This window comes from Anolis carolinensis, chromosome 1 (assembly GCF_035594765.1).
Source record: "Anolis carolinensis isolate JA03-04 chromosome 1, rAnoCar3.1.pri, whole genome shotgun sequence".
Classification (NCBI taxonomy): domain Eukaryota; kingdom Metazoa; phylum Chordata; class Lepidosauria; order Squamata; family Dactyloidae; genus Anolis; species Anolis carolinensis.
The window spans coordinates 257,606,165-257,665,154 of record NC_085841.1 but is presented as its reverse complement, the minus strand read 5'-3'; the positions used below and the strand labels follow the sequence as shown (position 1 = coordinate 257,665,154).

Here is a 58,990-nt window from a genome sequence, read left to right as displayed (position 1 = left end):
AACTCAGTGCCTAAAAAGAAACCGTAACATGCAGTGCTTGTATTCCCCTTTTGACATACACACATTGACATTTTGTTGCATTATAATCTGGAACTAAAACTGATTAAATTGTTTCTGTTTCTATGCGAGGAACAATGCTGTGAGGCTACAAAATATTTTTTATTATGGCAGCAAAGTTAAGGAAATGAAAAAAAAATTAAGTTCACAATTTGCAGACTCCCCCAGCGAATATGGCTAATGCAGCATAAAGTATGAGATAAACAGCCATAAAAAGAAGTGTGTGCATGTATGTTAGAGAGGATTGTTGGCAAGCACCGTCCTTTCAAGGTATTTACAAATAAGTCTTATTCATTTTGGTCAAAATTTGTCTCCAAGTAAGGAAACTTCAGCCAACAGATTCCATAATCCATACTGATAGCAAAGGATTCAAACATGGAAATCACAACCTGGACCCCTTTCTGCAAAGGGGGTCACCTAACAAGCTACAGGCCAAGTCTATCTATGTTTACTCCAGCACTGTGATTTTTATCTGAACTTCCTTCCAAGTAAGCTTACACTGGTACCATTATTCAATAGGGATTTCCTTCCAAGATTGCAGGAAAAATCTGCTAATCTGACCTCAACAGTTTCTCTCAACTTCAATATACAGTAATGTCTCACTTATCCAACATAAATGGGCCGGCAGAACGTTGGATAAGTGAATATGTTGGATAATAAGGAGAGATTAAGGAAAAGCCTATTAAACATCAAATTAGGTTATGATTTTACAAATTAAGCACCAAAACATCATGTTATACAACAAATTTGACAGAAAAAGTAGTTCAATACACAGCAATGCTATGTAGTAATTACTGTATTTATGAATTTAGCACCAAAATTCACGACTGAAAACATTGACTACAAAAATGCGTTGGATAATCCAGAACGTTGGATAAGTGAGACTCTACTGTACCCAATTTGTTGAGCTTTTTATAATTTGCTGGATAACCTTTTTCTCCATAGCACCCTAACAAAGGCAAAAAGACAATTAAAAGCCAACATGATTGCCTTCTCACTACAATCCATTGCTGTTTCATGAAAGCGTAAACATAACAGCCACAGTTCATGGAAAGTTGTACAGAAACCTTATAGAAATCAACAGGACAAACTAGTTGCAAATAAACCTGCTCCACTGGTTTAAAGACGATTCTAGTTTAAGCAGTTTTTTTGTGAACCAGGGCCTTCAAAAATACAATCTTTTGTTCCTATCACAAAAGAACAGGCATTCTACCAGTTTGTGTATCAGAGCAAATGCTTGTATTGAGGGCTGCTCCCACATTGTTTAGATGCCTTAAGCAAAGATTGTGCCTATGTCAAATAGACAAGCAACTGGGCTGCGAGCTGAATCGTGCTTCCACAGCAGCACCAAGAAAGCTTTCTCCGTTGCACTGCAGGAAGGCCAAAAGGAACAGATCAAGCTGTGTCACATGAGCCCCTATTTTCCCAAAAGAAAGGAATGACTGGTAGATTTCAGGCAAAACAATCTGGAGGCTGTTACTGCTTCCCTGTGCCCAGCACCTGCTGCCTGAGGCAGCTGCCTCATTGTTTCACAGTAAGACTAGCAGATTTATAAACTTTTGTTGGTAATGGCCTTCTACAGTTAGGTAAACATACCTGAGGCACCTGCTTCCACTGGATCACATATACTGGGCAGAATGGAGTGATATTTTCATGTGCCTGCATGTTGCTTGTATCCAGTTAACATGACTACTCACAGTGGAGGACAGGAGACACATGGGCTAAACAAACAAGTGGCAAAGCAGTGTTGTTATTCCACCATGTTTAAATCTCAAAATCAAGTACCTAGTCATTTCAATGTTTTACATCTGAAGTTGTAGCAGTCACATGATAGGGTCACAGTAAACCCACATTTGAGAGACCTGATGAAGTTGTTATGAGAGTCCTTCTCCATTAACACTCATTATACCATCAACTTCTGCTGTGTTATGAGTTGACTCTCGTTAAAAATGTATTCAACTTTGTGAAAACAATGGTCTTACACACACACTTAGAAACTAGGACACGCACAAGAGCAGATTAAGATACCCGGCACATGTATATGGAAGCACACCACAGATGGAGCGATTTTTTAAAAACTGCCAAAGTGATCAAATCAGACAACTTCAACACCCACCCTTTTAAAAAGGCTGTGAAACTTCCAGAAATTTAACTGCAATTGCCAGCATCCATCACCAGCCTAACCATTGGTATGATGGCAGTAGTAGGAAAAAACTATAGTGTATCATAGCTTCCTTGTTTCTGCCCTACAGATGGCTGCTATCTACTAAGCGAAGCACACAAATGCCTTGTGTCAGATATCCTATGTCTGCACCCATTTTCTTCAGAAAAGGATGAAATGAAAGAAACCACTAATAGCTAAGAAGTGATCAAATAACCTTTATTTAGAAGGATATAACAAAATATTCCATTTGTTTAAAATGGACAGCTTAAAAATATTGATATTTGGCAACAGACATGAAGTTCACACCACTGAGTATGTTATGGCTCCTTTCCAAAATAGGCAGAAAAGGCAATCGAGTCTGGAAGTCTTATTCCATTTGCTAATGGCACAAATTCCGTCTGGAGGGAAGAGGTGTGGTACATTCACTTTGTCACCCAGCTATGGCTTATTTTATATATATATATATATATATATATATATATATATATATATATATATATTTTCTATATATATATATTTGCCAGGACAGGCATGTACACACTACCTGTCACTATTTAGCACCCCCTCCCAGAAAAGCTAGTTTGCATAGGGAAGAATCATGAGGTCTTTACTTTAAGGACATCTCTGGCTCATGGGGAGGCAGGACACATAATCCTGATTTGCTGTACTGCCACAAGCACAGCCATCTTCTTCAGTTTCAGAGAGGCACTTGGCTTTACTATCGATATGTTCTGGAGAAAAGGATACCCAGTTTTAAAAAATAGGATCAGCACCTGGTCCCATCATCCTTAAAGAAACAAAGTAGTCTACCATGAATCCGCTGGAAAATAAGAACATGAAGTTGGTAGATCTAAACTCTAGGACAAAGATGGGTGACACAATCAACAGGGGTGGAAACAAGACACCAGATGTGCTGAAATTGCCCACACCAGCTCTGGAATAAGGGAGACTGAAAAACCGAAGAAGAAAGGAAACAAGAAATTAGAAATGTCTTTTGAGTAGAATATTAGAGCATTGATTGGGAAGCTGAACTATCTCAGATGCTTTCATTATCCTCTACAGACGTTTGCTTTAGGGCTTACTTATCCCAGCATAGTGGTGGATAAAAAGCTACCCGAGAGCATCTATAGTCTAGAAAGCAGTCACATAATACAAGAAGAAAGGAAGAGAGTGGTTGCCTTTTAGGAAAGATACACTGGCATCACAGATTCCTCTGAGCTCATTCGTCATCCAGATGCTTGGGCGATCGCCTCTGCCTGCGCTGCAGCTCCTCCACCTGGCGCTCCAAGCCACGTATTTTGGCTTCCAGTCGTGTGCCAGAGTTGTGGGACCCACTCAGCCAACCCAGAAGGACATAGAGTGTGAGCAGGGCCAACAGAAGCAGTGTCTGCACAGAGCGGTCAGGCACTGAGGAGACGATGAACATAAAGCAGGCCACAAAGAGCACCACTTTAAGGCCCCACATGATGCGGCTCAAGATGGCAACCAAGAGGCTCAGCACCAGCGACAGCAGCCAATAACCAATCAGAGCAGCCAAGCCCCAGAGCAGCAGCGTCTGGACCTCATCCGGGCTCCGTTTCAGGAACTGGGTCAAATGGTCACCTGGAAGACAATGGAAATAACCAAGGGATTATATGGACTCAATTTAGATGGTGCTATTCCACTTTATGTCAGTTTGTGATGAAATGTCACCAAGAGCCAGAGCAAAACATCTCTCCTATAATGAACTTCTCTCTTACTATAGCACTATTATTAGCCAATACTGGAGCCAATACTCTTTCTTTCAATGACAATAGGTATGGTTACTTTAAATGCCAGACTTTCAAATGCAGGTGGGAAAAATTACTTCACAAGACTACAGTTTACTGGATTATAGTTCCAGAAAGAAGGAGCCATGATGGCTAGGGAAGTCTGAGTGCAATAGATAAAAATAAGTTTTTTAAGCTAGGCATAAAACCAATTCTGCTCATACAAATTTTGCTCTTCTTGGTGCATGGAATAATACGTATGGAATCTGGAGCCCATTCATGCTACATAAATGCATTTCACTTTAACTGCCATGGTAACATCACATGAAATCCCAGGGCTTGCAATTTGGTGAGGCTCTTGAGTGCTATGGCTGGGAATTCTAAATACCATCCCCTAAACTGCCAATCCCAAAATCCCATGAGATGTTGGCATAGAACTGAAGTGGAATATATTACTATAATTGTATTGTATAAATGGGCCCCAGATGCTTTCATACATTTTACAGCAGCAAATTCAAGTACAGTACTGAAACCACACACTTTTAAGTAAAGACCCTTTGTGATCATATTTGTGAGAAACACTTACCAGATAAATACTACACAAGCATATGCTAACATACATTGATATTTTGTTTATATTCCTAAGGAAACAGGGCTATAATAAAGGAAACAGTCCCAAGTCTGAAATCAGCCCCAATAAACTAGGGGAAATTCCCTTCAGAGAAATGTATTTAGCATCAGGGCACAAACTGGAGAACAAGGGACACTTTTCTGCTGAAAGAAGAAAACATCAAGATTATCTTTTGGCGATCATAAAAAAAAACCCTTCAGTACAAATCACTAACAGTCATAATTATTTTCTAAGCCAAGAACATTATAACATGAAGGACAAGTACTAATGCTGGATTAAAGAATGCCTCTAGCAACCTCTAAGGAAAACTTGTTGGTATGAATACAATTTGTACAGTAGATACGATAGGCCAGGAGAAAGTGGGTAGGAAGAGCTAGCCCCTCTTCTCTCACCTTGTTATCGAGAGAATCTGAGTGATAGGAGAATCAGGACAGATAAAATAAAGCACTGCTTCACAGGGCACATAATTAAACCACACTGCACATGATTAAATTGTGGAACTCTGTGCCACAATGTGTAGTAACAGAGCTGTTAGCTGCTCTGAGTCCCTCAGTGAGGAACAGAGGGCGGGATATAAAGCAAAGTAAATAAATAAACCCAACCAGTTTTCAAATGAGACAAGCCATCACTGGCTTCTAGTTATGATGACTAAGTATTATCTCTGGGGTTGGAGACAGTGTGCTTCTTCATGTCACTTACTGGGAAACATGAAGTGAAAAGATGGTATTGCACTCATGTCTTGCTTATGGGCTTCCCACAGACATCTGGTTGGCCACTGTGTAATATAGAGTACTAGACAGATTTTTGTCTGAGCCAGCATGGCTTTTTTTAAAATCCTCACAGGATTAGTCAGACACTCTGTTTTAAGCCTTGGTTACTTCATGGGAATCTCCACTGAATTTAACAGGACAATTAGTAAGCATAGATTTACGACCTGATTTATGTTTGCAGTGTAGGTAAACAAGTGAGCAGAAAGTGTTTCATTCAACTGTTTTTCCTTTGTTCTTGGTCACTTACCTGCCAACCCAAAGGAAGTAAGGAATTGCCCTGAAACTCGAGCCACAACCAACAAAGCTGAAGAGATGCCAGAGGACACTATCCAGAGGAGAGAAGAGAGATTCTGCAAGAAGATAGACACAGACATAGAAGTTGTTCATTAGTCTGCTCAATTACAAGTTCCCAGAATTCAAAGGGGTCTTCTACACAACTATCACTTTCTCCAGTAATAACCAGTTAGGGCAATCTAGACCCTGCAGATGCTGAAACTGAAGAAATTAAGCAATAAGCTAATATGACAATGTACAGATCTAATATGGAAATTTACTATGGTCTTGTAAGATGAATGGAAAACATAAGACTAACATTTTTGTTTGTTTGTAAAAGGAGGTGAGAACGTAATGTAAGTGGGTTGAACCAAGGGGTGTCTGGCTAGCACTGTGAAACTAGGAAGATAATTAATTATGCAGCTGCTAAAAAGGACCAGTAAATATATGTTCTACCATTTCTATCAAATGAGGTGGACTTCTGTAGCCAAACAATAGCCAATTGTCTTTGCATGTTATTGCTTCACCTCTTGTAACTGAATCCCATTTTAAAACATTCCATTTGATATTACTCGATTTGAAAAATAAATTGTACTTTGTAAACCTCATTGACTTGCTAGGTCTTACGCATTTTTTATTCTAGACTGGCATATGGATATTGTAGTCCAGCTTTATCTTCTTCCTTCAGGCTTCCCCATCAGAGCTCAGGCTGGCCATGTCAGAATCAGGTGATTAGATTAGAAGGTGAATCAACTGAGTGTAACATGTAAAAGATTTTGACAAAGATTATATATGGTGAAACATTTCCCCATGTTATAATATCACGACACAGAAAACCAGCAAGCAAGGATAAAGGCTAGAGTATTACTCTTATTTATTAGATTTCTTGAGGAGTTGGCTTTGTTTTGCAGAGAATAGCATCCAATCTGGCTGTATTCATGAACCTCCTGAAGGATCCAATGCATAATCTGCCCTCTTTCCCCCTAAATGTCTAACTCTATTCATGCACGCACTATTGCTACTTATTGCCCAGATGCATGAAACCAGATAAATATGGATCTTACCTCACTCAAAATCTGGAAGTTGTCTCTTCCAATCAAATCCTCCACTCTCTTCCTTATGGCACGAGACATTTGGGCCAGAAAGTCAGGTTCCACTCGCTTCTCTCGCTTGGTCTCACTCCGGTGTTGCTGGGCACTGGCAACATCCACATAGGTGAGGAAAAGCACCATTGCAATGGCCAAGGCTGGTCTCAGCAGGGATTTGCGGCTGTATCCAGACATCTCTTTAACTGCTGTCACAACGCTCAGATTATCTACAAACATAATTCAAAACAGTAAAAAAAACTAAAGGGGTAGGCTTATCTGCTACCAAACCCAGTTTTACCAACTAACAGGCTGATGACATTTAGACAGTATAAAAATAACTATACTAGTTGTGATTATCACTACATCATCAATTATTTAAAAGAAATTATGTCAGCAAATGAAGTGTAGCACAAATAGCAAGGAATGCGGGCTGATGAGCTAATCTGCTAATTAGCTAATTTCTCTAAAATAATTAGTTTATTAAAACCACTCTATATTCCAGATTTTTTATGAAAGGAGATTTTATTTGAAACATAATCTTGAATAATTTAACTATTTGCTACATGTATATACTAGTTTCCCACCTAGTTCAGTGGTTTCCAACCCGTGAGCCGCAAGAATGAAAATCTGGTCCGCGAACCTCCTCCTTTATTTATTTTATTTCTGCTCCTTTCCGCAGACCACATCAGATCTAGATTGTTAAATATGGTTTTCTGTGTGCATGCAGATGGCAACTACTGGATGGCATATGTTCTGTATCAGAAACTTGAGCTGATTTTCTGAATCATCACCCCAAATAATCAAACCAAATCTAAAGTTGACCAAAAATTGATTCATAACCCTTTTTGTACAAATGTTGGAGAGTGGTCCCTGGTCAAAGTGGGCCCTGTTCATAATAAGGTTGGAAGTACTGCCCTAGTTAGATCACGGTATCATAGATAGCAGTGAATCAGCCTCAGAGACAGTAATTGTCCCTGATTCACTCGGTGAGTTTCACAAGGGACCTTGATCCACCAAAGTCTGTCTCAATACTCTAATCACTACACCAGCTTAGCTCTAGAACCGTGGTTGTCAACATTTGCTCCTGTGGTTGTTTTGGACTTCATTTTCCACCCATAATGTTGTGATGACTCATGGGCAATGTAGTCCCATTCCTAGTGCTGTTGTGACTGATGAAGAGGAAAACTTAGGTTTTCCACCATTTCAGCCAGAAAAGGAACCATTTCAGCCAGAAATTGAGCCTTTGCACCTGCAGGAGGCTTGTCTTCCAGAAATCTGCCAAACAAGCCCTGAGTCGAGTTCTCCCCCTTTTTCGCGCCGTAATTATTATCTCCAGCAAAAAGGAGTGCAGCAAGCTAATCGCAGGAGTTTGAGAATTGCAGCAAAGCATTCAGATGATTAAGCCTGCTCCCATGAGAAATTTTAGGGAGTCATACATCTGGACACAGAGATTGACTTTCGTTTCTGATTCCCCAGAGAAGTGTTCTCTGGTGGGAAAACGAGGCCTATTTAGGTTCCTTGCTCCCGAAGGAATCTTGCGGAGTCAATTCGTCAGCTACCGGAGCAGCGTGTGTGGACAGCTACTCCTGCTTTCAAGCCTTTGTTCCTGTTCCAAGCCTTCGTTCTCAGCCTTGTTTTCTCCCCGGATCTTGCCTTGTTTTCCGGACCTCGCCAAGTAATTACCACGGATCTTGTTCTTGCTCCTCGTTTCCTTGTTGCCTTGAATCAAGCTTTGTGTGCCAAGAATCAAGTTATTTCCTAGCCTTGCTCAAGTTCATGGACTAAAGGACCTTGTCATCTCCCCTCACTTGCTTGGCAAGTGAGTGTTTCGGTAATTGGATTACAACTTTGGACCTTAATATTTCATATTGGACATTGCTTTTTTGGACTAATTTTGACCTTTTCTGAAAGGTCTACTTCTGGACTATTTCCTATACTTGTTTTTATTAACTTTATATATTTCCTTAATAAAGATATTAGATAGATTCTGGCCTCTGTGTATGGTTATTGGTGCTCTGCAGCCTGGGTCGTGACAAATGTCAATGCCAATCCTCAGAAATTCAAGGAGGTGAAGCCTAAAAAATCTGGAGAACCAAGGAAGGCTGAAGATTTCTCACAATAACATCTCACACATTTAAAAAACAGAAATAAAACCATCAAATACATCAGGTACAGTGGACTATCAGTTAACCAAAACTCAAGCAACTGGCAAAAAACCGCAAAGCAGTAACAGTTTGAATTTTTTAAAACTTGTTTTTATAATACAGTAAAAACTGTCACATTAAGTTTATTTTCATTTGCTTTTAATTACTGTATGTTAATATCAGTATCAAGTCAATACAAAGATTATGCTATAGTTTGGGGGTATAGTATTTTCTGGGGGCCATAGTGGTATAGCAGGTTAAAGCGCTAAGTTGCAGAACTTGCTGACCGGAAGGTCAGCGGATCAAATCCATGGGACGGGGTGAGCTCCTGTTGTTAATCCCAGCTTCTGCCAACCTAGCAGTTCGAAAACATGCAAATATGAGTAGATGAATAGGTACCGCTCCAGAGGGAAGGTAACTGCGCTCCATGCAGTCATGCCAGCCACATGACCTTGGAGGTGTCTACGGACAACACCGGCTCTTAGAAATTGAGATGAGCACCAACCCACAGAGTCAGACACGATTAGACTTAATGTCAAGAGAAACCTTTACCTATTGTATTTGCTAGGCCTATTTTTTCCTTTATAAATATACTTTTTATTATGATTTTTGCATACATGAATTTAAATGACACCTAGTGAAGTAAATTAGATAGTAACGATAAAGAAGAAAAAAGTCAAGGGAAGGGAGAATAGAGGAGAAAAGAGAGGGAAAATGGGGGGGGGGGAGAGAAAGAGGGAAAAGAAAAAAAATTAGAAAGATTTATTTATTTATTTACACCATTTATGTCCCGCCCTTCTCACCCCAAAGGGGACTCAGGGCGTCTTACAAGTTATATGTATATCCAATATGTTATATTATTAACATAGCACAATATAAGCATTATATATTATTATATTGTACTATACCACTATGATGCAATATTATTAGTAATATAACATGTAATATATAATATACAATTATAATAGTGTATTATAATAATTATTATATTACATTATAATATTATTATCAATACGATATGCATATACAATATAGTATATTATTAGTATAGCATAATATTAGTATTATATATTATATTGTTATATATAAAATATGAAAAATAACAGATAATAAATGGAGTTGTGCTAGGCCTATTTTTAATAGTAACTCTCAAGCAGCCAGAAACTACATTGATAGACATCTACCTATCCAAATTGGGTTGCCAGTTAAGTGAGAATCAACTATATTAAAAAGCATGCAGTCTAGAGAATATTAAGCTGTAAAACATATGGAAATATAACACAACAGTCCGTGTTGAAAAGGAGTGTCGAGTTCTATAGAGAAGCAAAATAAAAGCAAACACCCATGGACATGTCTAAGTGGAAACCAAATGAAGCAGCATTATCTTTAAAACACTAGCCTAGCCCCACAATTACACTGCCAAGTACAGTGGTTTGTTTCAGAGACAGAAGAGCAGGAACACGTGGCCCTTTGGAAACCTTATCACTGCAACTGCCAGCAGACATTAGCCAAGCCAGTGAGAAAGAGACTGCAGGGGGCAGCATGCCAGCAACATCTGCAAGGCTTCATGTCTCCCATACCTGCCCTAACAGCATACCTTTTAAAAAATCAAAGTATGCGGAGGTTACAAAATAAGCAGAAAAACAAGAACCTCTCTCACCAGGAGATAGGAAAAGTTACTTCTTTGGATGCTTGGGTAAACTTGGGCCCTCCAGGTGTTTTGGACTTCAACTCCCACCATTCCTGGCCTGAGGCCTGGAATGGTGGGAGTTGAAGTCCAAAATACCTGGAGGGCCCAAGTTTGCCCATGCCTGAGTGAATGCACATTGACCACTTTAACTGCCCTGGCTCAATGCTATAGAGTCCCGGGAGTTGTAGTTTTGCAGGGTCTTGAACCTTTCCTGCCTCATCAAGCTACTAACCCCGGGATTCCATAGCACTGAGCCAGGGCAATCAAAGGGGTGCCAAAGCGCATCAATTCTACAGTGTGGATGCACCCCATGAGCCAAAGTAGGGTGTCCCCTGAGATATGAAAAGTTATTTCTTTGACTACAACTGGCAGGACCCACCACGCATGCCCCAGAAATGCAACTTTCCCGAGCCACACCCACCACTCCTTTTTTACCCCTAAAGAGAAATATATATATATACTTTTTAAAGTTCCACGAATTGCACGAGGTGTACCTTCCCCAAAAAGGAGGCGAAGTCTAAAACTAAGCTTGAAGTCTCCCAATGGCTTCAAACTGGGTGGGATTGCTGTTCTTCTTCCAAACCCCGGAGGATCCGCACTAAGAGGACTCCCAGCACCCAGTGCAGATCCCACGCCGGAGGGGATTAAGCAGCCTTGACGCAGGACGGAGGCGGAGCGGCGATTGGCCAGAGGCGGGAGAAGCGGGGCGGGCGCCTCCCTCGCTCGACGCCGGGAAGGAAGAGGTTAACACTCGCCCCTCGCCACGGGGAAACGTTCGAATCCGGCTCCGAGGCCCAGTGCATCAAGGGAAATGCAGTCCGGGCGGGGAAGCGCCTCACGCTTTATCTCTGGGTCCTCCCACTTCTTAGGCTTCAAATCCCAGGCGCTTCAGGGCAGCCGGGAATGCTAGAGTCTAAAAGGCCAAATTTTGGGGACCACAACTGCAGTGTGGGCCCATTGAATGAACTATACGCTGACCATATAATGGCCTTCCTCAGTCCTTCCTCTCCATTCTCCAAGTGCTTTGCTTTTTTCGCAAGAAAGGAGTGGAAAGCAAATATCAACATGTAAACATTGTACATGTATCTGTTGTCGAAGGCTTTCATGGCTGGAATCACTGGGTTGCTTTGACTTTTCCGGGCAGTATGGCCATGTTCCAGGAGCATTCTCTCCTGACGTTTCGCCCACATCTATGGCGAACATCCTCAGAGTCTGGATACTAGGCAAGTGGGGTTTACATATCTATGGAATCTCCAGGGTGGGAGAAAGAACTCTTGTATGCTTGCGGCAAATGCAAATGTTGCAATTAGCCACCTTGATTGGCGTTGAGTGCCTGGCTGCTTCCTGCTCCTTTGTTAGGAGGTGTTGAGAACACAGAAATGCTGGACCACTCTAACAACCATCATGTCAGACTACATAGAAAAGCCACTGAAATCCACGAGCATGTGGACCATTTCAACAGAAAGGAGGAGGAAACCATGAAAATGAACAAAATCTGGCTATCAGTGTTTTTTTTTGTTTTTGTTTTTTTTAAACCTCTAAAATCATAACAGTAAATAAGGAACAACACTCTGAAAACGGCAATTCCAGGCATGAAACAATCAGGGCTAACTAACACCTCTTAACAAAGGATTCCCTCAGGCAGGAAGCAGCTGGTCTTTGAAGCTGCAAGGCCATTTAGTACCAATCAAGGTAGATAACTGCAACATTCACCCTTGCTTCAAGCATACAAGAGTTCTTTCTCTCACCCTGGACCTTCCACAGATATATAAACGTGCCTAGTTTCCAACAGACCTCACAGTCTCTGAGGATGCCTGCCATAGATGCAGGCGAAATGTCAGGAGGGAATGCTTCTGAAACATGGGCATACAGCCCAGAAAACTTACAGCAACCCAGTGATTCCGTTATGAAAGTCTTCAACAACACACTGCATTTATTTTATTTACTTATTTAATTTTTTTATCCCGCCTTTCTCCTGATATATCCAGGCCAAAGATTGGTTACAGGATTTCCTATGTAATCGTCTGCACAGCGAAACCAGTTTATTTTTTCTTCTTTTTACATCTTTTTTTGCTTTTTTATTGTAATGAATTCATAAATTAGTCAACCACAATCTTTTTTGAATGTTTAGTGGTTTAAATTCACCATTGCTTTTACACATGAAACTAATATATGGTTTCCAAGTTTTATCAAATAGATCTTCTTTCAATTCACCTTTTGCTAATCTTAATTTTTCCGGAGCTATCACCCACACCCCATTTAACCAGTTCTTTATTGTCAGATCCTCTAACTTTTTCCAGGTTTTCACTATTTTGAGTCTTGCAGCACATAATAGGAGCAGTATCAGATTTTTATGTACCACAGATCACTTGAATACCCAAATGGATACTGTTCAGGCAGATGCCATCCGGGGGCGCTAAAGAGAGAAGGATACTGTAGTGCATTTTATTTGGGGGGGGGGGGGGAGAGTTGAAGGAAGAAAACCATTTCTCCTATTTTTGCTGGTTATTCCCCCTCTCCCCTTCTCATATCATAAACAAGGGTTGTTTCCATCAGGGGGACATAGTGGGAAGAATAACAGGAAAACAAGGAAAAATGGTTTTACTCCTTCAACCCACCCTCCAGCTTCATAAAATGGACTATCGTCTCTCTAGCGCCCCCTGATGGCCTCTGCTGGGATAATGGAACAGTACTCAGAAATCATTAATAGACCAAGAAAATCCTTCAATAAAAAATATTGATAAAAATTATTGAAGAAATCATTAATAGAGCTCCCCTGAAGTGTATTGTTTTCCCCACTATTCAGCTTATCCATGATAGCACTTCCTCCCAGAATCTCCATACTTTGGGCACATTAGCCACATGCAGTTCCGATCCCTTATTACTCCACGCCTTCTCCAACATAGTTTAGAGGTTCGATTATTTTATGTAGTTTATGTGAATAATCATATCATCTATGCATAATTTTCTTTAGGTTGTGCTGAGGTTGATATATAAAATTGGGTTTTACAAACTGAGTTCCATTTTCTCTTCTATTTTAACCCCTAAATCTGATTCCCATACTAATCTCAATCTAGTTAATGATCCAATTCTGCTTGAATTGTCTGATATATTTTTGAGGCTTGTCCTCTGATTTACATTGCAGATTGATTCAAATTACAATGCTCTTGTGTGTGTGTGTGTGGGGGTTCTTTTCTTATTATTACAACCATTTTCTTCAATATCTGTTTGAAACTGCATTAAATGGTCAATATAGTTGGGCCCCCAGTTTATTTAAGAAGAGTGGTATTAGTTGATTGCTGGGCTGCAGCACTCACCATGTTTCATCATTGACTATGCTAGATAACTCCGACATTCCTTCAACACAGCGACCCTATTTTTTGGCTGAATTAGATCAGAGTGGGTTTGCCATTGCCTTGAGGGCTGTTGAGGACAGGATGACTGCAATGATAAGGATGTGTTGTCGAAGGCTTTCATGGCCGGGATCACAGGGTTGTTTTATGTCTTTCGGGCTGTGTGGCCATGTTCCAGAAGTATTCTCTCCTGATGTTTCGCCCACATCTATGGCAGGCATCCTCAGAGGTTGTGAGGATGCCTGCCATAGATGTGGGTGAAACGTCAGGAGAGAATACTTCTGGAACATGGCCACACAGCCCGAAAGACATACAACAACCCAATGATAAGGATATTTGGAATTGGAATCAAGGGAAATCCATCTTTGAGTTGAACAGAGCAATACGCGGTAATAAAATCTGTCTGACCCCTAGTTTTAAAAATGACAGGTTCAACAGCAGGGCTAGTGAGGACAGGGTAACCATGGTATTATCACACTAAAGTTTAAGGAGTAGGCAAAGAGCGTGCATCCCATCTAAAACCCTGTGGCAGCCTCCTGCAGAATTCTGGACCTTGTAATTTAGGAGAGGGGCCTTTAAATGCTCAGCCAGAGAGGTTCCGGGTCTCACTGAATTACAACTCCGAGAAGTCTGCAGGAGGCAGCCACAGGATTTCAGATGCTTTGCCTACTCTTTAAGCTCTAGTGTCGTATTCATGAGGCCACCATAAGTTGAATTCAATTTGACAGCAACAAATTCCCCATGCAGAGCTCTCCTCAGATTACAACTAACTAAACTGTAAACTGTGAATTACAGAGTGCATCTGCATGTAGAAGTTTCATATTTTGTGGTCTGGAAAGCTGAAAAGCTCTAATTTTAAACCCTGGAGTTAGGGCAAACAAGCTCTTTCTACCTTTGTCATCTGGATGGACTCCTTGTTGTCGAAACACAGTTTGCGCTAAAATTCTATCCTCCTTCCTTTGTTTCCTTAAACTCACGAGGCAACTGAAGACATAGGCCTAATGTTTAAATTCATGCATTTACGTGCCTTCAAACTACGCCACATATTTCAGTTTTCTTCTTGGTGATTTGGCCAGTTCTTTCCTCTGAAATATAACTTGCGGTGCCTGGTATTCCTTGGCAATCTCCCATCCAAGCATTATTCTTTCCTCTGAAGCATAACTTACAGTGGCTGGTATTCCTCGGGTGTCTCCCATCCAAGTACTATCCAGGGTTGTCCCTGCTAAAGTTCAAAGATCAAACAGGGTTTGCGCCCGCTGGTGTATTGTTATACTGAGACTTGGGCTTTCTGCAGAATAATGACATTGGGTTGCTGTAAGTTTTCCAGCTGTATGGCCATGTTCTAGAAGCATTCTCTCTTGACATTCCACCCACATCTATGGCAGGCAACCGCAGAGGTTGTGATGTCTGTTGGAAACTAGGCACGTAGGGTTTATATATCTGTGGAATGTCCAGGATGGGAGAAAGAACTCTTTGTCTGCTTGAGGCAAGGGTGAATGCTGCAATTGGCCACCTTGATTAACATTGAATAGCTTTGCAGCGTCAAAGCCCGACAAGAGTTCTTTCTCCCACCCTGGACCACCATAGATATATAAACCCCATTTGCCTAGCTTCCAACCTCTGAGGATGCTTCCCATAGATGTGGGCAAAACGTCAGGAGAGAATGTGTCTATAGCATGGCCATACAGCCCGGAAAACTCTCAGCAACCCAGTGATTCCAGCCATGCAAGCCTTCGACAACATGAGAATGACATTAACTGCCTCGGCTAAACGCTACAGAGGTCTGGGCTTCGCCTTCTTGTGAGAAATCCACCATACTCTGCCAGAGAGCGGCTTTGCCACAATAAACTACAAATCCCAGCATCCCATAGGGTTGAGCGATTTCAGTCAAACCCGTGTCAGATGCTACCATTCGGCCTTCTAAAAGGCTCTCTGTGTCCCAGGTGCATGCTGGGGGCTGTAGTTAACTGAATCCTCGCCCAAACCGGAAGTTGTCGCTCTTCGCTGGACCGTTAGGCCTTGCGGCTTTGGCAGCGCACGCGACAAGGAAGGCCGGGGGGGGTCATTTCCGGCCGGGGTCGCTTCCTCCCGCGCGCGCTGCAGCTCGAGTTGAACGACGAGCGGAAGCAGAACCTTCCCCTTCGCTCTAGTGGCCCGGAAGCAGCCGCAAGGTCCATGTCGAGAAGGCGCTCGCCATGTCCCTCATATGCTCCAGTGAGTGACCCGCTTTTCTTCCCCTTTCGCTCCCATTCTGTGTCTTTTCTCTCCTTTATAAAGTTGGCCGAAAAAGGAGGGCCAGGATGGGTTGTTTTGGTTTAAAAGGAGAGATGGGAAAGCACATTGGGTACACTTGGGGTGCATTTCCATAGAGAATTGTATGAAGGCTAGACGCTGCCCTCGCTCTTTGTGTCCGGTTCTATGGAACCTGAGGTCCCAGGCACTCCGACTGATTTCTCTGGAACTCCCGCCTGGATGGAGGACTCCGAACATTGGCCGAAAAGGGATCAAGGCAACTCGAGTTGTTGACTTAAGGCAATGAAAGGTTTATATTTGTGTTGGGTTTTCAGCTCTTTCCACTCCATAGCCCTTCGTGAGTATTGTTCTGTTTTAATCCGTGCAGCAAAGCCTGTCAGGAAGGTCAGTGTAATTATCGCCCTGTATTTCCGAGGGGAGTGGGTAGAGTGTGCAGCTTTTCTCAGGCCTCCGGGTGCATTTGTGGTAAATGTGAATTTTGAGATAGGGATTTCTGGCCTTCTATTTGCTGTGCTTAATAATAACAATAACAACTTTATTCTTATCCCCCACCACCATCTTCCTGACAGGACTCAGGGCGGCTTACAAATGGGACAAAATGTCCACAAAACATAAAATCAAACACAATCCATAAACAAAGCATATTAAAAAGGAGCATCATAAAATACAACAACCAAAATAGAACAGACTAAACATAACAGGATAAAACAGAATGCATTGGAGTTCCATCAGACCAGGTTCAGAACAAAACCAAAATTTCTAAAATGGGCATAACCAAGCTGTAAAAGAGCAGGGCAAGGGATAATTCAAATAGTGTACTATAGGGCCAGGAAAGTGAATGAAGTGCAAAACAGAGTACTATCTGGCAACCTAGGGACTGGACATAGGGACTAATTAATCTCAAATGCTTGCTGAAACATCCAGGTTTTCAGATCCCTATCAGAGGAGGACAGTTTGGAGGCTTACCTATGCTACACCTATTCTCATCTACATTGTAGAGTTAATGTAGTTTGGACCCGTTTAAACTGCTATGGCTCAATGCCGTGGAATTCTGGGAGTCATAGTTTGGTGAAGCAGCAGCACTTTTTGGCAGAGAAGGCTAAAGACCTTGTAAAACCACAACTCCCGTGATTTTATAGCTTTGAGCCATTGCAAGTAAAGTGGGGTCAGACTGCATTAGTTTTTCAGTTTACACCAGTGTTTCCCAACCTTTGGTTCTCCAGGTGTTTTGGAGTTTAACTCCCAAGATTCCTAAAGGCCGGTAAGCTGGCTGGGATTTCTGAGAGTTAAAGTCCAAAATACCTGGAGGACCAAAAGTTGGGAAACTCTGGCCTAGATGCACTCAGGTCTAATTGGAAGTTTTTTGGCTAGTATTGAGTGCTTTTATAATCCTGCACATGGTTTTTCTGAGGTGCTGCTGTGTCTACAGCGACTAAAGGGTAAGTTAGTGTGTATACGTATCTCTCTGTGTGTATATACACAAACATGCACACACATAAACTTGGACTACGACTCTGGAGATCATGGTTCAAATCTCTGCTCACTCATGATCCTGAGCAAGTCACGCACTCAGCCCTCCAAACCTCTGTGATGCTGTCACCACAAGAAATGGACTTGAAAATGACTTGAAGGCACACAATAACAAAACTTGAACCATAATGACCTAGGCTGTAAGCCTAAATAGTTTATTAGTCTTGTTGTCATCTTGGAAGCATTGTTCTTCTTGCCTTTCACTTCATCAAAAAGCCACATTTTTCTGTGATTTTCAGACTTAGAGATGTTATGGGATAAGATGGCTTTCTTTATCAAGGGATCAGTTCAAGAGGGAATGAAAATGTTTTGCTTTCAAGTGACCCATATTAACACTTTAGTTTTATTTATTTATCTATTTACTTAATTTTATCCTGCCTTTCTACCAATATAAGGACTTAAAATGGCTAACAATAAATATAAAGTAATACAAATAAAACAATTCCAACTCATAAATAAAAAGTATAAATATAAAATGAAAGAAGCAACAAGATTCATGCTAGTACAATCATTCCCATTAAAAGATTAAAATGTGTATATATAGATATAGATATGTATAGTTCTTTATGTATTTGCAAATGTTAACTAATTAAGAATTAAGAACTAGCATGGTGTTTAAGTGCTGGACTAGGACCAGGGTTCAAATCCCTGCTGGGCTATAGAACCTCACTAGATGACTAAGTCATGTTCTTTCAGACAAGAGTGAATAGAAAGGGTTTGGCAATTCTTTTAGGTTATCTCGGGTCAGACTACACTGTTGCCTTTTGATGCTCTCCTGAGAGAAAGGGATACAGTAGAGTCTCACTTATCCAAGCTAAACGGGCCGGCAGAAGCTTGGATAAGCGCATATATTGGATAATAAGGAAAAGCTAAGGAAAAGCCTATTAAACATCAAATTAGGTTATGATTTTACAAATAAAGCACCAAAACATCATGTTCTACAACAAATTTGACAGAAAAAGTAGTTCAATACTCAGTAATGCTATGTAGTAATTACTGTATTTACGAATTTAGCACCAAAATATCATAATATATTGAAAACATTGACTACAAAAATGGCTTGGATTATCCAGAGGCTTGGATAAGCGAGGCTTGGATTAGTGAGACTCTACTGTACTTCCCTTTTTAAATAATACTTAAGGTTCAGTGCTTATGTATATGCCAATCCAGTTTTTGGAGGGCTGATCTTTTTGTCTAAAGTTTTTAGACTTATGCTTGTGTATGTGTTATATGGCAATATTGTCTGAACAGCTGTACTGGCATGATTTCTTACATATAAAGAATGGGTGACTTTTCCCAAATGGGCACATCAGTGCATTGCTGTTTTAGAGTGTTGAATGAGTACTTGAATGGGACCTTGTAATGTAGTTCCATACACTGTTGTTCCCATATGCCCTTACTGAATATCTGTTATTCATCAAAAAGCTCATCCAAAAACTCCTTGCCTTTAAATGAACCCCAAGTGGATATTCAGGGATGTGTGGCAGTATACCTGGTGATAGTTATGTGCAAGAATCGCCTATGGACCCCCTGCATTCATTGTGTGAAAACAGATTATGTGAACTTCCTCTATCTCAAAACTAGGTTCAACAGTTACTAGAACACATTTGATCTGAATTAATTATATGCTCTTCTTACTGTAATTTAAAGCACACAATATGACAAGGATCTCAATATGACAAAGATCTCATGATTATGTAGACATTTTTTTTCTCTTTTCAACATGCATCTGCCTTTTATTCCCAATCTTAATCACCCTGTTCATCAGACTTTACTCTCAGTTCATTGCCATAATGGAAATACCTCTTTATAATAATGCAATGCAAAATAGATCTTCAGGGATGCACCAAGAATCATTTGGATGGTGTAGTGTTTCTTTATTTGTGACTCTTCACATATTTTTGATTTTAGATTCTGTTTAAATTTATAGCTTTACCAATTAAATGTATAACTTTACAGTCTGATCATGAAAGCCTTAGTATAATTTCTTATGATAAAACATAAGCTTTAAGATTTCCAAACTGTGTGTCTTTATGCATTTCTTTAAGTTTAATAGATTCTTTCCAGACCATACTGACAACCTAGTGATCATCTCTATTTGTTGCTAACAAAGGAATAAAATATGCCACAAAGCTATGGAGTTATGCAAAATTAGCAAGTACAGTGAAGTAGCACAGATGTTATGTTCACTTCTATATCTTATAATATTATTATCAATATTATATGTGTATACAATATATTATATTATTAGTATATCATAATATGAGTATTACCGTATATATTATGATATTGTTATATTGACTCAGGAGACATAGAGATATCTTCAGTTCCAGCTGGGTGAATCTAGAAAACAGGCTTGCTGAGTAGAAAAATAATCTTGCAATTGCAGTCTAGGCTATCCTGAATGCATCTATAATTGGGTAAATGTTCCTTTATGTATTTGTGCTTCAAATTCTGCATCTTGAGGCTATAAGAATAGTCTTTGAGCGTAACTACAAACATGACATGTGCATCTTAAGACTGCAACCTTTGTAAATTGTTTCAGTCAGGTAGTGTATTCTCTTTCGTGTTTATGACAGTCTGAATCATTTGCACAACTTTGCGCTGTAAAGATAGAGCATGGCAAATATAAAAAAAAACAGTTGTTTCATGATAGTGAAAATTGTGGAATAGTTTTTCTCTTTGATTATTCATATACAGTACAGGGTTTTCGTAGGCAAGAAATACTCAGATGATTTTTGTCAGTCCCTTCCTCTGAAATATTGCTTATAGTACCTGGTATTCATTTGTAGTCTTCAATCCAAGTGCCAATCAGGGCTGATCCTCCACAGTTTCCAAGCCCAGAACTCATGCCTTTATAATATTTAGCCCTAAATACCCTAATGCTCTAATCAATCATCTTTGCTTTGAGGCATCGCTGATAGTTTTCCAAGGCACCTTAGGACTTCCTTGGAACTCACTTTGAAACCTACTACATGGAATAATGTATTTTAGACATCCAGTTGAGTCAGAGTAAGTTCAAGTCCAGTTGACATCATAACTGATGATTGTGACTAAAGTCCCACAGATTTCAATATTTACATTGACATTCAGTCAAAAATATATTCATATAGAGACATATGGTATGTATAGTGTATGTTTAGTAGATGTCCAGACATCTGCAAGGGATGTTTTAATATGCATTTTGTTCAGTCAGGTTGAAAGCTTAAGCTTCAGTGCGCAGAGTGGGGATGTGATTTTCCTAATGCCAGGATCTGGCAAAGGCTCCTTCCATAATGTCTGAAAAGTTGTCCAGTTGAGTCCATAGTGTTGAGAATCATATCTGCTTATGCAGGGATTAACAAATAGCACATGCTTACATTCATGGGAGATATCTTTTTCAGGGTTTTTACAGTTGTTCCCAGAATGCCAAAGCCAAAATACTTTGGAAGTAAGTTTAGTTTTGTGAGTAAGACTTCCAGCTCCTGTTTGTATACAAGTATATATGGCAGACAATGAAATATCATGTACATTGAAACGTTATTAGAGATCATTGTGTGTTTACTTTGAGTTCTTATGAATTGCAATTTTAGATTTTCTTTGGCACATCAATATTTTCACTCCTCTGAAACTACTGTGACAGATGTGGTTTTTAATGTGATTTTTCTGTTAGTTATACTTTCTTTTTTTCTTGCAGTTTCAAATGAGGTTCCTGAGCATCCCTGTGTATCTCCAGTCTCAAACCATGTTTATGAGCGAAGACTGATAGAAAAGTATATTGCAGAGAATGGAACTGATCCAGTGAACAACCAGCCACTGTCTGAAGAACAGCTCATAGATATCAAAGGTGAAGAGAGCCAGAAAACCTAGAATAAAGTCTCTCATGGGTTTGATATGTGGAGTATGGAATTCGTAATCTTACTTTGTCCTCCTGAAGACTTGAAGTGGATATTTGAAACTTCATGCCTAGTGGAAGGATAAATAACTAAAGCTACTTAAACCAAAACCTTATAAGAGTTGTTAGATACAGTGTTCTTTGTTTTGTTGTTTCAAAAAACAGTATGATCCACATATCTGTTGGACCAATATCTGTGGTTTCACTTATCCACATTGGACAAAATATGTAATCTCTAGGCATTTTCTAGGTCCTCCAATGTGACTTTATGGTATTCTTGGTCCAGAGGTCCTTCACCAGACTTTATGGTTTTCTTGGTCCCAGGGGGCTTGCTATAATCCATGGTTTCATATATCCACATGAAGCCTGAAAATGTATCCTCAGCAGCAGTTCTCTGGCTTTATAGGACAATTCCTAAAGTCCCAAAACCTGATGGGTCTATGAATTGGTCATATAGAGAGTTACTTAATAGATCCATTTGTAGTACCCAGTATTTCTAACCAAATAATTTGTGTGCAAAACTGAAAGCCATATCAAATCTCTTCCCTCTTTAGAAACTTTAGCTATTTTTCTTCCTTTGGTTCTCTCTCTCTTCTGCCTGGATCCCCTTGCAACCTTTTTAAAGGTTCATACGCACCCTCTGCATTTTATCCTTCTGCTCCTTCTGCATGACTGGCATGCATGACTGGCATGAAAGGAGTGGATAGGGACAAGTGTTTACTGCCAACAGTAGGTGGCGCTAATTGGCTTTCACGATACTGGTATGTGTAAGGCATCCTGCTCCTAATAGTTTTGTAGTAGGCTTATGAAACAAGAAAATTGATTTGGAGAATTATTTCTAATACTTCCATGTGCCTGTCACTTACAGTTGCTCACCCAATTCGACCTAAGCCACCTTCTGCTACTAGTATTCCAGCCATCCTTAAAGCACTTCAGGATGAATGGGTGAGTATTTTTCTTTTACTCCCTTCAATATAAGTTCTCTGTGCCTTAAAGCATTTCTCCTTAGCTTCAGGTGTGCTGAGCTTTCTGATTTTCTTAGAGTGATAGAAAGTAAGATCCTGCTGAGTTGGGAAACTTTGGTAGCAAGGAAGGAATCTCCTGAACTAGGAGTAGCTTGCCTCCAAAGTAAAATTGATTGGCTTGCTATGCAGATGTTTAAGAAACTACTCCAACTTTGGCAAAATATGGTCTGCTTGTCAGGTGGCCACATTTATACATAACAAACTAGGATCCTTATCCTGGTTTGCTATAATGTCAGAAACATGTGATAGTTCCTGCAGCCCATTTACTTCTGCTTTAGTTCTCCCTGTCACATGAGCAGGATAGTAATCAAAACAGGGTCTGTAATGTAACAAGAATTGAGAATTTAGTGTCAGCTTATACATTCTGTCACATTCAAAAATAACATCCCAGAATTCCACATCCAGATAATCACATGAAGATTTCCACTTCTGGTTTCTGTTCCATTTGTGCAAACAGGAGGACAATAAAGTAAATGAGCTGCATAAATGAGCATACTATTTGATGATGAATCCTGATTTATTATTTTAATGTAGGAACATGACCATTGTAAATAATATACTAATCTGCCTGTTTCAGGATGCGGTCATGCTCCACAGTTTCACCCTGCGCCAGCAGCTGCAGACCACGCGCCAGGAGCTGTCTCATGCCCTCTACCAGCATGATGCCGCCTGCCGTGTCATTGCCCGTCTCACCAAAGAAGTCACTGCTGCAAGAGAAGGTAAAACCTCAATGGATGGCATACTTTTTTGGGTAATTTGCAGAGGAAGGAGTTTGTTGTGACAGCTGTCTTTTTAACCATCCAAATTATGTTGTGTGTTTCTTCACAGCTTTGGCAACTCTGAAGCCCCAGGCTGGTCTCATTGTTCCCCAGGCTGTGCCTTCAGCACAGCCCAATGCAGTGGTAAGTTACACATACGTTTCTGTTGAACCCTTGTTTCATTTTCTCTTTTTCTTCTCTGGACTAACAGGCTCCTTTCCAATTTTAGGGTGCTGGTGAACCAATGGATCTAGGAGAGCTAGCAGGGATGACTCCAGAAATTATCCAGAAGGTATAAAAACCTATTGCTCAGGTTTTCCATCCATTTCTTGCTCCATAGATATACTGTACCTTAAAATTGGCTATGTTTATAAAAACACTTTTGACATTTCTATGGCATTCTGCCTTTCTACCTAATGTTACCCTGTCTGCTAAAATACAAATGTTTGAATTGGCTTTTTCTAATGCTGTTCTCTCTTGCAGCTTCAAGACAAAGCCACAGTGTTGACCACAGAGCGTAAAAAGGTGTGTGCTCCTTTAAAAAGCTTATCGTCCAGAAAGAGAGTGTCAAGTGATTCTGGTGTGTTCATTTGTGTGTAGATACTTTGTTATAATGAAAACAGAGGTGCAGCCTAGTGTACTGAGTTGATGAGACTCTATGACTGAATTTATCTTGTCCTTCTGGCAGAGAGGGAAGACTGTGCCAGAGGAGCTGGTGAAGCCGGAAGAACTAAGCAGATACCGCCAGGTGGCCTCACATGTGGTGAGTAAATGGTGACCATGATCTGGAAGCCTGTTTTATGTCGTGCTGTTGTGGTGGGACCCATGTCCAGACTGGCCCTACAGTTCCACCCATTCAGTTCCTATTACTCATTTACTCCAAGGATCCTTCCTGAATCTGGTACTTAAGTCTCAAGATGACCACTGTTTTGGACAAGTGATTGTTCTGATCAGTGGATTCAGTGAGGCAAAATGTGAGCACTTTTCCTTATCAATTCTTTAAAAAGTAACAGTTGTAGAAAATAAAACCAGTAAATATTTATGACATAACATTTAAGATAAAGATGAACTTCTGTGACTGTTTCTGCATTCCCAAAACCTTTTTGACATCTTAACAATTACACTTTTTATAACCGGTCTTCACTCGCTGCTCTAGCATTCTTCTAGGTTTTAATGTCTCCCCCACTATAGACCTCTCTTCACATCATCCCATAACCTATTGATTGTCTGGTTTTACTCAGGCTTCCTCAGCCTTTTTCTTCATAGTTGTCAAGTCATCTTAGATTTAAAGCAACATTATGAATACGTGACCTCAGAGTTACCAACTGCCATACTTAAGTCTTGTAAATAATAATAATAATAATAATAATAATAATAATAATAATAATAATAATAATGATGATGATGATGCTGTATTTATATCCCACCCCCTCTCCTCAAGGGGACTCAGGGTCATGACCCTTTGGTAAAGCAACCCAATCAATCATGAGTATATTGATGGTTCTTTGTCCAAGGCCAAACTAGTATGATGTTACAGTTTTCACAACTTTCGCCCATGGTCCTTATTTGTCAAGTCATCTTTGATTTCCATTTTTTCTGCCGAAGCAAGATACTTCACTTCGGCAGAAAAAATGGAAATCAAAGATACAGAATGGGGGACGCCTGGCTTGACAGCAGTGTGTGCGAAAAAGACCTTGGAGTCCTCGTGGACAACAAGTTAAACATGAGCCAACAATGTGATGCGGCTGCTAAAAAAGCCAATGGGATTCTGGCCTGCATCAATAGGGGAATAGCGTCTAGATCCAGGGAAGTTATGCTCCCTCTCTATTCTGCCTTGGTCAGACCACACCTGGAATACTGTGTCCAATTTTGGGCACCGCAGTTGAAGGGAGATGTTGACAAGCTGGAAAGCGTCCAGAGGAGGGTGACTAAAATGATTAAGGGTCTGGAGAACAAGCCCTATGAGGAGCGGCTTAAAGAGCTGGGCATGTTTAGCCTGCAGAAGAGAAGGCTGAGAGGAGACATGATAGCCATGTACAAATATGTGAAGGGAAGTCATAGGGAAGAGGGAGCAAGCTTGTTTTCTGCTGCCCTGCAGACTAGGACACGGAACAATGGCTTCAAACTACAGGAAAGGAGATTCCACCTGAACATCAGGAAGAACTTCCTCACTGTGAGAGCTGTTCGACAGTGGAACTCTCTCCCCGGGGCCGTGGTGGAGGCTCCTTCCTTGGAGGCTTTTAAGCAGAGGCTGGATGGCCATCTGTCGGGGGTGCTTTGAATGCGATTTCCTGCTTCTTAGCAGGGGGTTGGACTAGATGTCCCATGTGGTCTCTTCCAACTCTACTATTCTATGATTCTATGATTCTAAGTAACTTCATGGTTTTATACTACTTCATTATTGGAGGAAATTGTCATGACCTTGCTTTGATACTAGAATTCCTAGGGGTTTTCTTTCAAGGGGTGGGGGATTGCATGAGGCTGCAGACTTGAGTGTGCAATGATATATCTGTTTCAGATTCTTGTCAAGTCAAAAAGAAACTTGCTTGTTCTTTCAGGGGCAAAAACAGAGATAAAGCTAACTGTCTAGGGACACCCCTTTTTGTAAGAGCTTCCCTTAATGATGACATTAAGCAGCAGGGCTTCTCTCAGCAAGCTTGCTAGTATTAATGCCAACACTGTTGCTTTTGAACAGGGATTGCACAGCGCCAGCATTCCTGGTATCCTGGCTCTCGACTTATGTCCTTCCGACACCAACAAGATCCTCACAGGTATGTGTAGGCTTCTTAATCAATGACTTTATTGGTCTAGTTTCAGCTGTTAGAACCTATGGTCTCTGTTGAACACACCTCTGTTTACTCCATGATTAGATGGAAAAGACAATAGTCTGGGACAGCAGCACCTCTCCCCCATATTGTGGAGCTAATTCCCTTAGTACCAACTAAAATAGGTCCAGTGAATCAATGGGATTTCCATAAATTTACCAAATTCACACTGATGTTGAATCATAAGAATATAGAATATGAAGAGACTACATGGGCCATCCAATCCAGTTCCCTGCCATGCAGGAAAAGCCCAATCAAAGTACCCCAGACAGATGGACATCCAGCCTCTGCCAAAAAGCCTCCAAGGAAGATGCTTCCTCGACACTGAGGCAGAGAGTTCCACTGCTGAATAGCTCTTATAGTTCAGGTGGAATCTCCTTTGCTGTAATTTGAACCCATTGCTCCAAGTCCCAGTTTCCAGAAAACACCTTGCTCCCTTTTCCTTATGACATCTTTTCAGATATTTGAACATGGCCGTCATGTCTCCTCTCACCCTTCTCTTCTGCAGGCTAAACATACCCAGCTATTTAAGCAAGTCTTCAAAGGGCATGATTCCCAGACCTTTTATTATTTTAGTCACCCTTCTCTGGATACATCTAGCTGGTCAGTCTTTCTCTTGCGTGGGCCCATAGTTGAATTTCACTCATGGATGGTCTGATAACCTGAGATTTGGGAACAAGAAATTGCCAATTTCCCCATTGCTCCCTGCTATTGAATTTTCTAAAACATAAACACAAAAGATCAAATGCCCCCTACACCATGCATGTGCATACACACACACACACACACACACAAAATGCTCCCCACCCCACAGCTGGTGGGGTCAGGAATGAGACAGGACATAGTGAAATTGTCTGTTTTCATCCTTTAATAAATAAAGTATTTTCAAAATGTTGCATACATATCCTCAGAATTGGTCAGATTTGGTGTTACGAGGCCAAGGACAACATTATCCCACATACAGCCTCTGCTTTTTTCAGGATGATGTGAAACAGAAAAAGTGATCAGATTAGTTAGTCCTGGCCCTGAAGGGAGCAGAGATAATATAACTGCAAGTGTTTGGGTGGTAGGAAGTGAGGGTGGAACAGCCTGCAGTAAGAGTTGTGTCAGTCAGGAGAAAGCTACCCTACTGGTTCTGAAGCAGCTTCCTTTTCTTGTAGTTGTGTCCTGCCTTCCCCAACAGCTGTTATCCACTACTTCAGAAAGTGTTTACAATGCTATAAGGGGCACTATTTGCCAGCAGACCACAAGGGCTGAAAGCATATACCTTTCTTGGTTCGTGAGCGCTCTGCTCCTGCTTTGTTTTCCAGGTGGAGCGGACAAAAATGTTGTTGTCTTTGACAAGAGCTCAGAGCAGATCCTGGCAACTCTCAAAGGCCACACTAAAAAGGTCACCAGCGTAGTGTTCCACCCATCCCAGGTACGGACCATAGTTTATTTACCAGCATTATTTACTTTGGGTGCATGGTGTCCTTGATTGTTAATCTTTTTATTTCTCTCAAAGAATTGCATGGTCTTTCCTGAGGGAATCAATTTGTGTGTTGTCCTTTGAAGTGGCTTTAGGTCGTGGTTGCTATTTTGCTTTTGAATTCTGCACAAATACACCTGGCTTCATTCTAATTCTTGAGCTGACGGTCTTCTCTTTCCCCTTTAGGAACTAGTGTTCTCAGCTTCTCCAGATGCTACTATCCGGATCTGGTCAGTCCCTGGTGTGTCGTGTGTGCAGGTTGTGCGTGCCCATGAGAGTGCTGTGACAGGGCTGAGTCTCCATGCAACAGGAGATTATCTGCTGAGCTCTTCTGATGACCAGGTGAAATCGCAACCATAGATTCAGACTGTGTCACTCATAAATTCATTGTGCTCGGGATATATTAAAATAGTATCTGGAAATGGATGGGGGATTGCCACTTTCTTATTTCATTTTATTGTACATTTTTCAATATCTGCTCAAAGTATAGCAAAAATAGCATCTGCGAATGAGAGGGAAGATGACCTCTTATTTAATTTTTCTTGTAGGTATCCTGTCTTGCTTCTTAAAAAATACTTTCTAAGTGTCTCTTACACCAGAGATAGGAAATGGCAATAAAATGAAGTAAAGAAAACACAAATATTAGCATTTTAAAAAGTCAAAGACGTCAACACAGAAATAAATAAAAAAATGTTGGAACAGATTTTGTCAAGGAGGCTTACATAAACCTAAAATCCAGCCTTTCCTCTCTTTCAGTATTGGGCTTTCTCGGATATCCAGACTGGCCGTGTTCTCACCAAGGTCACAGATGAAACCTCTGGCTGTGGTAAGGATTCTGCATTTCATATCTAAATTTGGTGCTTTGTGAGAGATACCTGAGAGTGTAGGATTCAATGTATTAGTGGTTCATGAGGAGTCAGACTGTGTATTCTGCTTCTCAGCATCATGGTGATCCAGTATTATCTCTCTACAGCTCTCACCTGTGCACAATTCCATCCCGATGGGCTCATTTTTGGAACAGGAACTATGGACTCCCAGATTAAGATCTGGGACTTGAAGGTAAGAGAAAACACATGCAGGTTCTTAAACTGTTCTCCAAGTTTGGTTGTAAGGGTTACAGATAATGGGTGTGAAAGGTATAAAATTAAATGTGACATGTACATGCAAAGCATTATTACTATCCCTGTAAAATTTAGTTTAGAACAGAGGTTTCCAAACATTTTATGTTGGTTGCATACTTTTTAGACTTGCATGCCTTTACAACATGGTAATTCAGTTTTACTAGCAAACCAGAGGTTACACTAACCCCTTAAAAGAATTTCATACCTCCCTCTCCCCCCCTCCACCTATAAGTTTCATATTATCTTTATCATATAAGCAAGGTTTGGAGATTTTTCCTTTACACTTCTTATGTATTAAACTTGTTTCTTGTATAGCTTCCTCTATAGCTCCTTGTGTGGTTCATCACAAACATAATTATCAACAGATTCTTTTTTTAATTAGAAACTAATTCATTTTAATGGTAATTACTACAACCCAATCAACAAATTGTGCAAATTATAAATGTTATAACAGTACCTACACCAGAACAACACCAGCATTTTACTTTTGTAGTGATGAAACATCTCTGGAGGCTTTTAAACAGTCTGGATGGCCATACACAAGTCCTTTGACTGTGTCTTCCTTCCTGACTGAAGGGGCTTGGACTAGATTTTCTTTTGGGGTCCCTTCCTCCTCCTCCTTTCTTTCCTGCATTGTGGCGAGGCATAGAGCCGAGGAGGATGAGGAGATAGTGGCTAATGTGGGGCCTTAGGCTTGGAGCAGCCTGAGTGGCCGCTGCTGCTGTTGGCACTTCCGGGGGTGACCAATGTGCATCTTGGCTTGTGGGGTGGGGAGCTTTTTTATGTGAGACACTGGCAGATAACAGCTTACACACTATTGTGTTGTGACACAGAGTTTGGAAAGCTCTGGCTTAGAGTCTAGTTTATACAGTCATATGGACTGAGAATACATCAAGAGGTACTGCAAAAGTGCTTAATATTGTAGTTGACACTTTAATGTCAGCTACAGCCTCTAGGTCACTAGATACAATTGTTGTATGTGCTATTGGCTACAGCTATTTCACAGTGATGTTCACACAAAGTTAAATACGGTTGAGTGTTATCCACTTGGGAGGGGGGTTATAGAAAGCTAGCAACCTTCTCAAAGTCAGAGGTGAATCAAGAGCAAATGTCAAAGGAGATTTTATTAATTACTTGCACTCTCTAGTACAACAAGGTATCACAACTGCAAATTCTTGTATAGAAGCTCAAAAATTGGGCAGGCTTATTGCATATAATGGAGGTGACTGACTTCCCTTTTTCAGGAACGGACCAACGTAGCAAACTTCCCTGGACATTCAGGCCCTATTACCAGCATTGCCTTCTCTGAGAACGGTTACTACCTGGCCACTGCGGCTGATGACTCCTCTGTCAAACTCTGGGATTTGCGCAAACTGAAGAACTTCAAGACGCTGCAGTTGGACAATAACTTTGAGGTTTGTGTGATGTTCCTTGCTTCACTGTTCTAGGTTCCCATCGCCTCTTTGGTTTGCATATAGCCTTTGTAATCTGCAGTGTTTGTATTTTGGGTCGTTTACCCTGCTTTGAATCCTTGTGATTCAGTACCTTTTTTATTGTTGGATGAGCAATTATTAGCTATTGACCCAAGTATGAGGGCAGAGGTGGCTGCAAGTTGCAGATGCATTTGGCTATAACTTACTTCTGAATATCTGCATCTCAAAAATGTCTTTTTAGGTGAAGTCTCTCATATTTGATCAGAGTGGCACATACCTGGCCCTGGGTGGCACTGATGTCCAGGTATACATCTGTAAGCAGTGGACAGAGGTTCTCCATTTCACAGGTAAGGGAGAAGTGCTCTTTGTGACATTCCTGAGAGGGCCTTTATTGGAACTGGTGGTTGGTAGAAGTATTTGCTTTGGGGTTAGGCTGTTTTGTGTTTGTCTCTATCCTAACTGTCCCATCTCCTTTCTGTAGAGCATAGCGGCTTGACAACAGGAGTTGCCTTTGGCCATCATGCCAAGTTCCTTGCTTCGACAGGAATGGACAGAAGCCTGAAGTTCTACAGCCTGTAACTTCTCTTTTGGAATGTTAAAGGGATGGGGTCTATTGCAGTAGTGTTACGATGTCGTGGTAACCATGGGTATATGGGGTGGGCATGAGGGTGGGAAATGGGGAACATCATAGCTTTTAATCTCAGTTCAGTCTGCCTGTAGGTTGGAAATTGGAACCTTGTGCTGGATGGATTGTTTTTCCTCTTCCATGTTTGTTTTTTTCCAGCGTTGTCCGTGCCGTGATTGTAGCCATATTGAGCCAAATCCATCCAAGTGTTGACCATCTATTGAGGGGTGGTGGCAGGGATGAGGATCAAGAAATAGATGGGGAGATGTGCAGGTTTTTTTGTATGCAGCTCTCTAGTTTGATTAAAAAAGACTATTCAACTATACATTTGTGTGGTGCTAAGTAGTATCTGTTCTTTTAAACATTTATTGGCTGCAGTTCAGTTTGCCAGAACTTCCAGGTATCTACAATGTGCATTTTGTATGCCTAAAAACATTTGAGCCTCACTGAGGGAGGTGTTTCTTGTTCTTAGGTCCCAAATAATGGAAGGGGAGATAAATGGAAAGATCAGTTTTTAAAGAGTTTGTCAGTGAAATTGTCAAGACTGTTCATCCAAAAGTCACATGAATATGGAAGCAGCAAAGCTGTTTTGCAAAGCCTTGCCTGCTTTTTGGAGAAGCAAGAAATATATTTTCATCTTTTCTATTCCATTTGGAATTATACCACGATTTGTTTCTAGACAACAAAGGTGAACCTGCTTTTCCATATTACCTTTGGACCTGTTACTGTTAGATCGCTTCTCTCCACATATAGCCAGGATATTCTGATAGCTTTTAAAATGGAGAGCATAAAAATGGCTTTAAAATGACTAGAGAACTTCTACCTAGAAAGGTGAAATTGTTACACATGTATTATTACTATGATTATTATTGCACCTTTTCCTCAAAAGTGGCTGACAGTGGTGACCAACTGAAAAACATTGTTGAAAATTTACAAGATATGTAAGTTAAAATGAATATGACCAAGCAATTAGAAAGAAAAAAAGTTAAAACGTATGTCAATAAATACGCACACATACCAGCATGGCAATTAGCAAGATTTGGTGTAATGTTTAGGTAGGACAGGCCCTATAGAATCATTTATCAAATACCCGTCTAAATAGAAAAAGTTTTACTTATGTGTTTTTAGAAAGCAGGGGAGGTTGTAATTTAACTTATCTGGGAATGGCACTCCAAAACCTGGGGATAGTAACTTAGAAAGCCTTTTGTGTTCCCATCAGATGCACCTGCACAGGGTTTGAGACAGAGAAAAGTACCTTCACAGTACATCTCAAAGCAGGGTTGGTTCATAAAGGAGAGTACAGTATTTCTGGACCTGAGTATGGGGTTTTATAGTTCAAAACCAGAACTTTTAATTGTGCCCAGAAACAGGCTAGCAGCCAATAAAGCTGTTGCAACAAGGAAGTTGTGTATTCCCTGTGATAACCCCAGTTAGAATCTAGCAGCAGCTCTTTGGACCAGCTGAAGTTTCTATATACTCCTCAAAAGGAGCCTCACATAGAGCATGTTATAGTTATCCAAGCAAGATATAACAAAGGCATGTATCACCATGACCATATTTCAAGTTCCAAGGAAGAGGCACATCTGGTGCACAAGTATTAACTGCAAATACAATGGTTTTATCTGCCAAGTGCTGGGCAAGTTGCTCACCAAGTGGGCTGTCATGTGGTATGGATTTTCATCTGCATGTATCTACATGCCTTCACCTGTCAACTTATGGGTCAACAGAACTGCTTCAAATGCTTAGAGGTTTTTTACGTACAAGTCGAAGGGTGGGCAACTGCCAAAGAATACCAGGTAATATAGGTTATTTCAGAGGATGGATCTGGTAAAACTATCTCTGAACATTCCTTGCCTAAGAAAACCCTGTGGAATCCATTGGGTTGCTTACTCCTTGCAAATGCACTTGAGGCAAAGAAGTTTGCTTTTGCTGCCTTGGTTGCCGCTGAGCGGCACATTTTGACTGAGTGCACATTTTGTGTCAATAGCACTCTAGTTGTCTTCTCATTTGTTTTATTGCTACCAGCTCCCTGGAAAACCAAAGGGAATGCTTAGGAGCAATTGTGTCCACTGCCCTAGCAAGTGATAATTTGTCAAGGCTCTTAGAACTCTTAGAGCCATCAGGAATCCATCCAAATCCATGGGCTTCGTGAGATGATGGGTTTTCAGGGGTCTCCCTCCACTGCAGAAGTTTCAAGTCCCAGCAAGTATAAACCCCATCAAGTGATGATCTGTCCATAACAATGGAACTGTTGAAAGTTTCTTCATTTCAAGAGCAGTGAACATGGGAGACTGAATGATAAGTTGATCAAACATTTCGTCAATGCATTGAGAAGCAACATACCATCTGATGGACTACAAAGTTTAGATGCTATTCTTAATTTTACTGCACATCATCTATCATATTAGCAGCTAATCTATTTTATAAGACCACATGTAAGCCTTGTCTCTTCTATAAAGCTAAGGTAAAATTTTATGTTTAAAACCTGAGAAAGAGATAAAATATATAGGTAAAGAAAGTAAATAAATTTAGATTTTTAAAAACCCAGCATACAAATAGGATGCACTGGCTACAGCACTCGGTGGCTACACATTATCAACTGGTGCCAAGACATATTCTCTTCCATTGGTGATTAATTCACATACCAAAAAAATCAGACGTTTTGAAATCTTTTATAAGCAAACAGCACTCAGGAATTGCAGTAACTATTAGAGGAAGTAGTAGTAGAGGAAGAGACATGTTTGTGAAACTCATGAGGAGCTTTGCACCTGGAACAGACAGGCCCTTTGAGGGGTCATGTCAGAAGTGCAAGATTCAAGTTGAGGAGAAAAATACCTAGTTCATTAGATTTTTCTGGTGCATTCTCTCTATATTCATTTTTTTCCATTCCTCGTTTATTTTTCTCCTTTGTTTCTCAGTAACTGTTTTGTTTTCAATCCCTCTTTCCCCATCTTTCTATCCCCTCTAGGATGTGCTGAGAGCCAAAATGTGATCCAAAGAATCCACAACTTTATGCACCCTGTTTTGTCATGTCAAAATGGAAGATAGGAAACTCAATTGAAACCAATATTTAAAGGGGAAAACTGAGAATTTGTCTTCCCTTGGTTAAGTGTCTTAGGTTCCTTCTTTTTTTTACAAGGAAGTCTCTCATTCAGGCAGGAGTCACAGAATTACATCTGTGGCATGTTACGACACCAGTACATTTTTCCTAACCCTTTTGAGTTGTGTCTGAGGCTAGTCTAAGGGAAATCATGCTCCTGTACAAACCCAAATCTGTTTGCTGACTATTTCCAGCCCCACATGCACTCAGAATTATGGAGATAGTCAAGTGCCCCATTTTACTGGCATGCTGTGGAACTGTTTAAGAGAAATTCTCTGCTCTACTTGCCACCCCCAGGTTTTTCTGCATGAAACCAATTCACTTGGAGCTCTATCACTGCATTGATAGAATAATACAGTTGGAAGAGACCACATGGACCATCTAGTCCAGCCCCCTGCAATGCAGGAAAAGCACAGTCAAAGTATCCCTGATAGATGGCCATCCAGCCTTTGTTTAAAACATTCCAAGGAAAGAGCTTCCACCACACTCTGAGGCAAAAAGTTCACTACTGAACAGATCTTATTGTTTTAATGCTATCTTCCACTTCAACAGCCATGGAATCCTGGGATTTTCAGTTTACTGAGGGGCATTTGGAATTCCCAGCCACTAAACTACAAACTCCAGAATTCAACAGATTGTTACCATGACAGTTAAAGTTGAATATAATGCTATAAGAGTATAATGTGATAAGAACATGAGTAATAAATTTCATTACTACACAAATGCCTTTAGAATAAACCATGCTGTACTCAGTTACTTTTAAGTAGAGATGTACATATCTGGACATCATAGGTGTATACACACACACACATACATATATATATATATACACACACACACACACACACACAGTAGAGTCTCACTTATCCAACATAAATGGGCCGGCAGAACGTTGGATAAATGAATATGTTGGATAACAAGGAGATTAAGGAGAAGCCTATTAAACATCAAATTAGGTTATGATTTTACAAATTAAGCACCGAAACATCATGTTATACAACAAGTTTGACAGAAAAAGTAGTTCAATATGGAGTAATGCTATGTAGTCATTACTGTATTTACGAATTTAGCAGCAAAATGTATGTATTGAAAACATTGACTACAAAAATGCGTTGGATAATCCAGAACATTGGATAAGCGAATGTTGGATAAGTGAGACTCTACTGTATATGTATATATATATACTAATATAGACAAAAATAATATGCCAGAAGAGTCAACATCCAGGGCTTTGTTGATGCCTAGAATGTCTGGAGTCTTATATTTAGAACTGGACACCTTCCTATAACAGGTTTGCAATTCACTATAACTTTAAATACTGAAAGGTTTTATTCACTGTATTTGCCATATCTTTTTTAAAAAATGTCTATCCTTTTGAACTTCACTGCTGTTAAGATGGGTAATTAGCTCATTCTGAATTCATGGTAACTGCTTCCTTGTCCCCAACACAATGTCAAAAGGGACAGTGTTCAAGGAACAGCATTTAGAACTGGATTTAATTATTAACAATTTGAACATTTTTTCTATCAAGATGATTAAGCACAGCTCATTTCTGTAAATCTCTCTATACAAGTAAAGCCTGAGGACCAGCTTCCTGGGCAGCAAAACATAACTCAGTTTCATGCAACAGATAAACTCTTTTCCTCTTGTTTTTCCACCAGGAAGTAAATGTTTTCTTAATCACTTCAGGACCAAAGGTACACTGATGTAGTGGAGACTCAAGGAAAAAATATATGAGTTGGTTGACAGGATCTGCGGAGGCAGTGTCTTCGAAGGGCAACAGGATTGTTGTCTAGAACAGTGGTTCTCAACCTGTGGGTCCCCAGATGTTTTGGCCTTCAACTCCCAGAACTCTTAACAGCTGGTAAACTGGCTGGGATTTCTGGGAGTTGTAAGCCAAAACACCTGGGGTTGAGAACCACTGCATTAGATGTTCTAGACCAGTGGTTCTCAACCTGTGGGTCTCCAGGTGATTTGATCTACAACTCCCAGAAATCCCAGTTAAGAGTTCTGGGAGTTGAAGGCCAAAACATCTGGGGACCCACAGGTTGAGAACCACTGATCTAATGCATTAGGTCTATATGAGGTGTTTGATTTATTTCCCCTTTTTCCTTTTGCCATAGAACCTTTTGTTATCACCCTTCCTTACTTACAACAACATACACTCTTTAAAAATTCCCATGTGGCATAGACAGTGTTGCCAGAAATAATTTTCTTTACATTTAACTGTAGGCAGTTTGGCATTAAGTATCTTCTGTGTGTTAGAACTTAAGTAGATTTGCCATGTGGTTAACAAAGTTACTGGTATACTATATCAAAAGTTCTACTGAAAACCATTTCATTTTGTTACTTTATTTTTCCATTTTCTTCCAACAGTATTATAACTTTGTTGCCCTGCTTTTCTTCTTCCAGAGCACCAATGCAGTAACAAATAAGATAATACCCACCAAGGGTAATGCCACCAAAAGTGTCCAGGTCAAGCCTTCACTTGAGATTGTGCCTGGGAAAGAGAGAAGAAAGGCTAAGAGGCCTGCAACTGCATGACCTTATTAACAGTAATTGTCAGTTTATGTCCTTCATATTGCATTTGCATCTTTCCAAAACAAACTTCGTAGAGACAGATTTGTGTCTTAAGTATTTGGCAAAGACAGTAAACTATATAAAATGAAGTGTAACAGACACAATATTCATATTCCTAACTAAAAATGGACTTGATTATTGTGATAGCTACTTACTTTTGTCCTGTTTGACTTCTGGTTCATAAGAGTGGTTGCTCTCTTGAAAGATCACAGCTCCGTAAGTGCTTACTAAGTCCAAGGATTCAGTCCCATTGCTCATCTCCAAAAACCGACGGTGTCCTATGAGACAAATTGGTAAGAGGAAATTACTATGATCTGTCATATATGATTGGGGCAAGTACGAAAAGAAGAAACGCAAAGCATTAGCTATCATAGAGTGGTAGCTGAAAACCAGCAATCAACACTCTGGCCAAGAAATAAACATGTATGTCTAGTGACTAGAAACATAACAGTGGCACTAAGATAAAACATAACTGCAGTACAAACATAAACTACTCCTTTGGAGAACCCTTTCTTAATGTTGTGATCAGAGGTATGCTTCAGCAGTCTACTACTGGATTTGGCTCATTTTTTAAAAAATGCAGTATACTGCTTGAAGAAAAGTGTTTGGGAGACACTTTGAAATCATACACAATCCTCACATGTGGTTCCTTAGATCCTAATACTATACATTTTAATCCCATCCCTTAATTCCAAGTAGTTACTACCAAGATTTGCGTTTTCTAGTTGTGAAGCATTGGGACCACTTGGTTTTGCAGCATGTCCTACAGATTCAAAAGCCCTTGAAAATATAATAGCATAGCCATTCCAACTTACTTGAAGCCACTGGCATTTGGCATGGGACCCTGCAAGGTTCTAGCCGTGAGGGGTGGCAGACAGACACACTGCAAAAGAGATACACCTGGGAAGAGATCATGTGTTTTAATTAGGAGAGCATGTGAGCAAAGGCATAGATTACTCACAATACTGCAAGACCTCATTTCTCTAGAATCCTTATGACACACATTTTAAATTGACAGAAAGCTCTTGTTGTACAAGAATAATTCTTAGTGTGTTTTCTTAGTACTGTAATGGGGCAGGAAAGACCTGTGGACCAGTCATGTCCTAAAGTTATTTTTCTGGTGCCCCAACCTCTCCTGATTCCTTCCCCTACTTTTACACATCATGGAAGCACACAATAGAACTCATGGTCTAGTTCAGATTATGTTGACTATGACCCTCTAGATTAGGGGTTCTCAACCCATGGGTCCCCAGATGTTTTGGCCTTCAACTCCCAGAAAGCCTAACCGCTGGTAAACTGACTGGGATTTCTGGGAGTTGTAGCCCAAAAACGTCTGGGGACCCCAGGTTGAGAACGACTACTCTAGATATTTGCTCCTTGCATCTCCCATGAGCCCTAGTATCATTAATGGTGAAGTATTAGAAGAGCCACAGTAAAAGAAAAATCATCTGATCAGCATAGTTACTCTGGCTTGACTAATATTAAAACATCTCTAAAGTCTTACCAATCCATCAAGCACCAAATAGGAGGAAGAATCTACAAATGTGAACGTGGAAATGATGAAGCGCTGGTAGTGGGTTGGAAAGGGCAGGGCGGATGTGGCAGGCCCCATGGGCACCAGCTGGGTTTTGTAATTGTCTCCTTCAAATGGGCACCTGGAAAAGAGACACACTGCTTATGTTCTGTGGCTTGGATGACAAACAGAAGTACTCAGTCCTCTCCCAATAGGACTAACCCTTCCCTTCCTTTCCCTTCCCCTCAACTCACCCATCCACCAGGATTGGCCACTGCAGCTGCTCCAGGGGATTAGTGCTGGGGGTAGCCCAGCACTCATGCAGAACCAGGACAAGGGATGGGTCCATCCTCTGCAGGAGGCGGACCTCCACATGCACAGGCTCCCTCAGCACTTTCAGGACAGGGTAGTCTGTGTCCGAATAGTAGAATGTGTAACTCGAGTCTGGGGAAAAAGACAAAAAGCAAGGGATGAACAGCCTTTCAAAGTAAGGATTCTGCACAGCAGACCTGGCAGAAGAAAAGCACACCCACCTGTAGCAATGCGCAACTCCAGTCGGAGGGGTCCCACCTGCAAAACTGGGGCTGGAGAGGGAAGTGGGAAGACTTCAACCTGGACAGGCAGGAAGTCAGTGGCATTGTAGATACAGCGAGCATTGAGGCTGAAAGGGAACAAAAGGAGGGAGGGATGATGGCAATGATGCAAAATATAGCTCTAGTCATTATCCTTCTTTACAAGTCAGAAGCTTCTGAAATAATCCTTACTGTGGTTTCTGAAATAATGCTTACTCTTTGCTGAGTCCCTGGGCAGGCATTTCCTTTTAAAACAAAAAAACTATTAGACTCCGTAAACAGCACTATCATTTTATGGCCGGTTTCAAAACAAAGGACGTAACGAAGGTCAGTAATTATGGCAGATCTGGGGATCCACCAGGGGCTAACTGAACTACCAAAAACAAATAGTGACCAGAACATTTTTAAAATGTTAGCCAGTATGGGAAGCCTTGCAACCCATTTCAGTTGCTGCACCCGTAGGTATCCAAAAACAGCTATCACTCTCTTATTTGGCTAGAAAAAGGTTGGTCTGAAAAATCCAAAGGAGTTGAGAGACACAAAACCATCCTGGGAGGGAACACATGTGAACTCAGAGCTGCAGTTGGCTCATTCCTGGGCAATCTGTGTATGTGTTCCTTCAAGTCACCTGTCAACTTGTGGTAATCCCATGAATTTTAAAGGGTTCACTCAGAGGTGGTTTTGCTAGTTCTGCCGTTTGAAACATAGCCTACAGCACTTGATTTTTGGTGGTGATCTCCCATCCAAGTATGAATCAGAGATGTACTAATAGTACTAATAGCTTCCAGTATAAGACAGGATCTGGTATCTAGGATATTTAGGCCCCAAAGCTATGGTGACTGAGCAGTTCCAAGGGTTTTAATACTTCACAGATGACTCTTGCTTTGCATACTTTTTATAAAGAGTGAGCTGCAGAACTTGAGCACCTGCTGAATAATTGTTTTTGAGCACTTCAAAAGCAGCCAACACCCAACAGAAATGACTTCCTAGGACAGCTGGCACTCCAAGTAATGTTGGCCTACCAATGGCCCCACTCAATGGCCAGGATATGAGATAAACTTCCACCACCTCTGGAGAGCCACAGGTTTCCTTTCATTGCTACAGTAGTATGTAATTTGTTTGGGAAGACTGACTACATGCAGTGCTCCTAATTAAGGGACAGCAGATTATCTTACAGAACGAAAAGATAACAGTTTCACCAAAAGTGAAATTGAGCTTACATGAAAGTGCTGTCTCGTGTGATAGAACCATCTGGTCCGCTTAAAATGTCAATGCCAGAAACCAGCTGGTTTTCATATATCAGTCTACCACCAGCCACCTAGGAAAATCACACACACACACACATTATTTAATTTGAAGTAGTGACCATCTTGAAGAACTTTCAAGTTTTAGGTGACACCCTCTTCTCCCAGCAGCAAGGCCCCATCCTCACCTGAATGGTTGTGCCACACTGTGTGAGGGGGAAGCGGAAGACCAGGAAGGACTCTGTTTTCCTGACAGGGTCACATCCAGCTTGGGCATAGGAGAGCCTGACACTGTCCAGGATGATGGGGTAGTCCAACATGTCCCTGGAGACAACCAAGATGAAGTGGCCATTTCGAAGACATTGAACAGTGACTGCAAGACAGAAGGGAAAACAAGGGTTACAACTGGAGGGTGCTGTCATTTAAGACAGAAGTTGAGAATGCCAAGCGTCCAGTTTTGCACAGGGGAAGAGAGAAGGAAGCTCAGCTTTTAGAGAAAAGTGTGCACAAACAATCCCCAGAGATGTGGATGAAGGACAGAATCTCTATTGTTTTGAAAGTGGGGTGAAAAAGAAAGTCAAAGAGGCACTACCTAGCATGACAGATAAAGTTCTGTCTCCTGAGTAAGCCTCTTGAAGCAACAAGCAGAGAATTTTTAAAACTACAGTATAAGTAAAGGTAAAGGTTTTCCCTTGATGTTAAATCTAGTGTCTGACTCTCGGGGTTGGTGCTCATCTCCATTTCTAAGCCGAAGAGCCGGCGTTGTCCATAGACACCTCCAAGGTCATTTAGCTGGCACGACTGCATGGAGTGCCGTTACCTGCCCACTGGAGCAGTGCCTATTGATCTACTCACATTTACATGTTTTCGAACTGCTAAGTTGGCAGAAGCTGGAGCTGACAGTGGGAACTTGCTCCACGTTTCCTGGATTTGAATCGCTGACCTTTCAGTCAGCAAATTCAGGAGCTCAGCGGTTTAACCCACTGCCCCACCGGGGGCTCCTATAAAACTATAGTATAATAAAGGTTAATGCTGTAGCTAGATTGTTGATAGAACAGAGTTTTCCAAAATGTGTGTCATAACTTGTTAATGTGTCAGTTACAGTGTGAAGGTGTGTCATGTGAAGGTAACAAATAACCTCTACAGCTACGTGGAATAAGCAATTCCATTGTAATGTGGAAGCTTAAATGCTTGATAATGAAATGCAAGTGCCTTTATCTAATATTCCATCAAATATTCAAAGGCTGTGTTCATCTCATCAACCTCTTACATCTCATTAAAAGGATAAGTAATTGTTTTATTAGTGTTATATATTTTTAATTCTTGCACATTTACATATTGTTACTCATAAATAACAAAAATCTTGGAAATGTATGCTATTATCTTTAAAACTATTTCTTTTAAATATACATGAAAGGTTTCCATGAGATTTGCTGTGTCCCCATACATTTCATTATTACTATTTATATATGTGTCCATATCTCTTATGAGGGGCTGGTCTGACCTCTGGTTTGCTAGTAAAACTAAAGCAAAATGGTGCATGTCTAAAATGTTTGTCACTAACATGAAATATTTGGAAAGCTCTGGTCCAGAAGCGATCAAGATCAACCAGCATCTCAGCATGGTTTGTGACAGGCCTATTGAGTCTATATATAGGGAGCTATATGGTTTACAGCCCTATAGTGCCTAGACATCCTAAAACAGTAGTTCTCAACCTGAGGTCTCAAGATGTTTTTGGCCTACAACTCCCAAAAATCCCAGCCAGTTTACCAGCTGTTAGGATTTCTGGAAGTTAAAGGTCAAAAACATCTAGGGACCCCAGGTTGCTAACCACTGCCCTGAAATAAGCATCGGCAACTGCTGGCATACTAGTGCCATTTCTCTCTCTTGTGCTCATCACCATGCCTGAAGTGACAGAACATCACATCAGGCTACCATTCAGACTAACCAGATGTCACCATTATTTAACAGCACAACTTAGGAGAAATCAGTAGAAAATGAGAAAACAGAAATGAGCGGAAGTTCTTTTACCCATTTACCTGTGTTCCCATAATAACATGGCGTTGTTCGATCCTGGCCATCATAACAGCATCCAGTCTGGTAGCAAGCTGCTGGTCCCTGAGCATCTGCACAGGGAATCCTTCCAGAAGAAACTTTGCATTGCTCCAGGGTTAGTGAGGAACCTAAGGCGGTATAAGAAGTTACCTAGAATTACCGTATTCCATCACATAATAGTCTCCACTGCATAACAGTCGCAGCCCCATTTTTTTGGATGCCAAAAATGGTATGGTTGCACACCCATTTTGGGCTGATTTTCCCTTTCTTTCTTCTTTCTCTGAAGCCAGGGCCATTTAAAAACTACAAAATAGAAGTTTTTGGAGCTCCACTCCTCCCTCCTTGCAAGACAAGTCAGCTTAAAAAACGTGGAATTGAGTACTTTGAAGGAAGGAGGGAAGCTTCGAGTTCCAGAGACCCCCATTTCAGGTTTTAAAAACTGCCTTGCCTCAGAGGAAGGAGAAAGGAGAGAAGAATGGAGCTTCAGACATCTCCATTTTATAGTTTTTGAACTACCTTGCCTTTGGAGAAAAAAGGAAGGGGCTCTGCAGTGTAAAAAAAAATAAACAGAAACACAGCCGTTTGAGGCTGGATAATTCCTCCTTCTCCTCCCCTTTTGGAGGCAAAGATGTTTACTTTTTACAAACCCCCGAAACCAGAGAATCAAAGGCAGATTTTTCCCTCTTGTGTAATAGTTGCACACCCCCCCCCCCACACCCCCTTTTTGGATGGGGAAAAAAGGAGGAAAAGTGTGACTATTATGCAATGAATACAGTATTTGGAGACGGCTAAGTAATATGTTTACATCACAAAACATTGCAAGATACTATTGGAGCTATACAAGCTCTTTTAACCACTGGTAAAAGCAGGCAAAATTCTTAACAAAAATTAGAGTCCTCACCTATTCCATTTATCTTCCTAGAGGTCTATTGCAGTGACTCCCAAATTACGATACATTAGGCATTCTTAAACTCTTGGCTTGGCTTAACAATGCCAATCACATGGCAAGTCTTCATATTTTGACAATTCTTATTGTGCATATTTCCCGTATGACTATGTAAATGGTAGGCAATATCAAGTTCTACTTAGTGAGGAATTTATCCTATGCATAATAATCGTTCATACACACTGAAAGTAATTAAGGATGACATACCTATACTATGTACAGACAGCATACCAGTCTGAACATCTGGGTGCACTTGGTCAGGCATGGGCCAGGGCTGGGGCCGAGCCTCTGGGCGTACTAAACCAGGCTGAGGCTGAACTGCTGGGCGAACTTGGCTAGGTCTTGACTGAGGCTGAACTTCTGGCCGCAGAAAGCCAGGCTGAACATCTGGGTGAACTAGACCAGGTCTTGGCTGAGGCTGAACTTGAGGGTGCATTAGGCCAGGCACAGGTTGTGGCTGAATTTCTGGCCACACCAAGCCAGGCTGAACTTCTGGAAGTCCTAGGCCAGGTCTTGGCTGAGGCTGAACTTGCGGGCGCACTAGGCCAGGCACAGGTTGCGGGCCTAGTTCTGTATGCACTAAGCCAGGCTGAACATCTGGGCGAACTAGGCCAGGGCTTGGCTGAGGCTGAACTTGAGGACGCACTAAGCCAGGCACAGGTTGTGGCTGAATTTCTGGCCACACTAAGCCAGGCTGAGGCTGAACTTGTGGGTGTACAAGGCCAGGTCTCGGCTGAGGCTGAACTTGCGGGCGCACTAGGCCAGGCACGGGTTGCGGGTGAAGTTCTGCATGCACTAAGCCAGGCTGAGGCTGAACTTGTGGGCGCACTAAGCCAGGCTGAACATCTGGGCGAACTAGGCCAGGTCTTGGCTGAGGCTGAACTTGAGGACGCACTAAGCTAGGCACAGGTTGTGGCTGAATTTCTGGCCACACTAAGCCAGGCTGAGGCTGAACTTGTGGGCGTACTAGGCCAGGTCTCGGCTGAGGCTGAACTTGTGGGCGTACTAGGCCAGGCACGGGTTGTGGGTGAAGTTCTGCATGCACTAAGCCAGGCCTGGGCTGAGGCTGAACTTCTGGGTACAATAGACCAGGCCTGGGCTGAGGCTGAACCTCTGGGCGTACTAGGCCCGGCACGGGTTGTGGCTGAACTTCTGGGCTCACTAGGCCAGGTCTGGGTTGAGGCTGAACCTCCGGGTGCACTAGACCAGGCCTGGGTTGAGGCCGAACCTCCGGGTGCACTAGACCAGGTCTGGGTTGAGGCCGAACCTCCGGGTGCACTAGATCAGGTCTGGGCTGAGGCCGAACTTCCGGGCGCACTAAGCCTGGTCTGGACTCAGGCTGAACCTCTGGGCGCACTAAGCCAGGCTGAGGCTGAACTTCTGGGCGTACTAGACCAGGTCTTGGTTGAGGCTGAATTTGTGGTTGCACTAAGCCAGGAACAGGTTGCAGGTGAACATCTGGGCGCACTAAACCAGGCCTGGGCTGGGGCTGAACTTGTGGGTGCACTAAGCCAGGCTGGGGCTGAACTTGTGGGTGCACTAGGCCTGGTCTGGACTCAGGCTGAACCTCTGGGTGCACTAGGCCAGGTCTGGGCTGGGACTGAACCTCTGGGCGCACTAAGCCAGGCTGAGGCTGAACTTCTGGGCGTACTAGACCAGGTCTTGGTTGAGGCTGAATTTGTGGTTGCACTAAGCCAGGAACAGGTTGCAGGTGAACATCTGGGCGCACTAAACCAGGCCTGGGCTGGGGCTGAACTTGTGGGTGCACTAAGCCAGGCTGGGGCTGAACTTGTGGGTGCACTAGGCCTGGTCTGGACTCAGTCTGAACCTCTGGGCGCACTAGGCCAGGTCTGGGCTGGGACTGAACCTCTGGGCGCACTAAGCCAGGCTGAGGCTGAACTTCTGGGCGTACTAGACCAGGTCTTGGTTGAGGCTGAATTTGTGGTTGCACTAAGCCAGGAACAGGTTGCAGGTGAACATCTGGGCGCACTAAACCAGGCCTGGGCTGGGGCTGAACTTGTGAGTGCACTAAGCCAGGCTGGGGCTGAACTTGTGGGCGTCTCAGGCCAGGCCTAGGTTGGGGCTGAACTTCTGGGGGCACTAGGCCAGGTCTAGGCTGGGGCTGAACTTCTGGGTACACGAAACCGGGCCTGGGTTGAGGCTGAACTTCTGGGTGCACCAGGCCTGGAACGGGTTGTGGCTGAACTTCTGGGTGCACTAGGCCAGGTCTTAGCTGTTGAACTTCTGGGTGCACTAGACCAGGCCTGGGCTGAGGCCGAACCGCCGGTTGCCCTAGGCCTGGTCTGGGCTGAGGCCGAACTTCTGGGTGTATTAAACCAGGCCTGGGCTGAGGCTGAACCTCTGGGTGCACTAGGCCCGGTCTGGGTTGAGGCTGAACCTCTGGGCGCACTAAGCCAGGCTGTGGCACAACTTCTGGGTGTATTAGGCCAGGTCTTGGCTGAGGCTCAATTTGTGAGTGCACTAAGCCAGGAACAGGTTGCGGGTGAAATTCTGGGTGCACTAGGCCAGGTCTGGGCTGAGACTGAACATCTGGTTGCACCAGGCCAGGCCTCGGCTGAACTTCTGGGTACACTATGCCAGGCACAGGATGGATTTGACCCTCTGGGTGCACTAGGCCAGGCAAGGGCCGTTGCTGAGGTGGTGTGTTCATTATATTGGGCACAGGCCGAGCCTGAGATTCTAGGTTTGTTAGATCAGGTTGGGGATTGGGGTGTACTTGGCCAGGCTCAGGCTGGGGTAGAGGCCCAAGGCGCATGTTGATCTCTGGTACATATTCTTGTAGCTTGGGACACGTCAAGTTGATGTCATGGGCAGCAGCTACTCTGTTTCTTGTTAGTTCCTCCAGACGGACCTTTAAGTGGTTCCTGCCATCCTACAAAGACATTGAGCCAGATTAATAATATAGGCACAAACATTTATTATAGACACAATTCACGTCAGAGGCAGGAGTTGGAATAGAGCTTTTAAGAAATCAGAGACGACAGTGTATATGGGATTGTCATAACTTGAGTATAATCCTGTCAAATTATCTTTTTTTTTTACAAACATAGGTAGAGAGTATTGCGTAATCTACTAGGCTCAATAGTTTGGCTCCAGACAGGAGGGAGTGTCCTACGGTAACATGTTTTAATTTAATTTTAGTTGTTAAGTCATCATTTGTTTTTATATGTTGGGTTGTCAATTTTCATTATTATGGGTGTATTGTTGGCAAGCATTCAATGCTCAAACACTTTTATATTTGGAATCCACCCTGAATCCCTCCAGGGAGACAGGGCAGAATATAAATTTATTATTATTATTATTATTATTATTATTATTATTATTATTATTATTATTCCCAGCTTAGTGCCCTCCTGATATTGGTGGACTTCAGCTGTTGGGGAAGACTCTGAAGCTTCATTAAATCCAAATTTGCTGACAGCTGATATCACAATATCAGAGGGTGAAGCTCCTACATTCCGAGAGCATTTCCTTTATATTGTGGAAAGATGTGTTGCTTCCAGTGCTTCTAATCTCAATATAATCTACCTATATTGCATTGGGCTCTACAATCCTGTTGACACAGTCTGTCTTTCTCTTTCTCTCTCTCTCAAAAAAAGACTGAAACACTACAAACCCTAATTAGACCAGGGTTGGGTAACATGAGAATTCAAATATTGTTGGAACGCAAACTCCGGAATTCCTCATCATTGGCTATGCTAACATTGATGGGAGCTGCAATGCAACACCACCAAGAGGGCACACTGCTTTGTTAAGGTTGCTGTGTGTTTCATATCAAAAGCTTTCTTAGGTTAATCTAGTATGTTTTGATAGGAATGGGAGAACCTACTTCAAATCGTTGCTCAGCCCCAAACCTGTGTGTATTTGGACAAGACAGTCTTTCAGTAACTTCCATGACCTGGCTCTTTGTCACAATGAATGAAGCAGGAAACATACTCAGGAGTCCCTTCTTAGGGATGTGAGGAGCTTGCAGCCACCTTCCATGGACAATGAGCACTTGTATGGCTGTTCTTGATTATTTCGAAGGAAGAATACAATTCAAATACCAGTACAAATGTGATAGCCCTGCAATGTAGGAGTCTGTGTATAACTGCATCCTCACCTTCTTTACCACATGGCAGCCGTTATAACCAGCGGAGAAAGTAACCGATCCATTGTTTGATGTGATCCAGTGACGGCAAATGGAGCAATTTGAAACTTCAAAGGTTGTCCCAAATTCATCTGTTGACAAAAGTCAATGCATCAGGACAGATATTAACTTAATAATTTTGCCATGCAAGCTAATGTAGCACTAAATGAATGCAAGGGACATATGAAGCATTCACAAAGTCTCACTTGCAAAAGGAAGCAAGTTACATTATATTAGCAGACAATCTTTAAGTCTTAAGCCAGTGTCCTTATGGTTGCATCAGTTGCCATTCACGTTCTTCCAAGTCTGATAAAGCTCAGGCCAGTTTCAAATGCTTTAACTCCTACAGTTGTGATGACACCTACATGCTCTCATGATTATTCCAACTATCTGCCTTTCATAACACTTCTGTCAAGCAGAAGCCAGATGTGCAGCCCAACTCTAAATATCCAGATGGAATATTCTACTGGAATCACATTCAGCATGAACAACATGACATAAACCACCAGACTGTTATCAATTTAGATATTGTTTAAAGGATTTTAAGCATAATAAGGCTAACAAGTTTTGGCAACCAACAGGTATATACATTTTAAGTCCCTAAACCTGTGTTATTGGCAATTTCTGACCTATAAATCTAGTATTAGCTGTATATGTACAAAGTGGAAATTCATTTGAGCATACACTTGAGAATCATAGAATCATAGTGTTGGAAGAGACCTCATGGGCCATCCAGTCCAACCCCATGCCAAGAAGCAGGAAAATCTTATTCAAAGCACCTCTGACAGATGGACATCCAGCTTCTGCTTAAAAGCCTCCAAAGAAGGAGCCTTTACCACACACGGAGGCAGAGAATTCAACTGCTGAACAGCTCTCACATTGAGGAAGTTCTTCCTAATGTTCAGGTGGAATCTCCTTTCCTGTAGTTTGAAGCCATTGTTCCGCGTCCTAGTCTCCAGGGCAGCAGAAAACGAGCTTGCTCCCTCCTCCCTATGACTTCCCCTCACATATTTGTACATGGCTATCATGTCTCCTCTCAACCTTCTCTTCTGCAGGCTAAACATGCCCAGTTCTTTCAGCCACTCCTCATAGGGCTTGTTCTCCAGACCGTTGATCATTTTAGTCACCCTCCTCTGGACACCTTCCAGCTTGTCAACATCTGCTTTCAATTGTGGTGCTCAGAATTCGACACAGTATTCCAGAGATGAAAGAACCCACAAGGGCCATTTATTATAACCTCTTGTGATGCAGGTTTAGTATGAGATCTCAGGGCAGCATACAGATAAAAAAAATGGAAACAACTACAGGTAAAATTGATATAATTTAATTAAAAAATGGTTGTATGTTTCATCTAGTTTCACAGCTCAATTTTTTCCTCATCTGTCTAGATACAATGGTCCAAGCCACATTGGACAGAAGCTGTAAATAACTACATACTATTGAATGTAAAGGATGCAAGAAAGGCAGGCAGGTTTCACAGGGATCCTGCACCCCTAAGCCCAGTAAATATGGAGAATTGACTGTATTCTTCACTAAAACTAGAGACAAGAGTTTACAGGGAATAGCAGAGTATATAGAACAGGTATGGGAAAACTTCAGCTCTCCAGGTTCTTTGGACTACAACTCCCACAATTCCTAACAGACAGCAGGCTGTTAGGAATTGTGGGAGTTGAAGTCCAAAACACCTGGAGGGCCAAAGTTTGCCCATGCCTAATATAGAAGCAGCAACAAGCTATCTGTTTTGTATTCACCCTAAAAAGGACATCTGCCACAGCTGAATAGTTCCTAAAGCCTCCCTTTTTTCTTATTCCAATAAAAAAAAGATATCAGAGTAGGCCCAATTCAATATTCAGGAAACAAGTTATCCTTATCAACTCAGCAAAAGAAGAAGAAAAAAGAACTCCTTACCCACAACTTTAAAGCGGACATCCCGGTTCTGGCGAGGAAACACAAGCAGCTGCATGCCATGCTCTCCACAGTTATACTGATACTGCAAGGCTGTGGAGCCAGCTCTCCAGAAGTCACCTTGCCCAAGGCAACCCCCCCACATCACCAAGATTAGCGACCCCACCAGCACCCCACAACCCAGCCCCATGGCTGAAGCACTAAACAGGACCAAACATCAACCCTTTGTAAGACCTCAGCTGTTGGCAGAGTGTGGCTTTATAGGGTCAATGGAGGTGTGGGTTGGCTGGAGTGAGGATTCACTGAGCAGAGTTTGCACCTGGTGCTGTGCGAGGAACTCATGAGGGATCAGGGGGAAAGTGCAAATCTCAGCCCAAAGAGAAATGTACTATCACACCCTGGAGGCATTTCTTGCTTTCTCTCTTCCACTAGTTTCCTTCTCATCCTTTTTGGTCTCAGTTGACAAGGAATAGAGCTGATATAACACTAGAAATATTTGCTCATTCGTGTTAAAGTCCTACCATACCTGTGGATATATGACATGCTCTACCATTTGGGAAAGTGACAAAACCACATAAGGCAGCACATTGGGTGAAAGGAGAGCACATGGTTCGTTATTAATTTTATATGTCAATTACGAATGAATTTTGTTATGGTTTTTTAAGCATCAAAACTGAGGGCTGTTGGAAAAGCCTCTCCCGCTGAATGTTTTCCTACTACAGAAAACACAATAGAACTCTGCTGGGAAAATAGGTTTGTTAATTCTAATTTGTTCTAATTTATATTAACTGTTAGAGCTCAATTATGTGTTATCATGGGAGATGTAGTTTGGGGAGGCATCAGGATTCCTTGGCAGAGAAAGCTAAAGAACCTGTATAATTACAACTCCCATGATTCCGTAGGATTGAGCTATAGTAGTTAAAGTGGTCTCAAATTACATGAATGATAATGTGTAGATGGACCCTTACTCCTCCCTAGCCAGTTTTAGATCCTCTTTCTCCTTATGAGCTTCCCTTTGGCTTTTTTTCAATTCAGATTTTGATGTTCCCTGACCTGCTGCTTCATCTCTTGTGTGACTGTATGAGTAGTGCTGTTTTGGCTACACAATGTCACTTACAATTTGAAAACTGGAAACATAAGGATGCTGGGGCCTTATTTTTGCCTTATTCTTTCCCTGAAAATAGAAAATCCCTTTCTTTTACCTGTGAGAACACTCCACCAAAGTCAGTACAAGCCTTTGGTGTTGTGTGCATGTCCTCAAGTCACCTGTTAACTCATGGTGACCCCATGATTTTCACAGAATTCTCCTAGGCAGAATCACAGGCATTTTTGCCAGTTCCTTCCTCTGAAAAATAGCTTACAGCACCTGGTATTTGTAGGTGGTCTCCCATCGAAGCACGTACCAGAGCTGCCCAAGATTAGCATTCAAGATCAGATGAGATCATATACAGTGTTTCCCCACTACTTCACGGTTCGCTTTTTGCGGACTCGCTGTTTTGCGGGTTTTCTGGAGGCTTCTGGGACATTGCCATACAGCCCTCCCTCCCACAAAAGGGCCCCGGCTGAGGCACACGGCCTGGCCTGGCCTGGCTACGAGGGCCCACAATGGCCCACCACGGCTTCGAGCAATACATTAAATGAGGTAGGGAGGGAGAGAGAGAGAGAGGGAGGGAGGGAGGGACGCTATATCTATTAAAATTAATACAGCATCCTGTGATGAGTCATGGGCCATGTAGTCCCGTTCAAGGCACTGTAGTCCCAGATGAAGAGGAGAACTTGGGTTTTTCACCGTCTCAGTCAGAATTGGAACCTTCCCAGCCAGATTTGGGAACCTTGCACCTGCAAGAGATTTGTCTTCCAGAAATCTGTCAAACAAACCCTGAGCCTAAATCTCCTGTGTTTTCTCGCCACGAGTTTTGTAAACATCAGAGAGCTGTTCAAGCGGCCTCTCGTAGGAGTGCTAGGATAGCTGCTAAGAATTCAGCTGATTAAGCCTGCTTTCCATGGGAAACCTTAAGGAGTCATGCATCTGGGCTCAGAGATTAGCTTTCGTTTCTAGTTCCCCAGAGAACTGCTCTTTGGTGGGAAAACTAGACCCTATTTAGGTGTTTTACCCACAAAGACATCTTGCGGAGTCAATTCGTCAGCTACTGGAGTAAGTTGTGTGTGGACAGCGCGCTCCGTTTCCAAGCCTCGTTCCTGTTTCAAGCCTTGTCCCTGATTTCAAGCCTTCGCTCCTGTTTCCAGCCTTGTTTACCTTCGCGGACCTTGCCTTGTTTTCCAGGATTCAGCCTCGCTTTGCTTCCCGGATTTTACCAAGTAATTCCACGGATCTTGTTCCTGCTCCTCGTTACCTTGTTGTCTTGAATCAAGCCTTGTGTTCCAAGTATCAAGTTATTTCCTAGCCTTGCTCAAGTTCATGGACTAAAGGACCTTGTCATCTCCCCTCACTTGCTTGGCAAGTGAGTGTTTCGGTTATTGGATTACAACTTTGAACCTTAATATTTCATATTGGACATTGTTTCTTTGGACTAATTTTGACCTTTCCTGAAAGGTCTAACTCTGGACTATTTTCTACACTTGTTTTTACTAACTTTATATACTCCTTCAATAAAGATATTAGATAGATTCTGGCCTCTGTGTATGGTTATTGGTGCCCTGCAGCCTGGGTCCTGGCAGTTTGACTCCGCCACCCTAAGCACCAATTAACCTAGGCCAGAATGTCTACCGGAACCGTGCCGGGTGGCCAGCCACTTAGCTACACCATCGACAAGGAGGAAGTGGACCGCATCCGTGATAAGCTCAATGCGCAGGAGGGAGAAATAAAGGGATTGAAGGAACGCGGAATCCGTCTCCCAGCCTTGGCATTGCCAACCAAGTTTTCTGGAGAAGCTTCTAAGGTTCATGTTTTCCGTCGCCAATGCCAAGCTTATCTAGAGGTCCGCAATGCCGAGTTTCCCCAAGAAGACATCAAAGTGGCGTGGATCTATAGCCTTTTAGACGGGCCAGCGGCCAACTGGGCGACGGCGCTGTTCGACCAAGGTTCCCCACACCTAAGATCAGCGCAACATTTCTTGGATCACATTAAGGCGACTTGGGGGATCGAAGACAATTTGGAGGCAGCCGGCCATAAACTCCGGCGCCTCTCTCAGGGGGACAGACCCTTGTCCCAGTACATAGCCGAGTTCCGAGTGCTGGCCCACAGCACCGGATGGAATGATATAGCCCTCAGAGGACAATTTTGGGAGGGTCTCAACATCGAGATGTTGGAAGAAATTTCCAAAGTGGATCCCCCCCACTCTCTTGAAGCACTCATTGATCAATGTTTACGAGCTGAAGTCATGCTTGCCAACAGAAAACAATGGGTCCGAGGCCAGAGCGGTAGAGCTGGGGTGAAACCTCCCGCTCCCACCAGCGTCCAGCCGCGTCCAGTATGGAGACCCCCGCCACCAGCCCCATACCCCAGGGGGAACGAGGAGGTGCCGATGCAGTTGGGCAACGTGCGTCCCAGGTTAGATGCCGCCGAGAAGGCCCGCCGCCAACGCCTAAATCTCTGTTGGTACTGCGGAAACGGGGGCCACTTCGCTAGAGAGTGCCCAGCCAAAGGGAAGCCCCCCGCCCGTCTGGCGGCGGCGTCCTCCACGGAGATGAAGACGTCTGAGGCGGCTGGCACACAGCCGGCGGGGGAAGCCAGCGACCGGGCGTAGAGAGGCTTGCCAACCCGGTCAAAAAACCCACTCAAGAGCCGCCAACCGGAGTCCTATTTCTTCTAGTGGTCACCTTGTGGTCAGCTAAAAAGGGGCCAGTCATGGTCCATGCCATGATAGACTCAGGAGCTACAAACAATTTCATTGATAGAGAGTATGCCGACTCTCTGGGATTACAATACCATGACTTCAAGAATGCCCGTGTGGTGCAAGCCATCGATGGCCGCCCCCTCAAGACGGGTCCCGTAAGCCAGTGGTCGGAACCCACCAGAATGTGGATAAGGGAACATATGGAAGAAATTTCCTTCTTTGTTACCGAGGTTCCCCATTTCCCTGTAATTTTGGGAATTCCATGGCTGACACTTCACGACCCAAGCATCTCCTGGTCCAACAGAGAACTGCAGTTTGCTTCAAAATATTGCCAAAACCATTGCCTTGTAGCCAAGGTCTGCCATGCCACAGACACTGAACCCATTATCACCTTGCCCAAGAAGTACTCAGAATATTGGGATGTATTCAATGAAAAAGAAGCCGAGAGATTACCCCCACATAGACCTTATGACTGTGCCATTGACTTGGTGGAGGGGGCCCCGATCCCGCGAGGACATCTCTACTCCCTGACTGAACCGGAGCAAGAAGCTCTCAGGGAGTTCATAGAGTCAAACCTTCGCAAGGGATTCATCAGACCCTCTCAATCCCCAGCCGCTTCCCCAGTGATGTTTGTGAAAAAGAAATCAGGGGACTTACGCTTGGTGGTGGACTATAGAGCATTGAACAATATCACTAAGCGGAACAGCTATCCCCTGCCCTTGATCTCGGACCTACTAGACCGACTTCGGGGAGCCAAGGTCTACACCAAGCTGGATCTTCGGGGGGCTTATAATCTAGTTCGCATCAGAGAAGGGGACGAGTGGAAGACCGCCTTCCAGACTAAATTCGGATTATTCGAGTCCCGAGTTATGAATTATGGATTATGTGGAGCTCCCGCAACGTTCCAGCATTTTGTCAATGACATCTTTCAGGATTATCTAGATCGGTTCTTGATCATCTACCTGGACGATTTTTTGGTGTTTTCTAGATCACAATCAGAGCATGAGAACCACGTAAGAATGGTGTTACAACAATTGCGGGATCATGGACTTTATGCCAAGCTGGAAAAATGTGCTTTTGATCTACAAGAGGTAGATTTCCTGGGATACCGCGTCTCACCACTAGGGCTCTCCATGGACCCGGCTAAGGTTTCAGCAGTATTGGAATGGCGGGCGCCAACCAACAAGAAAGAGGTGCAACGATTCTTGGGGTTCGCGAACTATTACCGCAAGTTCATTCCAGATTTTGCCCGCTGGTCTGACCCAATCACCAGCTGCATCCGTGGGAAACAGCCTTTCCGCTGGACAGATCAAGCAGAGAAAGGGTTCCAGCAACTAAAGAAATTATTCACGTCCCAGCCAATCCTTCAGCATCCAGATCCTGAAACCCCTTTCGTTGTGCAGGCGGATGCCTCCGATGTGGCAATTGGGGCTGTACTCCTACAACCAGTGGGAGACCATCTTCATCCTTGTGCCTTTTATTCCCGTCAATTGACCGCGCCAGAGAGAAATTACACCATTTGGGAAAAGGAACTATTGGCCATAAAGGCAGCCTTTGAAACTTGGAGACATTGGCTAGAAGGAGCCAAATTTCCCATTGAAGTCCATACTGATCATCGAAATCTAGAGCATCTAAGAACTGCCCGCAAGCTAAATCAAAGGCAACAACGCTGGGCTTTATTCTTTGAACGTTTTAACTTTCAAATTCATTATGTAACCCCAGCCCAGACCAAGCAAGCAGATGCTCTGTCACGAAAACCGGAATACGCTGCAGGGCGCAAGGAGTCCTTTGAGTCCCAGCTGCTACAACCCGAAAACTTTGCCACGCTCACAGTGGGAAACACCAAATCCACTTCCATGGAATCAACTTCCCCTACTCCAGGACCCCTTTGTGCTCAGGAAATCAGGGCTAGTCAGCAAGCAGACGCCTGGGCACAGGACCAACTTCGCCAAGGACTACGTTTTCCCTTTTCGCTTAAGGATGGGCTACTTTGCTATAGAAATCATGTTTACATCCCCCCAGGACCGGGCAGGGAAAAAACACTTCGTCTGTGTCATGACTGCAAGCCAGCAGGGCATTTCGGGCTATTTAAAACCATGCATTTGATCCTAAGAGATTTCTGGTGGCCCAAGATCCGCAAGGATGTAGAAAAATATGTCAACACCTGCCCAGTATGCCAGCGCTCCAAGACAAGAAGAGAAAAGCCCTCAGGGCTCCTGCATCCCCTCCCTACACCATCCCGCCCATGGGAAATAATCTCTGCGGATTTTATCACTGATCTACCACCTTCCTGTGGATTCACCACGATCCTAGTGGTGGTGGACCTTTTCACCAAGTTAGCCCATTTCATTCCCTGTGATGGCCTTCCCACGGCCAAAGAAACTGCAGATCTATTCCTCCAACATGTTTTCAGATTGCATGGATTGCCCAAGAGTTTGGTCACAGACCGGGGGTCCCAATTCACCTCTCGTTTCTGGAAGGCACTACAAAAACTATTGGGCATAGACTCTCGTTTATCTTCGGCTCATCATCCCCAAACAGATGGGCAAACTGAGCGCACCAATGCCACTTTGGAACAATACCTTCGCTGTTATGTGAACTACCAGCAAGACAATTGGGCTTCCCTGTTATCGCTGTCAGAGTTTGCCTACAACAATGGGGTCCAGGCTTCTACTAAAGAAACGCCGTTCTTTGCAAACTATGGCTTCCATCCACGTTTCTTTCCCCCTGTCATTGAAACCTCAGAAGTTCCCGCAGCAGAGGACTGGCTGCAGGAACTCGCAGCGGTGCAACAACTCTTGCTCCAGCAATTAAACCAAGCCAAGGAGGACTATAAACGTCACGCGGACAAACATCGCCAACCGGGCCCCGAAATCAAGGTAGGAGACCGGGTTCTTCTGTCCACTCGCTTTTTGCCCTCCCATCGCCCTTGCCGGAAGTTAGATGCCCGTTTCATTGGCCCCTATCCAGTGGTGGCGCAACTTAACCCCGTGACTTTCAAACTCCAACTTCCGCGCTCAATGCGCATTCATCCGGTGTTCCACCGCTCCCTACTCCTTCCGGCGGATGGTGTGCGTCCTGATACAGACCGACCGGCCCCCCCTCCTGTTTTGATGAATGGGGAGGAGGAGTTCGAGGTTGAGGACATTTTGGATTCTCGCTTTCACCGCCGCCGCCTACAATATCTCATTGACTGGGTGGGTTTTGGCCCCGAGGAACGCTCTTGGGAAGACGCTTCCACAGTCCATGCTCCTGATCTAACCCGCCGCTTCCATCAGACCTATCCCGCCAAGCCGCGGCCCCGCGCCTCGGGGAGAGAGTCCCGGTTTGAGAGGGGGCTTGAGGAGGGGGATAGTGTGATGAGTCATGGGCCATGTAGTCCCGTTCAAGGCACTGTAGTCCCAGATGAAGAGGAGAACTTGGGTTTTTCACCGTCTCAGTCAGAATTGGAACCTTCCCAGCCAGATTTGGGAACCTTGCACCTGCAAGAGATTTGTCTTCCAGAAATCTGTCAAACAAACCCTGAGCCTAAATCTCCTGTGTTTTCTCGCCACGAGTTTTGTAAACATCAGAGAGCTGTTCAAGCGGCCTCTCGTAGGAGTGCTAGGATAGCTGCTAAGAATTCAGCTGATTAAGCCTGCTTTCCATGGGAAACCTTAAGGAGTCATGCATCTGGGCTCAGAGATTAGCTTTCGTTTCTAGTTCCCCAGAGAACTGCTCTTTGGTGGGAAAACTAGACCCTATTTAGGTGTTTTACCCACAAAGACATCTTGCGGAGTCAATTCGTCAGCTACTGGAGTAAGTTGTGTGTGGACAGCGCGCTCCGTTTCCAAGCCTCGTTCCTGTTTCAAGCCTTGTCCCTGATTTCAAGCCTTCGCTCCTGTTTCCAGCCTTGTTTACCTTCGCGGACCTTGCCTTGTCTTCCAGGATTCAGCCTCGCTTTGCTTCCCGGATTTTACCAAGTAATTCCACGGATCTTGTTCCTGCTCCTCGTTACCTTGTTGTCTTGAATCAAGCCTTGTGTTCCAAGTATCAAGTTATTTCCTAGCCTTGCTCAAGTTCATGGACTAAAGGACCTTGTCATCTCCCCTCACTTGCTTGGCAAGTGAGTGTTTCGGTTATTGGATTACAACTTTGAACCTTAATATTTCATATTGGACATTGTTTCTTTGGACTAATTTTGACCTTTCCTGAAAGGTCTAACTCTGGACTATTTTCTACACTTGTTTTTACTAACTTTATATACTCCTTCAATAAAGATATTAGATAGATTCTGGCCTCTGTGTATGGTTATTGGTGCCCTGCAGCCTGGGTCCTGGCACATCCCTACTTCGCAGATTTTCACTTATTGCGTGTGGTCCTGGAACGAAACCCTGCGATAAGTGAGGAAACACTGTATTAAAAAGTCAAGGAGTGGTAGCTTCTTCAGAAAATAAGTGATGGCCATTTGAGCTGCAGTACAGTCAGATCAAAGTCGAAATCAAACTTTTAAGGTTCTTTTCTCTTTATTTTCTGTCTTTGTAGTGAATGATGGTCAGTCTAATATACAATTCAAAGACTTTCTCACACAGGGCTAAAATTGGTGGCATATGCCGGTTTAGCTCAGGTCACTCACGGAGCTTGCCGACTCCCATCAAATGATGCCAGCATGGCTCCATGAGTGAAGGAGGGAGGAGCTGGCACATGCTGCCACCACGGGAACATGGAAGGCTTCCCGTGTTGCCACTGAAATCCATGGGGGAAAGTCACACGCTCCACACTTCTCTCCATGTGATCGTCGTCAGCTGGAGCCGAGCAATGTGGGGTGTGGGACGCCAAGTTCCCCACGTCCCCCAACAATGTGGTCTGTTCTCAGCAGCCATGTGACTGTTTGGAATCTCAGCAGAGACTAATGGAAAGAAATTGATAGCATAAACTACTTTTGTCGATTAAGTTTACTTCCATAGGTTACTGGAGTGAAGTGCCTAGGAGCAGACCTTTATAAGCAGAGTGTACATGTGACTAGCCATAGAAATGCAAAACTTGTGGGTATGGTGAAGAAGTGCCAACTTCAGTTTTAAGGATGGTATGAGAGGGGGGGGGGGCAGAAGCAGGAGAGGAGGAAAGATGTTGCCAAAAGCCAGACATTTTCTTTATAAGTGGATGGGTTTCTCTGTCTTGTTTCGGAATGTGAATCGGAATGTGAGCGGCAAAATAAGTGTAATTTAGTTAACAAAGTGGATGTGAACTTAAGAAAACAATGCTTTTTCAACATGCCAGTGGGGCTTGTGAGGCAGACTAATCTGCTCTCCCTTTTTCTTTTGCTCTTCACACATCTTTTGTAAGTGAATCTGAAAACAGCTGCCTACCTTGTCTGTTGCATGTAAGCACCTAGAGCAGAATCCTATTCTTTCACAAATCAAGTTTTATTATGTTCCTTACTGCAGACACGCAGCAGCACAACACTGGAAGTCTGCCTTTCTTGGGCTGCCTTCATAATCTTCCCAGACGCCAATGCTGCAAAAAGTTTAAGGTATACCCATATAATGCATCATCTGCAAAAACACAATAAATCAGTGGTTCTCAACCTGGGGTCCCCTGACGTTTATGGCCTTCAACTGCCAGAAATCCTAAGAGTTGGTAAACTGGCTGGGATTTCAGGGAGTTGTAGGCCAAAAACATCTGGGGACCCCAGGTTGAGAACCACTGCAATAAATGAGTCCATGGAAAAGACACAAACTAAACCTATGTATTCCTCTGTGTAATCATTATGACTTTTCAGTTGCTAAAATATCTCCATCTTCTTGACTGATGACCAGACTAGTGACCTGGAAGAAGAAAATCACATATCCAATGGTGTTGAGCTGTTATCATGACGTAAACAGGTGAAGCTTCTTTCACCCAAAATAAAATATTTAGAATAACTGACATACTGCTGTAGAGGCAAGCCAATGAAAAGGGGATGGAATGAGGCTATGGTTTCCAAATCATCTTGGAATTCTCATGGTTATCAGCCACAGGTTAAATAGGCCTTAACTCAGAAATCTATTTAGGAAACTGAGTAGTTAACCCCTGGTTGTGAGCCAAGTAAGCCATTCAAATGCAGTGGATGGGTAGTCAGCAGGTGGTCATGTGTGCAGATTTTCAGTTGTCAATTATAGAAAAACACATACAACAAAAAAATAGTTAAAACAATGTACCTCAAGAGTAGCATAATGGAAACGTATTTAAAAGCAGCAAGTAGTTGGATATGATTAGAGACCCATCTTAGAGAAGGGAAAGACATAAGACGACCCTATGAATTTCATGCAGTTATCAT

At 42.7% G+C, this 58,990-nt stretch overlaps 3 protein-coding genes across 5 annotated transcripts; 1 reads left to right on the top strand and 2 right to left on the bottom strand.

The window, feature by feature from the left end:
- Positions 1-2,416: 2,416 nt before the first annotated feature.
- tmem109 (transmembrane protein 109) lies at positions 2,417-20,671 on the bottom strand. Of its 3 annotated transcripts, none has more exons than XM_062967434.1 (4): positions 20,477-20,671; positions 6,708-6,958; positions 5,618-5,720; positions 2,417-3,823 (listed from the first exon to the last, which is right to left on the bottom strand). In XM_062967434.1, the coding sequence occupies exons 2-4, from the start codon at positions 6,924-6,926 to the stop codon at positions 3,441-3,443; spliced, it is 705 nt and encodes a 234-aa protein (XP_062823504.1). In that variant the 5' UTR covers positions 6,927-6,958; positions 20,477-20,671; the 3' UTR covers positions 2,417-3,440. The 3 variants fall into 3 exon arrangements, with proteins under 3 accessions (XP_062823504.1, XP_062823502.1, XP_062823503.1); XM_062967432.1 differs by lacking the exon at positions 20,477-20,671 and adding an exon at positions 11,027-11,360; XM_062967433.1 differs by lacking the exon at positions 20,477-20,671 and adding an exon at positions 11,060-11,360.
- On the top strand, positions 15,974-31,155 carry prpf19 (pre-mRNA processing factor 19). Its single transcript, XM_003224112.4, has 16 exons — positions 15,974-16,132; positions 21,378-21,527; positions 22,444-22,520; positions 23,178-23,319; positions 23,429-23,502; positions 23,588-23,650; positions 23,842-23,883; positions 24,047-24,121; positions 26,054-26,129; positions 27,494-27,603; positions 27,838-27,993; positions 28,408-28,477; positions 28,625-28,710; positions 30,017-30,187; positions 30,447-30,552; positions 30,687-31,155. Exons 1-16 carry the CDS (start codon positions 16,114-16,116, stop codon positions 30,782-30,784), a joined length of 1,515 nt encoding a protein of 504 aa, XP_003224160.1. The 5' UTR covers positions 15,974-16,113; the 3' UTR covers positions 30,785-31,155.
- A 5,111-nt stretch (positions 31,156-36,266) lies between these two features.
- Positions 36,267-49,144, bottom strand: zp1 (zona pellucida glycoprotein 1). Its single transcript, XM_008115840.3, has 12 exons — positions 48,899-49,144; positions 46,964-47,082; positions 43,048-45,733; positions 41,879-42,022; positions 40,028-40,212; positions 39,816-39,913; positions 38,557-38,684; positions 38,278-38,467; positions 38,015-38,165; positions 37,326-37,410; positions 36,666-36,788; positions 36,267-36,430 (listed from the first exon to the last, which is right to left on the bottom strand). Exons 1-12 carry the CDS (start codon positions 49,083-49,085, stop codon positions 36,309-36,311), a joined length of 4,218 nt encoding a protein of 1,405 aa, XP_008114047.2. The 5' UTR covers positions 49,086-49,144; the 3' UTR covers positions 36,267-36,308.
- Positions 49,145-58,990: the final 9,846 nt, after the last annotated feature.

Bases quoted from the DNA above. Each gene is read 5' to 3' on its own strand.
- prpf19 (XM_003224112.4), top strand. The intron at 30,188-30,446 runs GTTTGTGTGATG...ATGTCTTTTTAG, and splicing joins AGTTGGACAATAACTTTGAG to GTGAAGTCTCTCATATTTGA. The intron at 30,553-30,686 runs GTAAGGGAGAAG...TCCTTTCTGTAG, and splicing joins AGAGGTTCTCCATTTCACAG to AGCATAGCGGCTTGACAACA.
- zp1 (XM_008115840.3), bottom strand. From the start codon at position 49,085: ATGGGGCTGGGTTGTGGGGTGCTGGTGGGGTCGCTAATCTTGGTGATG. The intron at 45,734-46,963 runs GTGAGGATGCAG...ATGTCTTTGTAG, and splicing joins GCTGCCATGTGGTAAAGAAG to GATGGCAGGAACCACTTAAA. The intron at 40,213-41,878 runs GTAAATGGGTAA...TCTGTCTTGCAG, and splicing joins ATGTTATTATGGGAACACAG to TCACTGTTCAATGTCTTCGA.
- tmem109 (XM_062967434.1), bottom strand. From the start codon at position 6,926: ATGTCTGGATACAGCCGCAAATCCCTGCTGAGACCAGCCTTGGCCATT. The intron at 5,721-6,707 runs GTAAGATCCATA...ATCTTCTTGCAG, and splicing joins ACTTCCAGATTTTGAGTGAG to AATCTCTCTTCTCTCCTCTG. The intron at 3,824-5,617 runs GTAAGTGACCAA...ATTGTCTTCCAG, and splicing joins TACTTCCTTTGGGTTGGCAG to GTGACCATTTGACCCAGTTC.